This window comes from Triticum aestivum, chromosome 3B (genome assembly GCF_018294505.1).
Source record: "Triticum aestivum cultivar Chinese Spring chromosome 3B, IWGSC CS RefSeq v2.1, whole genome shotgun sequence".
NCBI classification, from domain to species: Eukaryota; Viridiplantae; Streptophyta; class Magnoliopsida; order Poales; family Poaceae; genus Triticum; species Triticum aestivum.
Window position 1 is genome coordinate 172,343,479 of NC_057801.1, and position 72,089 is coordinate 172,415,567.

General features: G+C 48.0%; 2 protein-coding genes across 2 annotated transcripts; one reads left to right on the top strand and one right to left on the bottom strand.

Annotated features, from left to right (window-relative positions):
* Nucleotides 1-10,627: 10,627 nt before the first annotated feature.
* LOC123065150 (peroxidase 1) lies at nucleotides 10,628-12,293 on the top strand. The gene is made up of 3 exons (XM_044488503.1): nucleotides 10,628-10,938; nucleotides 11,181-11,606; nucleotides 11,691-12,293. Exons 1-3 carry the CDS (start codon nucleotides 10,729-10,731, stop codon nucleotides 12,111-12,113), a joined length of 1,059 nt encoding a protein of 352 aa, XP_044344438.1. The 5' UTR covers nucleotides 10,628-10,728; the 3' UTR covers nucleotides 12,114-12,293.
* Nucleotides 12,294-28,643: 16,350 nt separating this feature from the next.
* Nucleotides 28,644-30,018, bottom strand: LOC123065151 (ervatamin-B). The gene is made up of 2 exons (XM_044488504.1): nucleotides 29,526-30,018; nucleotides 28,644-29,437 (listed from the first exon to the last, which is right to left on the bottom strand). Exons 1-2 carry the CDS (start codon nucleotides 30,007-30,009, stop codon nucleotides 28,842-28,844), a joined length of 1,080 nt encoding a protein of 359 aa, XP_044344439.1. The 5' UTR covers nucleotides 30,010-30,018; the 3' UTR covers nucleotides 28,644-28,841.
* Between the last annotated feature and the right edge of the window lie 42,071 nt (nucleotides 30,019-72,089).

Below are 72,089 nucleotides of genomic sequence, written 5' to 3' on the forward strand. Positions count from 1 at the left end.
GATCAACCCCTTGGTCACATTGTGCACATTATGATGATGTCCTACCGAGTGGGCCCAGAGATACCTCTCCGTTTACACGGAGTGACAAATCCTAGTCTCGATTCCTGCCAACCCAACAGACACTTTCGGAGATACCTGTAGTGCACCTTTATAGCCACCCAGTTACGTTGTGACGTTTGGTACACCCAAAGCATTCCTACGGTATCCGGGAGTTGCACAATCTCATGGTCTAAGGAAAAGATACTTGACATTAGAAAAGCTTTAGCATACGAACTACACGATCTCTGTGCTAGGCTTAGGATTGGGTCTTGTCCATCACATCATTCTCCTAATGATGTGATCCCGTTATCAACGACATCCAATGTCCATGGTCAGGAAACCGTAACCATCTATTGATCAACGAGCTAGTCAACTAGAGGCTTACTAGGGACATGGTGTTGTCTATGTATCCACACATGTATCTGAGTTTCCTATCAATACAATTATAGCATGGATAATAAACGATTATCATGAACAAGGAAATATAATAATAACTAATTTATTATTGCCTCTAGGGCATGTTTCCAACAGTCTCCCACTTGCACTAGAGTCAATAATCTAGTTCACATCGTCATGTGATTAACATTCACAGGTCACATCTCCATGTGACCAACATCCAAAGAGTTTACTAGTGTCATTAAACTAGTTCACATCATCATGTGATTAAGACTCAATGAGTTCTGGGGTTTGATCATGTTTTGCTTGTGAGAGAGGTTTTTTAGTCAACGGGTCTGCAACATTCAGATCCGTATGTACTTCGCAAATCTCTAGGTCATATTGTAAATGTTGCTTCCACGCTCCACTTGGAGCTATTCCAAATGGTCGCTCCACTATATGTATCCGGTTTGCTACTCAGAGTCATTCGGATAGGTGTTAAAGCTTGCATCGTCATAACCCTTTACGCCGAACTCTTTATCACCTCCATAATCGAGAAACATATCCTTATTCCTCTAAGGATAATTTTGACCGCTATCTGGTGATCCACTCCTTGATCACCTTTGTACCCTCTTGCCAGACATGTGGCAAGGCACACATCAGGTGTGGTACTTAGCATAGCATACTGTAGAGCCTACGTCTGAAGTATAGGGGACGACCTTCGTCCTTTCTCTCTATTCTGCCGTGGTCGAGCTTTTAAGTCTTAACTTCATACCTTACATCTCAGGCAAGAACTCCTTCTTTGACTGATCCATCTTGAATACCTTCAAGATCATGTCAAGGTATATGCTCATTTGAAAGTACTATTAAGCAATTTTGATCTATCTTATAGATCTTGATGCTTATTTTTCAAGTAGCCTAATCCAGGTTTTACATTGAAAAACACTTTCCAATAACCCTATATGCTTTCCAGAAATTCTACATCATTTCTGATCAACGATATGTCAACAACATATACTCATCAGAAATTCTATAGTGCTCCCACTCACTTCTTTGGAAATACAAGTTTCTCATAAACTTTTGTATAAACCCAAAATCTTTGATCATCTCATCAAACGTGCATTCCAACTCCGAGATGCTTGCTCCAGTCCTTAGAAGGATCGCTGGAGCCAGCATACCTTTTAGCATCCTTAGGATTGACAAAAACTTTCGGATTGTATCACATACAACCTTTCCTTACGAAGACTGGTAAGGAAACTCGTTTTGACATCCATCTGCCAGATTTCATAAATGCAGCTAATGCTAACATGATTCCGACGGACTTAAGCATCGCTACGGATGAGAAGATCTCATCGTAGTGAACTCTTTGAACTTTGTGAAAAACTCTTCGCCACAAGTCGAGCTTCATAGATGGTGACATTACCATCCACGTCCGTCTTCTTCTTAAAGATCCATTTATCTCAATGGCTTGTCGATCATCGGGCAAGTCCACAAAAGTCCATGCTTTGTTCTGATACATGGATCCTATCTCGGATTTCATGGCTTCTAACCATTTGTCGGAATTTGGGCCCACCATCGCTTCTCCATAGCTCGTAGGTTCATTGTTGTCTAGCAACATGACCTTCACGACAGGATTACTGCACCACTCTGAAGCAGTACGCATCCTTGTCACCCTACGAGGTACGGTAGTGACTTGATCCAAAGTTTCATGATCACTATCATAAGCTTCTACTTCAATTGGTGTAGGTGCCACAGGAACAACTTCCTGTGCCCTGCTACACACTAGTTGTAGTGATGGTTCAATAACCATATCAAGTCTCCACCATCCTCCCACTCAACTTTTCGAGACAAACTTTTCCTCGAGAAAGGACCCGATTCAAGAAACAATCCCTATTGCTTTCGGATCTGAATTAGGAGGTATACCCAACTGTTTTGGGTGTCCTACGAAGATGCATTTTATCCGCTTTGGGTTCGAGCTTATCAACCTGAAACTTTTTCACATAAGCGTCGCAGCCCCAAACATTTAAGAAATGACAGCTTAGGTTTCTCTAAACCATAGTTCATATGGTGTCATCTCAACGGAATTACGTGGTGCCCTATTTAAAGTGAATGTGGTTGTCTCTAATGCCTAACCCATAAACGATAGTGGTAATTCAATAAGAGACATCATGGTACGCACCATATCCAATAGGGTGCAACTATGATGTTCAGACACTCCATCAAACTATGGTGTTCCAGGCAGTATTAATTGTGAAACAATTTCCACAATGTCTTAATTGCGTGCCAAAGCTCGTAACTCAGATACTCATCTCTATGATCATATCATAGACATTTCATCCTCTTGTCACAATGATCTTCAACTTCACTCTAAAATTACTTGAACCATTCAATAATTCAGACTTGTGTTTCATCAAGTAAATATACTCTACATCTACTCGAATCATCTGTGAAGTAAGAACATAACGATATTCACTCCATGCCTCAGCACTCATTGGACTGCACACATCAAAATGTGTTACTTCCAACAAGTTGCTATCTTGTTCCATTTTACTGAAAAACGAGGCTTTTTAGTCATCTTGCCCATGTGGTATGATTTGCATATCTCAAGTGATTCAAAATCAAGTGAGTCCAAACGATCCATCTGCATGGAGTTTCTTCATGCGTATATACCAATAGACATGGTTCGCATGTCTCAAACTTTTCAAAACGAGTGAGTCCAAAGATCCATCAACATGGAGCTTCTTCATGCGTTTTACACCAATATGACTTACATGGCAGTGCCACAAGTAAGTGGTACTATCATTACTATCTTATATCTTTTGGCATGAAAATGTGTATCACTACGATCGAGATTTAATAAACCATTCCTTTAGGTGCAAGACCATTGAAGGTATTATTCAAATAAATAGAGTAACCATTATTCTCCTTAAATGAATAACCATATTGCGATAGACATAATCCAATCACGTCTATGCTCAACGCAAACACCAAATCTCGATGGTAGAGGGAGCATGCGATGCTTGATCACATCAACCTTGGAAACACTTCCAACACATATCGTCAGCTCACCTTTAGCTAGTCTCCGTTTATTCCGTAGCTTTTATTTTGAGTTACTAACACTTAGCAACCGAATCGGTATCTAATACCCTGGTGCTACTAAGAGTACTAGTAAAGTACACATTAACATAATGTATATCCAATATACTTCTATCGACCTTGCCAGCCTTCTCATCTACCAAGTATCTAGGGTAATTCCGCTCTAATGGTTGTTCCCCTTATTACAAAAGCACTTAGTCTCGGGTTTGGGTTCAACCTTGGGTTTCTTCACTAGAGCAGCAGCTGATTTGCCGTTTCATGAAGTATCCCTTCTTGCCCTTTCCCTTCTTGAAACTAGTGGTTTCACCAACCATCACCAATTGATGCTCCTTCTTGATTTCTACTTTCGCGGTGTCAAACATCGTGAATACCTCAAGGATCATCATATCTATCCCTGATATGTTATAGTTCATCACGAAGCTCTAGCAGCTTGGTGGCAATGACTTTGGAGAAACATCACTATCTCATCTGGAAGATCAACTCCCACTCGATTCAAGTGATTGTTGCACTCAGACAATCTGAGCACAAGCTCAACGATTGAGCTTTTCTCCCTTAGTTTGCAGGCTAAGAAAATCGTCGGAGGTCTCATACCTCTTGATGTGGGCACGAGCCTGAAATCCCAATTTCAGCCCTCGAAAACATCTCATATGTTTCGCGACGTTTCAAAAACGTCTTTGGTGCCTCAACTCTAAACCGTTTAACTGAACTATCACGTAGTTACCAAAACGTGTATGTCCGATGTTCGCAACATCCACAAACGACGTTTGGGGTTCAGCACACTAAGCGGTGCATTAAGGACATAAGCTTTCTACTGTCCGCATAATCGCTATTGTCAACTTTCAACTATATTTTCTCTAGGAACATATCTAAACAGTGGAACTAAAATGTGAGCTTACGACATAATTTGCAAAGATCTTTTGACTATGTTCAGGATAATTAAGTTCATCTTATGAACTCCCACTCAGATAGACATCCCTCTGGTCATCTAAGTGATTACATGATCCGAGTCAACTAGGTCGTGTCCGATCATCACGTGAGACGGACTAGTCATCATCGGTGAACATCTTCATGTTGATCGTATCTACTATACGACTCATGCTCGACCTTTCGGTCTCTGTGTTCCGAGGCCATGTCTGTACATGCTAGGCTCGTCAAGTTAACCCTAAGTGTTTCGCGTGTGTAAATCTGTCTTACACCTGTTGTATGTGAACGTAAGAATCCATCACACCCGATCATCACGTGCTGCTTAGAAGCGACGAACTTTAGCAACGGTGCACAGTTAGGAGAACACTTCTTGAAATTTTTGTAAGGGGTCATCTTATTTACTACCGTCATTCTAAGTAAACAAGATGCATAAACATGATAAACATCACATGCAATCAAATAGTGACATGATATGGCCAATATCATTTTGCTCCTTTTGATCTCCATCTTCGGGGCTCCATGATCATCATCGTCACCGGCATGACACCATGATCTCCATCATCGTGTCTCCATGAAGTTGTCTCGCCAACTTATTACTTCTACTACTATGGCTACCGGTTAGCAATAAAGTAAAGTAATTACATGGCGTTGTTCAATGACACGCAGGTCATACAATAAATAAAGACAACTCCTATGGCTCCTGCCGGTTGTCATACTCATCGACATGCAAGTCGTGATTCCTATTACAAGAACATGATCAATCTCATACATCACATATCATTCATCACATTCTTCTTGGCCATATCACATCACATAGCATACCCTGCAAAAACAAGTTAGACGTCCTCTAATTGTTGTTGCATGTTTTACGTGGCTGCTATGGGTTTCTAGCAAGAACGTTTCTTACCTACGCAAAACCACAACGTGATATGCCAATTGCTATTTACCCTTCATAAGGACCCTTTTCATCGAATCCGTTCCGACTAAAGTGGGAGAGACTGGCACCCGCTAGCCACCTTATGCACCAAGTGCATGTCAATCGGTGGAACCTGTCTCACGTAAGAGTACGTGTAAGGTCGGTCCGGGCCGCTTCATCCCACAATACCGTCGAAACAAGATTGGACTAGTAACGGTAAGCATATTGAACAAAATCAACGCCCACAACTACTTTGTGTTCTACTCGTGCAAAGAATCTACGCAATAGACCTAGCTCATGATGCCACTGTTGGGGAACGTAGCAGAAATTCAAAATTTTCCTACGTGTCACCAAGATCTATCTATGGAGAAACCAGCAACGAGGGGAAGGAGAGTGCATCTACATACCCTTGTAGATCGCTAGGCGGAAGCGTTCAAGAGAACGGGGTTGAAGGAGTCGTACTCGTCGTGATCCAAATCACCGGAGATCCTAGTGCCGAACGGACGGCACCTCCGCGTTCAACACACGTACAGCCCGGTGACGTCTCCCATGCCTTGATCCAGCAAGGAGAGAGGGAGAGGTTGAGGAAGACTCCATCCAGCAGCAGCACGACGGCGTGGTGGTGGTGGAGGAGCGTGGCAATCCTGCAGGGCTTCGCCAAGCACCGCAAGAGAGGAGGAGTACTTGGGAGAGGGGGAGGGCTGCGCCAGAACTTCGTGTGAAGCTCCCATGCGCCTCCCCACAATATATAGGGGTGGAGGGGCTGGTTTCTTGCCCTCCAAGTCCATTGGGGCGTTGGCCAAGGTGGGAGGAAAGAAATCCCATCATTTCCTTCCCCACCGATTATTATCCCCCCTTTTTAGGGATCTTGATCTTATCCCTTCGGGATATGATCTTATTCCTTCTAAGGGGGGATCTTGGTGCGCCTTGACTAGGGGTGTGGGGCCTTGCCCCCACTACCCACGTTCATGTGGGTCCCCCCATGCAGGTGGGCCCCACTCCGGAACCTTCTAGAACCTTCCTGGTAAATAGGACTTCCCATATATAAATCTTTACCTCCGGACCATTCCGGAACTCCTCGTGACGTCCGGGATCTCATCCGGGACTCCGAACAACATTCGGTAACTACATACAAACTTCCTTTATAACCCTAGCGTCATCGAACCTTAAGTGTGTAGACCCTACGGGTTCGGGAGACATGTAGACATAACCGAGACGTTCTCCGGTCAATAACCAACAGCGGGATCTGGATACCCGTGTTGGCTCCCACATGTTCCACGATGATCTCATCGGATGAACCACGATGTCAAGGACTCAATCGATCCCGTATACAATTCCCTTTGTCTAACGGTATTGTACTTGCCCGAGATTCGATCGTCGGTATACTGATACCTTGTTCAATCTCGTTACCGGCAAGTCTCTTTACTCGTTCCGTAACACATCATCCCGTGATCAACCCCTTGGTCACATTGTGCACATTATGATGATTTCCTACCGAGTGGGCCCAGAGATACCTCTCCGTTTACACGGAGTGACAAATCCCAGTCTCGATTCGTGCCAACCCAACAGACACTTTCGGAGATACCTGTAGTGCACCTTTATAGCCACCCAGTTACGTTGTGACGTTTGGTACACCCAAAGCATTCCTACGGTATCCGGGAGTTGCACAATCTCATGGTCTAAGGAAAAGATACTTGACATTAGAAAAGCTTTAGCATACGAACTACACGATCTCTGTGCTAGGCTTAGGATTGGGTCTTGTCCATCACATCATTCTCCTAATGATGTGATCCCATTATCAACGACATCCAATGTCCATGGTCAGGAAACCGTAACCATCTATTGATCAACGAGCTAGTCAACTAGAGGCTTACTAGGGACATGGTGTTGTCTATGTATCCACACATGTATCTGAGTTTCCTATCAATACAATTATAGCATGGATAATAAACGATTATCATGAACAAGGAAATATAATAATAACTAATTTATTATTGCCTCTAGGGCATATTTCCAACATTCAGGGGTAGAGGGAGGGCAGCCACACCCCATCTATGCCACGATGCTGAGATTTCTCCACCACCACCGTCATCACGACGTCGTGCTGCTAGAGGATTCGAGCTACTACTTCACCATCGCTTGCTGGATCGAGGAGGTGAAGGCGTCATCAAGCCATACGCGTGTTGAACACGGAGGTGTCGTCCGTTCGGCACTTGGATCGGGAGTGCGGGGCGGATCGTGATTGGATTGCGAAGACGTTCGACTACATCAACCTCGTTTCTTAATGCTTCCGTGTAGCGATCTACAAGGGTATGTAGATGCAATCTGTCCTCTCATAGATGGTCGTCTCCTAGATTGATCTTGGTGAGCGTAGGAGTTTTTTTTCCCATGCAACGTTCCCCAACACTGAGGAGATTATCTTTTGAAGCGCAGGAGCAAAGTGTTCATCATCAACAACAATATCATAACTTTTTGGAGGGTGGTGCCTCCTAGGTTGCCTAGGTGTGCTTGAAAGTCTACACCCATTGTGGAGAATCCAAGAAGTTTGTGAGGGCTTGGAGATCGCCTACTTCATGAAGATCTACCTGAGTGAGGCTAGTCTTTTGTGGGCATAAGTCATTGTGGAATATGTGAGGTTGCTACTTTATGGGTGAGGTTTCTACGTAAATAGCCTGGCTAGGCATTATATGGCCCGTCGGAGTGGCGACATCGGTCCGACGGAGGAGACGAGTTTTGGATCGCCAGATTTCACACTATTTCGTGTGGGATCCCAACGTCAATCCGACATGGCGGACGCGCCCCGGCGCCCCCATATCCGCCCCATATTTGGGCTGCATATAAGGGGTGCTGGTCAGTCCGGGCATTTGAGGCCTGTTTAAGGAGCCCGTTTGGGTCGCATTTTGGGGACCGATTAGTGATCGAGATGTCCGCCGAGATGTATAGGGCGGGTTTGGGCGTCCGGCTGTAGATGCTCTTAGGCAAACTCGGCCCTTCAAACGCCCGCGGACGTGATCGGGCGTGTGTGCGGACAGTGACCGGTAACGCCTCAAATTTGTCACTCTGCATGTGAGTCTATCATATTTCAACCCCATAGATCCATACAAAGCATGCAAAAGAAATCCTATGTACTACCCTTGCTAATCTTCGTCATCGGAGATGTCCACAACGTCAGTGCCGGGTGGACAGGTGTGTAGGAGTTCTCTGGCTCCTCCTCCTCCTCGTCTACCTCATCCATGTAGGCGAGCATCTCCTCCTGTGCGGCGTGCTCCGCCTCCATCTCCTGTCGACGAGGATGTTTGGCCTCCGCAACTGACTCCGGGCGGAGGGAATCGAGGACGGCCTGTTGCTCCGCCTGCAGATCCGCGTCCCCAGCGTCCCCACATCCTCCTCCTCCTCCTCCTCCTCCTCCCCGGATCCACTGCATCCGCAGGTATCCTCGCGGCGATCCGAGCTTTGTGCCTTGCCCGGATTTGTTCAAGGAGCTGCAGCCAGCGCTCCAACATTAGAAATGGGTAGCTCCTCACCCGACGGTGTGGGGGCATGGCTACTAGTGGTGGCGGACGGGGAGTGGAAAGTGGCGGCGACGGCTGGCGGGAGGAGGAAAATGTGGAGGGGTAGGGGGTAGGGTTTCGGTTTCGGCGGTCGGCTTAAATAGCCAGGCTAGACACTACGCGGCCAGCCGGAGCGGCGCCACGTGGAGACATCGATCCGATGGAGGAGACGAGTTTCAGATCGCCGGTTTCGAACTGTTTTCATGTGGGACCCCAGCATCGGTCCAACGTGGCGGACACGCCTGGGCACCCCCATATTTGGGCTGGATATGAGGGGTGCCGTTCAGTCTGGATTTTTAAGGCCCGTTTAAGGCACCTATCTGAGTCGTATTTTCATGACCGATTAGTGACCGGGCCATCGGCCCGGGCGTACATAGCGGATTTTGGGTGTCCGGCTGGCTGCAGATGCTCTTAGATCATACGCATATGGCAAAGGAAAGGTAACATAACTAAAGGGTAGGCAACGCAACAGGCAGTCAAATGTCTTGTGTGAGAATCTAATGCACCATCAACATCCAGTAGTTAACTATGGACACTGTGTGGTTACCTTTAGTTTACATGTGTTGTTGCCCTCGTACTTTGCGCCTCCCCTCTTTTTTATGTCCGGTCACGCATCATGGACACCTTGGTTCTAAAGCTTTTTAGTTTCTTCTTAATAACTTGAAGCGCATGCGCATATATCCCTATCCACGCGAAAGTAGACAAAACAAATGCAAATCAATGATCACTACCGTTGCATGTACCCCCGTATGTAATCATATATAGCTTTCACGCTCAGATTTGCACATAGAATCGAGTACATTGCTTATGAATCGAGCGAAGCATATGTCCTTGTTCCAAATAGTCAACAATTTTCTTTAGGAACCATGTTTTTTTTTTGCGAAATAGGAACCACGGATGAATTATGATTTATGAGACAAGGTGCTACTTTTGGTCACACCATGATGCATGTGTGCAAATTCAGCCTCGTCTGAAACCAAACCTCTCCGACCCTACAGCCACAGTCAAAGGCATCAATCACACGCAACTAGATATGCGCACCGGAGACATGCATGCATCGATGCATATAGCGGAAATTCCTAATAGAGCTCGGGCTCCATGGAGCTTAATTTTTCAAAATTTTAAAAATCAACTTTCTAAGTTTCAGAAAAATCTGACGTAAACTACACATGTACTTACGGATGTATACTACATGTTTGTAAAATTTCATGATGAAATACTTTCTGATGTGAGCTACCAAAAAAACATGACTTTTATAACACATGGACTATTCACTCCAAAGTTCGCGAACATTTTTGTGGCCTTCAACTGTCCGTGTAATATAGGAAAACATTCATAGAGTTGCAGTCTTGTATGCTATGTTTGTACCTTTTCACCATCTTGCGAGCAGAAAACCTCAACTAAGTTCCATTTTACTGGAAAATTTCCTATGAACATGCTACTTAGTTCCCGAGGCTCCGGGCACGCTGCAAGGGTGGTCAAGAGAACTGTCACGCAAGTACACAAAGACCCATCCACGAGAACAAGTTGTAATTTTAAGAAAGCAAAGCTAAAGCCAGTAGTATGCAACACATGCAACCACATGGTCCTGTTCATTGTAGACCGGTGCGGTAGCATGAGTGTAGCTAACTACTTTTGGCAGAGGTGTATGGACTCACCTCAACTACTTGAAGCAGAGGAGTTCCATTCATACAAAACCCTCTGCTTCAAGTTGTATATAAACCCCTCAAACTGTGCCATGTGAGCTGCATCACGCAAGGGATCCAGCACTAGCTAGCTCCGGGCAGATCAGGAACACATTGCCCCAAAGCCCCCAACGGATTAGAGATGGTGGCTGCCATAGTTGCCGTGGTTGTGGCGGTTGTGTGCTTGCGGCTGCCGGCGGTGGCTCGCGGGCAGCTCCAGGTGGGCTTCTACAACACGAGCTGCCCCAACGCGGAGTCGCTGGTCCAGCAGGCCGTCGCCAGCGCCTTCGCCAACGACTCCGGCATCGCCGCCGGCCTCATCCGCCTCCATTTCCATGACTGCTTTGTCCGGGTACGTATCGCCTAACCCCTAGATCCCTTACGCTCTTGTCTAGCACATCAATATCCATCCTCCCGAGTTGTTCCCTAGCCACCTTGGCTGCAATCAAAATATACGTAACAGTATTATTTTCTTATCTTCCCGGATGCATCACACCGAGTGATACGTGCGATGCTACACTTTGGACAGATCTTTACATGATTTGATGTTACTGCTAGTACTACTACTACTTACGTTTTGGTCTGCTCGTTCAGGGATGTGACGCCTCCGTGCTGCTCGTGTCCGCCAACGGCACGGCTGAGCGCGACGCGGCCCCGAACAAGCCGAGCCTCCGGGGCTTCGAGGTGATCGACGCCGCCAAGGCCGCCGTGGAGAAGAGCTGCGCGCGCACCGTCTCCTGCGCCGACATCGTGGCCTTCGCCGCCCGCGACAGCATCAACCTCACCGGGCAGGCCGCGTACCAGGTCCCCTCGGGCCGGCGCGACGGCAACTTCTCCCTCGATCAGGACGCGCTCAACAACCTGCCTCCGCCCACGTTCACGGCGCAGCAGCTCGTCGACCGCTTCGCCAACAAGACCCTCACCGCCGAGGAGATGGTCATCCTCTCCGGCGCCCACACCGTGGGTCGCTCCTTCTGCAGCTCCTTCCTCGCCCGCATCTGGAACAACACCACCGCCACCGTACGTCCTCCGATCCCTTGTAACACTTGCAGTTACAACCGTCCATGGTGACCATGTAACGGAAAACTACTGGCGTGCGTGCAGGTGGACACGGGGCTGAGCCCAGCGTACGCGGCGCTGCTGCAGGCGCTGTGCCCGTCGAGTCCGAACGCGGCCACGACGACGGCGGTCGATCCGACAACGCCCGCGGTGCTGGACAACAACTACTACAAGCTCCTGTCGCTCAACCTCGGCCTCTTCTTCTCCGACAACCAGCTGCGGACCAACGCCACGCTCAACACGTCCGTGAACAGCTTCGCGGCGAACGAAACGCTCTGGAAGCAGAAGTTCGTCGCGGCCATGGTGAAGATGGGGAACATCGAGGTGCTCACCGGCACCCAGGGGGAGATCCGGCTCAACTGCAGCGTCGTCAACAACCGGTCGTCGGTGGCAGCCCCCGAGGCTCAGATGGCTCGCCACTACTACTCGGGATCCACCGCCTCCATCGAGGAGATCGCGACCAGCTGATGACATTAATTTGCCATACGTGTGCAATTCGTCCCACCACTCTATTGTGTTTGCATGCTTCGTCCCACCACTATGTTAGGTTAAGATCACTAAATATGAATGTATGCGTACGGTGTACACGCATATGTACCTCTGCTTTTCCCTACGCGTGAATAAAACGATGCTCTATTTGCGCACCTTGATTGACTCCAGGAGGAAGCAGTCCCCCTGAATTTTTATTTTTTTTAAAACGGAGACGCTAGGAGCGTCCGGCTTTAACTTAATAAAGCCCACAAACTTAGGCAGCGTTTACAGACGAGGACTAGGACAAACGTCACGAGCGCGGAGGCTCGGGTTCCGCTGGCACGAAGCACAGCAAGGTCACGAGCGCGGAGGCTCAAGTTACGCTGGCGCGAGAGCACAACAAGGTCGCAGGCAGGCCAGAGGCCAAAAAGTGAGCAAAGCGAGTCTATTACAGGCCAAAGACCAAAGAGCATAGAGCACGCAGGCTCGCTCGCAAGACAAAAGAAACCACTTCACGACGTAGAAGCGGCTGGCGGCTCCCTGGCCAAAACGTAGACTTGGCGAAGACGATCTTGAGCTTGCTTCATCTTGTCAGCATCCTTGTGCTTCGCCAACGGACTCCACTGCTGCATAAGAATGTTGCATTTGTAAAGAATATTAGCAGGGTGCGATGGGAAGATTCCCTCGATGGCAATTTTGTTCCTTGTAAGCCACATTGCCCAGGCTAGGGCACCGAGGCAACTCCAAAGGACACGTTTACTGCCACCCATCGTCGACGCAACTATGGCCGCTAGGTCAGCGGCCGATCGCGGGTCCCAATTGGTATTGGTGGCAGCTCGGACTGCACTCCAGGCAAAGCGCGCTAGGGGGCAGCGGAAAAACACATGGTTCGCATCTTCCATGGTATTACAAATGGCACATAAGCCGGAAGACGGGCCGTTGCGCTTTGCAACATTGGCCGAAGTGGGGAGTCTATTGCGGAAAAGTTGCCAGAAGAACACCTTGACTTTAAGCGGAATACGGGCGTTCCACAAACCGGTCGGCATTGGGAATGCCGGTCCCTGAACTTGGCATAGCCTGCGGTAGAGGGATTTGACCGTGAACTTTCCGGACGTGGTGAGAGCCCAAGTGACTGTGTCCGCGGAAGTGGACAGCGTCGCCGATTGAGTCAGGCCCAGCAGCTCCTCAAAGCGTGCTTGTTCAAGGCCCGTTAGCTCTCGACGAAAGTGGATCGCGGGTGGGTTCGAGGCTAGGGCCGTCGCTACCGTCATCTCCGGGTTGACCGCCAGGGCATACAAGTCCTGAAATTGGACCCAAAGGGGGTTCGCTCCCAGCCATAGGTCAAGCCAGAAGCGGGCCGAGCGCCCGTCCCCTACGACGAACTTGGCGCCAAGGGCGAAGGCCGGGCGCACCGCTTGGAGGTCGTTCCAGAAAGGAGAGCCCCGCGTCCTGCCTTCGAAAAAGTTCCCGTTGGGGAAATATTTATTGCGCAGCATGTCCACCCACAGACCGGTCGCCCCCTGCGACAGCTTCCAGATCCATTTGCACATGAGTGCAATGTTGAGGATCCGTGTGTTTGTGATCCCTAGCCCCCCTAGGTCCTTGGGTCTGCACACCAAGTCCCATCTGACCATATGGTACTTGCGTTTGGGTCCCGCACCTTCCCAAAAGAAACGGGACCTTGGAGTGTCCATCTTGGCGTGTACCCCTTCAGCCAAGAGGAACAGCCCCATTGCGAACTGCGGCAGCGAGGACAGGCTCGCGTTTGTGAGCACTAGCCGGGCTGCAGAAGAGAGGAACTTCCCCCTCCACGGACAAACCCGCCCACCCACCTTGGTCCAGAGTGGCGCCCAGCCATCTATCGTGATGCGTTTGGCATCCAACGGGAGCCCAAGGTAAGTAAACGGGAGTTTGCCGAGTTTGCAGTTGAGCTGGTCTGCGATACGCCTACTGTCGGACGGCTCGAGTCCCATGGGCATCACTTCGCATTTGTGGAAGTTGATCTTGAGCCCCGACATAAGCTCAAAGCTAATCAACAGGGCTTTGATCGTGGCCACGCTGTGCAGGTCCGGTTGGAACAGCAGTAGCGTGTCGTCAGCGTATTGCAGGTGCGATATCCCCCCTGGGATGAGGTGCCCCAACAGCCCTTTGATGTGGCCTGCTTCCGTTGCTTTCCGGAGCAAGGTCGCCAGTGCATCTGCCACGAAGTTGAACAAGAGCGGTGAAATGGGATCACCCTGGCGAAGGCCGCGCTTGTTCCGGAAGAAGTGCCCTACCTCTCCGTTCACCGAGACCGCAGTTTGGCCCCCCGAGACCAACTGCATGATTCTGTGCACCCACACCGGCGAGAAGCCTCGGCTCAATAGGATTTGTCTGAGGAAATCCCAGTTGACGCGGTCGTAAGCTTTTTCGAAGTCTAATTTAAGTAGAATCGCCGGTTCGCGCGTGCGCCTAAGTTCGTGGAGGGTCTCTTGCAACGCTAATGGTCCCTCCAAAATGTTCCTACCGCGGATAAAGGCAGATTGGGAACGGCTGATTGTGCGGTGTGCGATTGGTGTAAGCCGCGTGGCACAACCCTTGGCGCAAATTTTGAAGGGCACATTAATGAGCGCTATTGGTCTGTACTGGCGGATATTATCCGCACCCGGTACTTTCGGAATTAGGGAGAGCACTCTGAAGTTTAACCTAGCAATGTCCACAAAACCGCGCATGAAGCCATTGCACAACGCGAAGATGGGTTCGCGCAACAGTGGCCAAAAGCGTTTAAACATCGCCACCGGCCACCCATCAGGCCCCGGTGCCGTGTCAGTTTTCATGCTTTGGAGAGCCTCGTCAATCTCCTTGGGGAGAAACGCGAGCCCCAGCTCTTCGTTCTCCGACTCCAAGACCTTTTGTGCTGGCAGCCAGGCGTCCTCTCTCAGCCTGGCGCGCTGAGGCTCGTCGGTCCCCATCAGGCTTATGTAAAAGTCGTAGATGTGTTTGCTAATCGCTGGTTGCTGGAGAAGGAGCCCCTGCTCCGTCTGCAGCCTCAGGATTAGGCATTTCCTGCGACGTCCATTCGCGTACGCGTGGAAGTAACCAGTGTTCGCATCTCCCTTGAGCATCCACTTAAGTCCTCCTCGGCGCCTCCAGTATTCCTCCTCGGATCGGAGCAACTCCTCGACTTGCCCTTCCAAGGCGTATCGATGCGCCCATTCATGCTCCGAGAATGGACGCGAGTCTGCTTGAGTGTCGAGGATTGCGATCTCATCGAGAAGTTTCGCCCTCAAAACTTTCTCGTCTCGTCCCTGATTCGCGCCCCATCCCTTGAGGCTTGCACGCAAGCGTCCCCCCACCGCTGTCCAAAACTCCATAGGGCCGCGCTGCTGGCCCGTGGCTTGAACACTTCTCAACCATCTTTCCCGAAAGATGTTGTCGAAATCAGGAGCCTCGAACCACGCTGTTTCGAAAAAGAAACGCGGGCTGCGACGTACCTTATCTTCCCCTGAAGATAGGATGAGTGGAACATGGTCCGAGCCGATCCTTGTTTCAGCAAGGAGCGAGCATAATGGGAACACCACTTCCCATTCCGGAGACATGAAGGCGCGATCCAAGACGGATCTCACCGGGGCTAGTTGTTTGTTGGTCCAAGTGTATCTTGCCCCCGTTCTTGCCACTTCCCTAAGTGACATTGACGCAATTGCGCTGTTGAACATGGTCACCCTTGACCAGTTGATGTTGTCATTGTTTTTGTCCGCGTTCGATCGGATGAGGTTAAAATCACCACCCACTAGGAGCGGGACCTGGGATGCGGCAACTGCCAGCACCTTGGCTTCGAGTTCTCCCAGAAACTCTGCCGAACGTGAGTGATCTGCTGGCCCATAGACTTGCAGGATCACAAGCTCGCGTAGCGAAGCTCTCACGCGAATATTGGCTGCAATGAAGGAGGTGCCTACCTCCCAGGACAGCACCTTGTATATGGCACTGCAAAAGCCAAGCAGCATGCCACCCGAATGCCCAATAGCCGGGCTATGTTGCCAGATGAAACGCTCCAAAGGGTCTATGGTTACGAGGTCTTGGTGACGAAAATCAGTTTTAATGGTTTCCTGGAGCCCTACTATATCAATCCCTTCTTTCCTGATGTAGTCGCGGAGTTGGGTGCGCCGCCCCGAGTGGCCGAAGCCACGGATGTTCCAAATGAGCATCCGCATCTAGATGACGCGGTTTCGCAGGCGGATCCCCCTTGAGGTGATCGCCTTGGCCACGTGCCTCACCTTGCCGCAGCGAGGCGAGGGAGGAGCAGCAACCCCTGTTGCTGTCTCCCCTCCGGGCCGGAGACTTAGCAACGTCGAGGGATCCTCCTCGACAGCCATATGCTCCGCGTGTTGAGCAGCCGCCGCTGCGAGTGCCGCCTGAGCCAGTTCCTTAGCGCGCACCAGCGAGATTAGCTCGCTAACCCCGCCCTCCCCGATTGGTTCAACTCCACTCTCCACCAACACCTCGCCTAGGTGCTCGTCCGAGAAACAATCCAAAATCGAGAAACGGGGCAATGGATTACCTGAGATTTCCAGGTTCTTCTGTGCTTGGAGGAGTTGGGCGCGTTGGAGCGAAGGCATGTTTCCTTTAGCGCCCTTAGCCCGCGCGCTGACCCGCACATGAGCCGCCTGCCCTTCCACGACGGTCTTGGTACGCTTGGCCTTCGGGACAGGCACCGTCTTGTCCGCCTCCAGCGCGGTCGGAGCGGAGGTGGGCACCGCCAGCGCCATCACCGCCTGCCGGGGGGTCACCGGCGCGCCCTGGAGCTCCGCCACACGAACTGCCTCCGCACTAACCTTGCGCACGGCCACCTTCTTAAGCTGCTTCACCGCCCCGAGCTTGTTGGAGCTGCGCCCCCCTTGGGATGGAGAGCGTGAGGCAAGCGGCTGCGACTCCATGGACACCGCAATGGGAGTGCGCGCCTCCCCCAGCGGTTCCACCATCTGGCCCGCACCAGGCTCCGCCACCGCCCACACCGGGGGGGACGTGACCGAGCCCAGGTTGGAGCCATACTGGTTGGGGATGGGGAGATCCAGCTCCATGGACCCCCCTGTCAGCGGCGGCTCCATCGGAGGCATCGGCGCCCTGGTTGTCGCCCCGCCCTTGTCAGAGATGCCCAGCTTCTCCCAAGCCGTCGTATCGATGGAATCATCCTCCATGCTTGCATCCGCCTCCTTGTCGCCGCCCAGATTGCCGTCGGGCCCCTCCCCACCCCTGTCTTGGTCATTTGGAGAAGGCGGGTGTGGAGAAGGCAGGGCAGGTGCTGTGAGTTGCTCCGGGGGAAGTTCGGGCTCGATGGTGATGTTGAAGCCCTCGCCATTGAACCAGATCTGGACCAGACCACGTAGCTTGCGGGGGGTGCGGCATGCGAAACGCATACGGACTGGCCCCGGACGAGTGAGGGACTCCTCATCCACCAGCAGGGGACGGCCCAGCATGACGGTGGCCGCCAAGAGCAGGTCGGAACGCCGGTGCTTGGGAGGGATTCCTCCCAGCTTGACCCACACCTCTGGCATCGCCATTCCTTTGGGGGCTTCGAGGACCGCGTCGCGGATGTCCACCATGAGGTTGTTGAGGGAGAGGAACAGCTTGCCGCTCCTGGTTGCCATCCGGAGCATCACCGGATCTGGGAAGACCACCGAGAACGCCCCTCCCTCCATTGCGGAGATCTGCCAGTCTCATTCGCCCTCGAAGAGGTGTGGCAGCTCCACTTGTAGAATCTCTTGGGTGAGCGCGCCAGAAGGCATGGAGAGCACAGCCGCGTTGGCCCCCAGCTGGATCTGCGGCTCCTCCCGCGAATCATCCGGGTACTGGAGGCAGAAGAAACCCTCGCCGGAGATGGCGTGTCCCATGGTTTGGAGGAGCAGAGGCTTGCCCCGGGTCGGGCACTGCGCAGACGTGTGCCCCTCCTTGGTGCACACCACGCACAGAGGCTTGAAGGTGCAAAAGCTCTGAAAATGGCCCGTGCGCCCGCATCGGAAGCATTCAGGTCCGTCGGCCTCCTCGATCGGGATTGGCTCCGCCTCCGTGCCCTTGGATGAGCCCGGCACCTCAGCTCTGGGCGGGAGGGGTAGCTTGGAGGCCGCCGCCCCCGCAGGCTTGGATTTCTTCTTCGCGTGGGAGTCGCCGCCCCGGTCGCCGCCCGGCGCTGGTTGCATCCCCTTGCGCTTGAGCTCGAGGCCGCGCTGCTTGTGCTCCGCCTTCTTCTTTGCCTTCCTTTCCTGTTCCTTGAGCCACCACGCAGGCAGTGGTCCCCAGCCCCCCTCGTCGGCGGCGCGACCACGGTTGCGGTCCCGCGGCTGCTCCATGGGAGGCTTTTCCCCCCGGCGATCTTGCTTGGAGCCCATCGCCACTACTTCAGCAAAGGTGCACCGCAGTGGGGAGGGGAGTGGAGTGGATGAGAGGAATCGGGCGAGACGACCGAAGCGCCGCACCTCCGCGGCGGTGGCTGGAAAACCTAGCGAGGGATTTAGGTTCCGCGGGGGATCCAGAGCCATTTATGTGCCCTCTCTGGGCTGGGCTGGTTGGGCTGGATCTCCCCCTGTGGGTCGGGCTGGGACCTGGGGGCAGGAACATTTCCCTGCTGCACGCGCGCGTCAGGGGACTGGGCCCCAGCCCGCGCCACCACCGCATTTGGGCCGTCCACTACCCGTGTGGGCTGGTCCAACTGGACCGCTGGCTGGTCCTTCCCAGCCCTAGGGTTGACCACGCCCAGCGTCATCCGCGCCGCCGGCGCCGCCATGGGGGACGCCGGCGCCGGGCTCAGCTGGTCTGCCGCGAGCTGCAGGAGCAGCCCCGCGTCTGGCACAGCAAGGTTGTCGCGACCCTCGCGGCGCCCCCCCCCCCCCCCCCCGAGCGAGCCGCTCTGGGCGCAGCCGCAACGACCCGCCGCGGGCCACGGCCCCCGGGCGCAAACGCACGACGGCGCCCGGCCTTGAGGGAGCCCACGAGCTCCTCTGCCCGCGCCACGAAGTCGCCAAGGGAGCTGGCCGGACGGCCACCTGCCCCCAGCGCCACCGCGTCGCCTAACTCCGCCTCCTCGTCGCTGTCCGAATCGTCCTCCGCCAACGCCCAAAAGCGGCTTCCCGACCACTCGGCGGCGCCCAGGGGGGGCGCAGCCGTCCGCCTGGGGACTGGGGCGCGAGCCGCCGCCCAGCCAGCCGCCGGGTCCTCCGCCGGGGCCTGAGCACCGCCGCCCTGCGCCGAGACACCGCCACCGACGCCACCATCGCCAGAGACGCTCGCAACGCCTGTCCGTACAGGAGCCGTTGGGAGCGCCATCATCCTCCCCCTGAATCGATTCCTTTTTTTGCGCTGTAAAAGGGAGTTTATTGCATTGTCATAGAGTTACGTTACAGTCAAGAGGTCACAAATCCTCTATACAAGGTGGAACCGCACCCGCGAACCAACCTGTGGTTGAGATGGTTAGGTGGACAGTGGTATCCCCAACCCACCAGGGTTCAAATCCTGGTGCTCGCATTATTCCTGGATTTATTTCAGGATTTCCGGCGATGCGCTTTCAGTAGGAGGAGACGTTCCCGTCGACGACGAGGCGCCTACGGTTGCTTCGTAAATCTCAAGATGATATGCCGGCTCAGTCTCTCGGAGGTGCTCATAGAGGTAGGATGTGCGTGTGTGCGTTCATAGGGGTGAGTGTATGCGCGTGTATATGAGCGCTTGTGTCTGTACTGATGCTCAAAAAAAAAAGGTGGAACCGCACCCAACCAAACCGCCGTGGTTCTTTCAGAACGGCTATAGTTGGCCAAACGATCGGCAACTTTATTTTTGCTACGAATTAACTTCTGAAGATAAAACTCCCTATTACACAATAAGTCCTTGATCTCAAGGATAAGATGACCATACACTGACCTCTCCAGAGTCTTGCTAGATAGACAAGACAGGGCTTCAGCTGAATCTGACTGCAAGACGACACGAAAAGAGGAATGTTGGATGGCCAAGGCCATTCCTTGCATCATCCCATGGAGCTTGGCTTCCAGCGCGTCGTTGCAGTTGAAGACGAATCGGTAGGCTGCAAGGATGATCTTGCCCTCCATGTCCCGAAGCACCATCCCCGCTGCCGCAGATCCATCAAGAGGTTGAAACGAGCCATCCACCGAGAGCGCCACCGTGCCGGCCGCTGGCGCAGGCCAAGGAGCAGCAGCACTAGGAGGTTTAGGGCCCCTGAATCTATTCCTACCTACGTTTTTTTTTCTTGTTGGGTAGAACACTTGTACGTATTACTCAGTCACATCTGTATTACGATCAGCAATGTTCACTTCAGTGACACCAGAGCCAGAACCGAAGCAGGTCATGGTTCTACTCTCTAGACGAGCAAAGTTTGCAAGGAAATTGCTAACCTTACTTTCACAGCACCTAATATGAGCAACGGATTTGCTAATTCTTATCTCGATGAGAAATAGGTATGTCACGTCTAAATTGACCAGCACATCCACGGATCCACCCAATTGGAAGCTGAAACAGTCGTGCAAAATGTTTGATCACGTTGTCGCTGCGCATTCCAAGTCGTTCTGTCTCGTGTAGGGGTGGCACTGGGCTTTTTTATTGGTACTGTTTTTGTCCCACGTGGGCCTGTTCTTTTTGCCTGTTTTTCCTGTCCATTGGCACATGCGGAGGACTTGGAAGTGGTATACTCCTATTCGGAGCTCCCAACCTGCACCTTTAGAGCATCTTTAACAGGCGCACAGAAGTTTCACGCTCTAAAATAGTTTTAGCGCGTTATTATAGCACTTTTAGTGTACATGGCCCAACATTGGTTTACCAGATGTTTAAAAATGCGCGTCCAAAAAAACACGCAGTGCAAATTGTGAAGCACGCGTAATCCGGATCCCAAAATTTGCAGCATGCGATGGCACTTTTTAGCGCGTGCCAACCCTTTTTTGCGCGCGCACTATTTTACAGCTTCTGCTGGAGCTGTCCGGCATCCAAAAAACCAGAATTTTAGGGCGCGAAGCAGTTTTTGAGCGCCTGTTGAAGATGCTCTTAGCGCCGCTGAAGCGTACTGGCGCTGCCCACCTAGGCCTGGCCCAACAAGGCCGATGCACCCAGTTTGCTAGGCAAAAAAGGTGGCATCTCTCAGGATTTGAACTCGAGTGACTGCCTTCCTGCACAAGTGCGCCTAACCACTAGACCAACTCAACTATTGTTAAAGATAAAAGCGCCAACAATATAAGAACATGCGGCTGCGCTATTTACTGCATGTGTATTGTATCACTTAATTTTCTGAATTATTTATTAAATTCGTGAATTTGAATAAGTTCATCATTTTTGAAGAAAAGTTCACAAAATTGAAAAACAAAAGTTCATTGATTTTGAAAAAAAGTCATCAAATATGAAAAAGACCAACTTTTTTTTAAAAAAATATCATCGAATTTGAAAAAGAATATCATCAAGTTTGGAAAAAGATTATCAAACTTGATTAAAGTTCATTGAATTTGAAAAAAAAATTAATCAATATTTAAAAAAGTTCATCGATTTGGAAAAAGGTTCACTGATTTTGGAAAAAGTTCATCGATTTGAAGAAAGGTTCATAAATTTTGAAAAAAATCATTGAATTTGAAAAAAGTTCATCAAACTTGATAAAAGTTATTTGATTTTTTTAAAAAATCATCTATTTTGAAAATTAGGTCATCAATTTGAAAAAAGTCATTAATTTGGAAAAAGGTTCATCGATTTGAAGAAAGGTTTATCAATTTTGAATAAAATCATTGATTTATAAAAAAATCATTGATTTGAAATAAAGTTCATGAATTTGAAAACAGTTCACAAATTATTTTAAAAAAGTTCACGCACTTAGCAGAAAAGAAGAAACAAAGAAGAGGGAAAAACACCCGTTTCCAAGAAAAAACGAAAAATCAAAAATCAAAAAGAAAGAAGAAAAGGGTAAGAAAGCTCTAAATTAACAAGAATCACGGAGATCGCTGGTTCAAATCGCGTTCTCGCTAGCATTTTTTGTGTCTTAAAACGAAGAAAAAAAAATCAAAATGGGCCGGCCCAGTGCTTATATACATTTGGGCGCTTAAAGGGCCGTTTTGGAATTGCCCTCCGATTGGGCTCGCAGGTCGCCCGCTAGCGACCTAGCACGCAGCCCTCCAGCGCGGTCGGTCAGCGTTTGGGCCGGCCCATTTTAAGTGTGTCCCTCACTGGTTTTAGGAGGGTTCTTGAAGCTTCTCTGAACCTGAATTCTCATTTTCATTGTTATTTCTTCTGGTATTTTCTTTCTTTTTCTTTTTTCTTAATACAGTTTTATTTTTTATTTATTTATCTTTTTCTTTTTCGTGAATATCTTTTAAATTTGTGGATACTCTTTTGAAATCGTGAACATTTGTTTTGAAATCACGTACATTTTTCCAAATCATCAACATTTATTCAAATTTGTGAATATTATTCTGAAATCATGATTTTTTTTGAAATCATCAACATTTTTTCAAATTCGTGAAAATTATTTTAAATAATGAACATTTTTTGAACTAGGTCCAAGCAGAAACCTAGTCCCAAGAGGACGAGAGGCGTTGGAGGTGGGTCGATCTTGTCCACGAGAATGGAAGAGATGGCAGGGAATGCCGATACAGTGAGTGATCTTTGTCCATGTGATCTTTTATTCCGACCTCTTCTTATATGTGTGTCCATCTTTGACACACAATTTGTTTTTCACCTCGATCCAGTTACACGCAGTCATCAACACGCAACTTGCACCTCCTCTTCCATCCCTACTTGGACCCAGTTGCATGTACATCCTCGACATGCAACTTCCCCCCGGCCGAATTGAAGGAGTCAGACTATGCTATTTTCCTCCTTTTTCTTGTTATTATTTATTCATTTAATTTCATGTTTGTAAAAAACCAATCTTTTTATCGGTATCAGCTGCATGTTCTAGTTATACAACCAGGCATGTGACGGCCGCGGCGCCCACCGGCATAGTGATTGCGTCGGCCAGATCCATTTGACAATGATGGCTGGAAGGAGAGAGGGTGGCGCGAAGGTGACAGTGTATCGGAGGAGAGGGAGACGGTCAGGGCGGGCGAGGGCTTTTGCGTTTGGCGCGAGCCCGCGCCCGTTCCCCATTTAGTAAACAAATGGTCTGCCTTTTGCCTACTTTTGAAACTCGGCATAGGAAACCCAACTGTCAGTTAGTCGTTGATACGTGTCACACCGGCCAACTTATTAGCTGTTTGCCGAGTATATCTCTGAAGGTGCTTGGCAGACACATGACTCCTCGAATTTTGTAATAAAAAAGCAAAATGAATGTTGAGTTTATTTTCACCGGTGCTCGGCATAGACATGACTCATGGAATTCCGTAAATGAAAAAAAATCAATAAGGCAAAAAAAATTGCCGAGTTTCGGCAAACATGTAACGTCAGGGTCGTATGTGAGGCCCATCTGTCAGTCACTGTTGAGTTTTTTTTTGGGTTTTCTTTTAGAAATGTCAGTCATTTCCGAGTTTATATTAGGAGGAACTCGAGGATCGTGAGACACTGCCGAGTCCCTTCCCCTGACACTAGGCAAACAATGAAGTTTGCCGAGTCGTGTATCACAGGCGAGTCAAATTTTTGTATGAAATTCGGCAAATAGATCACTCTGCCAAAGCTGCCGATGGAATGAAATAGGTGAAATCCCAGATCCGGTAGTGTTTGTTGAGTATGTATTTTGTATTGCACGTGTATTGGAGTTGTGGCCCACCTTCTAGTCTTGTATAGTTGAGGTAGAAGTCTTTCCTTGTATTATATATACGTGCATCGGCACCCCATCAATACACGTCTATTGTATTGCAAACTTTCCCGTCTACATGGTATCAGTTTTTTAGGTTTTTCTCTCGCTTCCGCCGCCGCCGCCGCCCGTCTTCTCCGCGCCGCCGCCGCCGCCGCTATCCAGCCGCCGCCGCCCCCGTGCGCCTTCCCGCGCCGGCCGCCGCCGCTCTTCTCACTGCCTCGCTCTCTTGATTTTTCCTCTATGCTCCCGCGCCTTGCTAGCTAGCTAAGCTGCTTTTCTCGATCGCTAGCTAGCCATGGTGCTCCGTTGATTTTTCTCGATCGCTAGCTAGCCACGGTGCTCCGTGCCTTTTCTCGATCCCGCTAGCGCGAGCGCCCCGATCGCACCTGCCTCGCTAGCCGCTGCCCATCCAAGTTAGTGCATCGCCAGCGCCCGCTCGTGTCTTACTCTGACGCCGCCGCCGCCCCGTGCCGCCGCGCCGCTTCCGTTTCCACTAGTTGCGCTGATTTGCCGCCGCCGCCGTGCGCCCCCCTTCCGCGCCGCTGCCGCCCCGTCGCACCGCAACCTTAACCCTACTCCTTCTATGGACTCTCCGGGCTACTTCACCATCTGCGGTGGAACCGCTCCACCGGCCGCGCCTGCCGGGTGTTACCCGTTGTCGCCACCAGCGCCTCCCCCGCAGCACCCGCAAGGGGGAGGGGGCCGACGCAACCGGCGTGGCGGCGGCCGCCTCCGCCTGCAGCAGCAGTGGTCCCAGGACGCCGGGGGGGGGGGGGGGCGCCGTCCTATCAGCAGGCTCTCCCCGCTGGCCACTAGGCGTTCATCGGCGCGCCCTTCCAGCCGACCGGCGCCGGCTATGGCGCCCTCTTTGCGCCGCCGCCTCTCGATGGTTATGGCCCGCCTGTCCTGGCGCCGCCCTACGGGGGCCTTCCGCCACAGGCGGTACCTATGCCATGGGACCCCGCCCTCCTCGCCGCCCAGCACTCCATGCCGTCATCGAGTAGCTCTGTCGGTCGAGGCGACTAGTACATGGACTCAGGTGCTACTACGCACATGGCAGCTCATCCCGGTAACCTAACCTCCTCTACTCCCGTTCACACACCCACTCGTGTCACCGTCGGCAACGGCTCCTCCTTACCTATTACTCATATCGGTTGCACTAGCTTTCCCTCCACTTCCACACCCATCACTATGTCTAATGTTCTTGTTTCACCTGATTTAGTCACGAACCTAGTTTCCGTTCGTCGTCTTACTCGTGAGAACCCACTTACTGTTGAATTTGACGGTGACGGCTTTTCTATGAAAGACGCCCGTACCTGGATGGTCCTTCACCGATGTGACAGTCCCGATGAGCTCTACTCCGTGCACGCTGGCGCCTCCACCTCCACACCCGTCGCCCTTGCCGCCGGCGTTGACCTTTGGCACGCTCGCTTGGGTCACCCTAACCACACCGTCTTACGTCAAATTCTTAGGAGTTTCTCTTTCTCATGTGATAAGCTCGACGAGCACTCTTGTGAGGCTTGTCGCTTAGGCAAGCACGTTCGTCTTTCCTTTAGTGCGTCTTCTTCATTTTCCACTTTTCCGTTTCAATTACTTTAGAGTGATGTTTGGACATATCACGTTGCGAGTAACACGGGCTATCTATACTACTTGGTGATTTTAGATGATTATTCTCATTATGTGTGGACTTTTCCCCTTTGTCGTAAATCAGATGCTTTAGCCACACTCATCGCCTTTTATTCCTATGTCACCACCCATTTCGGTCGCCCCATACTCGCACTCCAAACCGATAACGAAAAAGAGTTTGACAACGTTGCTCTTCGCACACTTCTCGCCTCTCACGGCACCACCTTCCGTCTGACTTGCCCCTACACTTCCCAGCAGAACGGCCGCGCCAAGCGCATTCTTCGCACTCTTAATGACTGTGTTCGCACGTTACTCTTCCACTCTAACGTGCCCGGTCGGTTTTGGCCCGATGCCCTCGCTACCGCCACTCTCTTAGTTAAAATTGTCCATGTCGCCCTCGGTGGAACTACGCTCCTCACCACCTTCTCTTCGGCACACCACCGTCTTATGATGGTCTCTGCATCTTCGGGTGTCTCTGTTATTCTAGCACCGCGTCCACCACGCCACACAAGCTCGCACCACGATCCGTCCCATGCGTCTTCCTTGGCTACCCTCCTAACACCAAAGGTTACCGGTGCTATGATCCTGTCACTCATCGTGTGTACACCTCGAGGCATGTGTACTTTGTCGAGACAGTGTTCCCTTTTTTTCAGGTTCCGCCGGCTTCGGCCCTTCGGCGCCGGCCCCCGCGCCCCCTTCGTGAAGCGATGCACGGCGGCAGCCCCCGGCGCCCCCCCGGCACGGCGCCTTCTGCCGCCCCCACCTGGCTTCGTGACTCCCTCCCCCGAGGTCGAGTTCGAGCAGGTCCCCGGGTCCGCGTCTCCCTCATACGAGGTTGAGCCCGGCACCCCGCCCACCACCCTGCGACGGGCTCGACGTCGACCTCGCCCGTCGCCTCTTCCGCAGCCGGATCGACCGCCACCGCTGCTGCCGCGGTGGCCGCCGCCGCCGCCGCTACACCAGGTGCCCCCGCCGTCGTGGCCCCCGCCGCCGCTTCGGGTGCCCCCGCCACCACGGCACCCGCCGGCCATGCTGCCCCGTCACTTGGCGTGACTACCCGTGCCCGAGCAGGAGTGCTTCGGCCCAGCACGCGCTACTCCGCCGACGAGTATGTGTGCGCCGCCTCGACGTCGACGCCATCACCCGTCCCCACCTCCGCTCGCGCTGCCCTTCGGGATCCCCACTGGCTAGCTGCGATGCAGGAGGAGTTCGACGCCTTACAGCGCAACCGCACGTGGCAGCTTGTTCCGCGACCCCCTCGTGCCAACATCATCTCGTGGGTGTTTCGCCACAAGACTCGCCCGGACGGTTCTCTCGAGCGCTACAAGGCTCGGTGGGTGGTTCGTGGTTTTCGGCAGCGCGCGGGCGTGGACTTCACCGACACCTTCGCCCCGGTTGTGAAACCGGGCACGATTCGCGCCGTGCTTCAGCTGGCGGTCTCGCGCGCCTGGCCTGTGCACCAGTTGGATGTCTCCAACGCCTTCTTGCACGGCCATCTCGCCGAGCAGGTGTTCTGTGAGCAGCCCACTGGTTTCGTCGACGCCGAGCACCCCGACTTCGTGTGCTTGCTCTCCCGTTCTCTTTACGGGTTGAAGCAGGCGCCTCGGGCTTGGTACCAGCGTATCGCAGCCTTCCTGCAGTCTCTCGGATTTCGGTCCACTCGCTCTGATGCTTCACTCTTCGTGTATCATCAGGGAGTTGACACTGCATATCTGCTGCTCTATGTCGATGACATCATCCTCACGGCGTCCGCCCCCGACCTCCTTCAGCGGCTGACTGCTCGTCTTCGTGATGAGTTTGCCCTTAAGGACTTGGGGCCCCTGCACTACTTCCTCGGCATCAAGGTGGTCCGACGGACTGACGGCTTCTTTGAGCATCAGCAGAAGTACGCACATGAGCTCCTGGAGCATGCCGGTATGCTTAACTGCAAGCCGGCGCCCACCACCGTCGACACGAAGGCGAAGGTCTCTGCTCTCGAGGGGTCTCTTGCGTCCGATGGAGCGTTTTATCGCTCTATAGTCGGTGCTTTATAGTACTTGACGCTGACTCGCCCCGACCTGCAGTACGCTGTCCAGCAGGTGTGCCTTCATATGCACGCCCCGCGTGACTCTCACTGGACTCTGGTGAAGCGTATTCTCTGTTACATACGCGGCACCATGTCCTTGGGACTCACCCTGACGGCCTCCGCCTCCACTGACCTCGTGGCCTACTCGGACGCTGACTGGGCTGGCTGCCCCTACACGCGACGCTCTATGTTAGGCTACTACATCTACCTTGGGCCCTCGTTGATCTCTTGGTCATCGAAGCGGCAGCCCACGGTCTCCCGCTCCAGCGCCGAGGCAGAGTATCGCGCCGTGGCTAATGCCGTGGCCGAGTGCTCTTGGATACGTCAGCTGCTCCAGGAGTTGCTTTGTGATGTTCACAAGGCCACTCTTGTCTACTGCGATAACGTCAGTGCGGTCTACCTCTCCGCCATCCCGGTGCACCATCGACGGACGAAGCATATTGAGCTCGATATTCACTTCGTGCGCGAGCAAGTTGCCCTTGGCCGTGTTCGGGTTCTCCACGTGCCGACGACGCAACAGTTTGCTGATGTGATGACTAAGGGATTGCCTACTCCCGTCTTCGAGGAGTTTCGGTCCAGTCTCTGTGTCTCCGGCGACGCTTCGACTGCGGGGGGGGGGGGGGGGGGTGTTGAGTATGTATTTTGTATTGCACGTGTACTGGAGTTGTGGCCCACCTCCTAGTCTTGTATAGTTGAGGTAGAGCTCTTCCCTTGTATTATATATACGTGCACCAGCACCCCATCAATACACGTCTATTGTATTGCAAACTTTCCCGTCTACAGTGTTGGTACCGCTATGATGCTTCAGGCCGATCTTAAAAAAATGTTTTAGCTTTCAGCAAACTTTTGCTTCCTCTGACGCTAGCTGCGTGTTTCGATCTGAGATGAGATCACACCATGTTGAAATGTGAATTGACTTCGTCAAAATGGATAAAAGTGGATGTATTTAGACGTATTTTAGTTCGAGATACATTTTTTTTTATTCATTTTGATGACAAGTATTTTCGGACGAAGTTAGTATAAACTTGAGTCATTTATTTTGGGATGGAGGAAGTATTAACGAGTACACCAATTGCTCAACAATTAATTTTTTTAGGTAAACACAATTAATATTTTATTTTGCATTATCACAATGATAAGGGAAACAATATCACACAACCACCGATCACTCTTAACCATCCGTACGATCGATGCACTAACGTAAGCAAGTATATCCATTGCAAAAAAAAAAAGTAAGCAAGTATATTGCGCGCACGCACATTTAAAAGCTCCACCAGCAAGCCGGCATCGGTCAAGCTGTTGGGTAGAAGGGCGAGGTGGCGAGGCCGCAGGTGCCCGTCGGCCCGAAAACGTCCTTGGCGAGGAGGATGTATCCCTGGTCGCCCCAGTCGTTGCTCCACGAGTTCTTGGCGATCCAGAACTTCTCACCGAACTCCTCGCAGTAGCCGACAATGGTGACGGCGTGGTTGACCGTCGCGGCATCGGCGGAGCAGGGGCCCCGGAAGATGCCGCCTGAGTAGAACTGGAACTCCCACGTGCTGGCGTCGATGTACACCGTCACGGGCTGCCGCGCCACGGCCAGCGCCAGCTGCCGCTCGTCGTTGGGCGGCACGGCCTTGAATCCCTTGACGGCCGCCTGGTGGTCGAACAGCAGCTTGTCCACGTCGCAGGTGCCCTTGAAGCCGCTGTACGGGTACCGCTCCTCTGACGTGATGCCGCCGCGGGAGGCGACGAGGCCCAGGGCAGTGTCAGTGCGGCCGCCGCTGCAGCCGCTGCTGCCGGTGTCGCAGTCCACAAGCTGCTGCTCCGACAGCGACACCAGCTCGCCGGTCCTGATCTTGTTCATGCCCTCGATGGCCGCCACCGCCGCGAATGCCCAGCATGACACTGCCACATACATATACATGTTCGTTACTCTACAAGAACTGACCGACATATAAAGTTACCTGAGCAGGAGTTTGCTAGGTTGACTTACAGCAAGAGCCCTGAAACTTGACGCCGGTGACGGCGCCGCTCGAGCGCCAGTCAACGCAGCACGGCTTCCAGGAGTCGTAGGGGAGCGGGGAGGGAGGCTCTGGGGTGAAGACGGAGTTGTTGAACCCGGTGAACTGCTCCGCGACCTCGCTGGGGTTGAGGTCGCCGAATCTGTTCATGCCGACCCTGACCGTGGTGACGGTCTGGGGCCCGAACCCGCCGACGACGGCGTTGACGGTAGTCTGGCTGGCGAAAGCGCCGATGGAGTTGGTGTTCGTCTTGAATACCTGGAACCGCTTCTCCTTCTCCTCGGGGGTCGGGTAGCGCTTGGAGTACTTGGTTTGCCACCTCGTCCACCTGGACCTCACCTCGGATTCCGGCAGCTCCCACGATGGCGGCGGCGGCGGGGCCGCCGCGGTCAGCGATGTCTGCAGGAGGCAGGCGATGCCCAAGAGTAGGACAAGGCAAGCCATGGAAGAAGTCATTTTGATTGATTAACTTTGGCTGTGTGGAAATGCATGCACCGGAGCTAATGTTTATATAGGCGCTTTGGTGATGCGTGTGGGTTAGCACGTCGTTGTGGCTGCAGCCTGCAGGCTGGGTCATTAGTTGTGGCCACTGGAGCTAATCCTTGAGGATGACTATGGGTCATGGAGGTGTCAGCTGAGCTTCTCGGTCGGTCGACGGTCAGTACCCGGTAGGATGGTTCGATTTTAGTTTTTTATTTAGGGTAAAGAAAGATGGGAAAGGCCGAAAGGCTTTACATGTAGAGTATAATCCGATCATATGTTTTGGTATGATTCGTTCCCACTGAATAAGCGAAATGTTTTCGTTTATAAAAATAAAATTCATGGCAATAAGGGCATTTCTAACCAATCCCCTAAAAGTTAGCGGAGTATATACTCCACTAAAATTTGGCCGCACCTAGCTGATCCCTTAAAGTTAGCGGAGTAAAACTTACAGTTGGTTTATGAATTTCGTCGAACACTTGACGTGCGCACCCCAACGGCGGCAGGACGGGCAAGGCAAGCCCGTGGCGTATGAAGCTGCGTTCGGTGATGCCCAGGAGTGCCATGGTGGTTTCGTCGTGGTGACTGCTCAAGGCCTCCACCCTCGTCGTGGTGTGTAGGGAGGTATCGCCAACGCCACCCAAGAACTATTGCGGGTCGTCGTGGTGCCTACTCAAGGCCTTCACCCTCCTCCTCGTCCTACTCACCGGCGTCTTCATCAGCTTCGCCGCCACCATCAACATTAGACCATGCCGCGCCATGGCTGCTAGCCGGCGAGCTCCTCACGGGCGAGACCAGCACGAGTAACAACCACGCCATGGCTGGTGGCCAGCGAGCCCCGCATGGGAGTGAGCAGCACCACCACCAGCCCCGCGCTGGCGGGTGAGCAGCAACAGCAGCCCTGCACAGGCGCGAGTAGTAGTAGCCACGCCATGGCCACTGGCCGGTGAGCTCCTCACGGCGAGCGCTGGCGGGTACCGGCGGCATTGGGCGGCGGCGGGCGGGGCATCCGGGGAGGTGGCTTGTGGCGGGTGGGAGGACGAGGGGCAGAGGCGGGCGAATCGTGATAAATTTTACTTAGCCGCCAAAAGATAGAGTATATTTAGGGAGATTTTTAGGGAGAGGAGTAAAATTTTACTCCGTTACGGCGGATAAGGGATTGGCTAGGTCCCGGTTAGAGGAGTAAAACTGCATTTTTTACTCCTCTAGCCGGTTATAAGGATCGGTTAGAAATGCCCTAAGTTTGTTACGCGCAAACATATCTATAGTTTGTTTTACAAGAAAATAATGTATATATCATGTATTTTTACTTTGGATATGTAAGAAAACTATGTTGGGATGGTGAATTTTTTAAGTTTCCACCTATTCTAAGAAAATTATGTGGTATGCGTACACACAATCGACATCCCTCGGATTGGGTTGAGGCATGATTCCAAATTTCTCAAATTAGGTTATATGGATGTGCTTTTCTGGGTACTTTGTCATTGTGGGACTACTGATTCGTGCTGCATCTCATAAATATCTGCTCTCAACTAACTCTGACGTTCGATAGTAGTATAAATAAGTAAAGTTGTTGTGCTTTTCAGAAGACACGACAAGACCAAACAGAGACTAAATCATACTAGAAGGACAAGTATTTGTTTAGTATTTCCGCTTAGATTATGCCTCTTTATAGTTGTCGAATATGCTAAGTGATTGCTTGTCCTTGTTCTTTCTTGAGGAAAAAGTGACTTAAAAAACAGTAGGGGCACTACTAACTGCACATGCAATAAGTTCATAAACTGGGTTTTAAATTTCTTATTTGATCAAATTGTTGAAGAGATAGTGCGAGATTTGGTCAAATCGTTTGAATCGTTACACCACATCACCTCCCCCCTCCCCCCTCATTACTGTAGGGCGTAACACCGGCTTCAAATGCATTGATATTGATTAGTGCTTGTCTTTGGTGTCTGCTCGGATCCGGTCTTCGTGTCTATGTCCGTGTATCTGTAGGTCGGATCCTTCTGATTTACGCTTCTCTTCATCGGTGGCGGTTGCTATTCTGGTGCATTGGTCCTATGGGGCACAAGCAATGACGACTTCTCGACTGTCTACCGCAACGAATGTTACTCGGCTCCGGCGAGGGGGAGGGGGGGGGGGAGGTGATGACGGTGGCGCACCTTCAGCTCACTTCAGTGTTTGTAGTCGTCGCTTGGTGGTCTACGGATCTGGATGTATTTTTTATTATTTTCAGTGTTCGTTGTATAGACATGATTGAAGATGAATAAATCGAAAGTTTCCCGCAAAAAATTACATAGATATTTTTTTTATAATTATAGTATAAATGGTAATCACATCAAGCACTATTGGAACCTGGGATTGCCAACTTCTAAGTTTTGGCCAAGTTTGTTTCGTTCGGAAACCGCCAGCAGCCACCCCATCATCCCGCCGGCCTCACCTACCCTAGGAACATGGTGATGACTATGGCCAAGCCCGCAAAGACGAAAGCTGCGATGTGAGTCTGCGCCGGGTCCAGCCTTCTGCGTATAAGGGCAAACCTGAGAAATTTGACTTGTGGACAAAAACAATTCACAAACTGAACTGGTTCAAAAAAAAAATCACTCAGCTGACAGTTTTGTGTGGTGCCCGACACGCAGGCACGCCGCACCCCACGGTGCAGCGCCCAGCTCTCAGGTGTTGCACATCTGACCAGCATGGCATCCACGGGCCCCCACCCAGCAGTGCAGCGCCTCTGAGCTAGGCGCCACCGCTGTAAAGCGCAGTGCTTAGCCCATAGGCGCTACACTGTGACTTAGGGCATCTCCAGCCGTTGGCCCCCCAGGAGGGGCAAAAAATCGCCCCCTGGGGGCGCACCGGCGCTAAACCGCGCACTGGGGGCGTGATGCCCCCATTCGCAGCGCCCACGGTATTTTAAAAAATTTAAACACGGCACAAACACGGCGCAAATTCATTGCAAACTTCGGCGAGTTCATTCAAACTTAAACATATTTTACAAAAAAAGAAAAAACTACCGCGGGCTACCCCCGCCGTCTCCCTCGCCGCCCGCCTCGCCGCCCGCCTCGCCACCCCGCCCACGCGGTTCTACATGCCGAGGAGGCTGTAGAACCGCGTGTAGTCACCGCCGTCGTCGTCATCGTCGTCGTCGTCGTCGCCGCCGCCCCCGCCTACGCCTCCGCCGTCCCTGCTGCATTCCTCCCCCGGTTGGCACGGCGGGTTGGAAGGTCCGGGGGCGTCGTCGTCGTCGCTGTCGAGGACCACGACGCCGTGCTCGTCCTCGCGCCCACGTTTGCGGGCGACGATCTCCTCCAAGGCCCGGCGCTGCCGGACCGTCTCGTCGCGGAGGTAGTCGTCCCGCGCCCACCGCATGGCGTCCTCGTCGAAGAAGCCGCGCCGGGCTATCTCCTCGTACTCCGCGGGGAGGCCGGGCTCCGGCTTGGGCTCGACGAGGACGAAGCGGCCGGTGGGTGGGGAGGCGTTGGCGCCGATGCGGACGCCGGAGCTGCGGGTGCGCGCGGCAACCGGTGTGCCCTGGGGCTCCGGCTTGACGGGGCGGAGGCAGGGCGAGCCGCCGGACGAGGAGGAGGACCCCCCGGTCTCCATGCGCCTCGGGGTCCAGGAGCTTCCCCGGCGACGTGAGAAGGAAGGAGGAGCGGGGTACTCAAGGCGCGGCGTGTTGCCGCCCTCGATGTACTCGAGGACGGCCTCCAACGTGCGCCCGGGCACGCCCCACCACCGACGCCGGCCGGCGGAGTTGAGCCTGCCGGAGGGCACGACGCCGTTGGTGGCCTCGAGCTGCTGGGCGTGACGGCGGCGGAAGTAAGGGTCCCAGAGCGGGCTGTCGGGGACGTACCATGGCCCATCTCTCGCCGCACGCGGCAGGTTCGAGCGGATGCGTGCTATCTCCGCACGCCGCGCCGCGCCGGTGGGTACCGGGGGCACCAGCACGCCGCCCGCGCTGATCCTCCACGCCCCGGGCACCCGCATGTCCGGCGGGACCGGGTACTCGGCCTCGTAAAGGAGGCGAGCCTCGTCTTCATGAAGATGACGGTGGCCGAAGCCGTTCGCCGCCGCGCCGTCGCCTGGGAAGCGCTCCGCCATGGGTGTGAACTGGAGATGGCGAAGAGAGGAGAGGAGAGGCAGGAACGACGACGGCCGGAGAGTGTGAGTCGCCGAGTGCGCCGGGGCGCGTCATATATAGGCCGAGGCGCCGCCCACACGCGTGGCACCGTGTGTACGCGTGGCGGGCGAGGGAGGGCGAGGGGACGCGCGTCGTCCGGTCTTCACTGCGCCGCCCGTGAGGCATCAATGGCGCAGGCTGACCGGCGCGGCAGCGCGCGACAGCTTTGGCATTGATTCGCCGCAGGAAACGAGGCGACGAGGACGAAGAAGGGCCGAGAAGAGAGCCGTGTCGCTGACGCGGCGGGCCCGCGGCTTCTTCGCGCCAAAAAAGTTCGTCCGGCGCCCCCGAGCGCCCCCCAGCGTGCCGGGTTCAGGCTGGGTCCGCCGGCGCTGTTTTCGGCCCAAGCCGGCAAAAATCGGGCTCCTGGGGGCGCGACTGGGCCGTTTTTTCGGCGCCGGCGTGAAAAAAACGCCCGGGGAGGCCTTCTTGGGGGCGCGGTTGGAGATGCCCTTAGAGGCAGCCGCGCCTAGCCCTCCCCCACCCACCCCAGTTACAGAAGGAACGTGGCGGCAGCTTCCACCTCTCCCCCTCTCAATCCTCTCTCCCAAATTCTTCAGATCTGACGATTTGGTCCGTGGATTTCTTCACCAATCCATCCAAGAAGGTACTCTCCTTCGATCCCCTTCTTTCTATCCAGAAAATGGTACTTATTTTAAAGATTTGTGGAATCCTTGTTTGATTGGATTAGAAACTTGCATGTATATTTTGAAATAGATTTGTGGGATTTAGGATTTGTAGATGATTTGTAATCATTTTGTAACCCTAGTTTAGTCGATTTGTATTGAAAATATATGATCCCATGTTGAAAACCTAGATTGTTGAGATGAACCCTATACATGTCTAGATGTTTGTGTTGAATTTTTAGATGAGTTAGATGAAATCCTAGATTTGTATTGACAAGAATGCTTTCGTTGCGGAACCCTACATTTTGAGTTGTTTATAGAACCCTATATTGTTTTGGATACATATGTTTTTATGTGATGATTGTTGGCATGCTTTGATTGTAGATATTACATTATTATTCAATTTTCCTTTTAGTTTGTACCAATTGTTGGCATGTTTTTTGTGATGATTGTTAGCATGATTTGATTAGGAAGTATGGTAGTTAGCTAACATATGGTTATTGTTTGAAATTAGTAGGATAGTTTGGCTTCTCGATGACTATTATGACACTGAACACCGGGCCTACTTTATGTCTGTGAAGCAGCGGGTAATAATGAAAGTGACTGGTATTATGAATTTTGTGTTTATTTGAAACACACATGCCCCATATGTAATATTCTGATTTGCTTGTTTGTAGGAGCTTCAACCTCTGAGGATTCGGTCTCACGTGGTCACCCTTGGTGGGATGCACTATGATGAGCGGTACACACCATACGTAAGGGAGTCAGGATTGCTCCCTTTCATTCAGCTGGTCAGCCGGTCAACGCCGAACCTCAATGCTGCAGCAATCACCTCGCTTGTTGATCGTTGGAGGACGGAGACACACAGTTTCCATCTTCGGACCGGCGAGATGACTGTGACGCTCCAGGATATTGCTATGATCGCCGGTCTTCCTATCGAGGGGAATCCTCTTTGTATGAGCACTAATTCTGATGGGTGGCGCCAGCAGATGGAGGCCCTTATTGAAGGAAATATGCCCTAGAGGCAATAATAAAGTTATTATTTATTTCCTTAATTCATGATAAATGTTTATTATTCAAGCTATAATTGTATTAACCGAAAACTTAGTACATATGTGTGAATACATAGACAAAACATATAGTCCCTAGTATGCCTCTACTTGACTAGCTCGTTAATCAAAGATGGTTATGTTTCCTAACCATAGACATGTGTTGTCATTTGATGAACGGGATCACATCATTAGGAGAATGATGTGATGGACATGACCCATTCGTTAGCTTAGCATTATGTTCGTGTCAGTTTCATTGCTACTGATTTCTTCATGACTTATACAAGTTCCTCAGACTATGAGATTATGCAACTCCCGAATACCGGAGGAACACTTTGTGTTCTACCAAAAGTCACAACGTAAAAGGGTGATTATAAAGGTGCCCCACAGGTGTCTTCGAAGGTGTTTGTTGGATTGGCATATATCGAGATTAGGATTTGTCACTCCGTGTTTCGGAGAGGTATTTCTGGGCCCTCTCGGTAATACTCATCACTATAAGCCTTGCAAGCATTGTAACTAATGAGTTAGTTGCGGGATGAAGTATTACGGAATGAGTAAAGAGACTTGCCGGTAACGATATTGAACTAGGTATGATGATACCGATGATTGGATCTCGGGCAAGTAACATACCGATGACAAAGGGAACAACGTATGTTGTTATGTGGTTTGACCGATAAAGATCTTCGTAGAATATGTAGGAACCAATATGAGCATCCAGGTTCCGCTATTGGTTATTGACCAGAGACATGTCTCCGTCATGTCTACATAGTTCTCGAACCCGTAGGATCCGCACACTTAATGTTCGATGACGATTGGTATTATGAGTTTATGTGATATGATGTGCCAAAGATTGTTTGGAGTCCCGGATGTGATCACAGACATGACGAGGAGTCTCTAAATGGTCGAGACATAAAGATTGATATATTGGACGACTATATTCGGACACCAGAAGTGTTCCAGAGAAGTTTCGGATAAAACCGGAGTGCCGGGGGGTTATCGGAACCCCGGGGGAACTAATGGCCCTAGATGGACCTTAGTGGGAGAAGAGGAAGGGCCGGGAGGGGCTGGCCGCCCCCGCCCCCCTTGAGTCCGAATAGGACAAGGGAAGGAGGGCGGCGCCCCCCCTTTCCTTCCCTTCCCCCTCTTCCTTCCTCCTTTCCCCTCTTCCTTAGGTGGAAACCTACTAGGACTTGGAGCCCTAGTAGGATTCCCCTCTCTTGGCGCGCCCTAGGAGGGTCGGCCGGCATCCCTCTTGCTCCTTTATATACGGGGGCAGGGGCACCCCTTAGACACACAATTTGATGGTTTAGCAGTGTGCGGTGCCGCCCTCCACAGATTTCCACCTCAGTCATATCGTCGTAGTGCTTAGGCGAAGCCCTACACCGGTAACTTCATCATCACCGTCACCATGCCGTCGTGCTGACGAAACTCTCCCTCGACCTCAGCTGGATCTAGAATTCGTGGGACGTCACCGAGCTGAACGTGTGCAGATCACGGAGGTGCCGTACCTTCGGTGCTAGGGTCGGTCGGATCGTGAAGACGTACGACTACGTCAACCGCGTTGTCATAACGCTTCCGCTTTTGGTCTATGATGGTACGTAGAAAACACTCTCCCGTCTCGTTGCTATGTATCACCTAGATATATCTTGCGTGATCGTAGGAAAATTTTGAAATTACTGTGTTCCCCAATAGTGGCATCCGAGCCGGGTCTATGCGTAGATGTTTTATGTACGAGTAGAACACAAAGAGTTCTGGGCGATAATAGTCATACTGCTTACTAGCATGTCATACTTTGATTCGGCGGTATTGTTGGATGAAGCGGCTCAGACCGATATTATGCGTACGCTTACGTGAGACTGGTTCTACCGACGTGCTTCGCACATAGGTGGCTGGTGAGTGTCTGTTTCTCCAACTTTAGTTGAATCAAGTGTGGCTACGCCCGGTCCTTGTTGAAGATTAAAACAACACACTTGACAAAAAAATCGTTGTGGTTTTGATGCGTATGTAAGAACAGTTCTTGCAAGAAGCCCGTAGCAGCCACGTAAAACTTGCAACAACAAAGTAGAGGATGTCTAACTTGTTTTTGTAGGGCTTGCTGTGATGTGATATTGTCAAGGCATGATGTGATATAATTTGTTGTATGAGATGATCATGTTTTGTAACAAAGTTATCAGCAAGTGGCAGGAGCCATATGGTTGTCGCTTTATTGTATGCAATGCAATCGCCATGTAATCTTTTTACTTTATCACTAAGCGGTAGCGATAGTCGTAGTAACAATAGTGGTGAGACAACAACGATGCTACGATGGAGATCAAGGTGTCGCGCCGATGATGATGGAGATCATGAAGATGCTTCGGTGATGGAGACCACGAGCACAAGATGATGATGGCCATATCATGTCACATATTATGAGTGCATGTGATGTTTATCCTTTATGCATCTTATTTTGCTTAGTTTGGCGGTAGCACTATAAGATGATCCCTTACTAAAATTTCAAGGTATAAGTGTTGTCCCTGAGTATGCATCGTTGCGGCAGTTCTTCGTGTCGAGACACCACGTGATGATCGGGTGTGATAATCTCTACGTTCACATACAACGGGTGCAAGCCAGTTTTGCACACGCAGAATACTCGGGTTAAACTTGACGAGCCTAGCATATGCAGATATGGCCTCGGAACACTGGAGACCAAAAGGTCGAGCGTGAATCATATAGTAGATATGATCAACATAGTGATGTTCACCATTGAAAACTACTCCATCTCACGTGATGATCAGACATGGTTTAGTTTATTTGGATCACGTGATCATTTAGATGACTAGAGGGATGTCTATCTAAGTGGGAGTTCTTAAGTAATATGATTAATTGAACTTTAATTTATCATGAACTTAGTCCTAATAGTATTTTGCATGTCTATGTTGTTGTAGATCAATGGCCCGTGCTACCGTTCCTTTGAATTTTAATGCATTCCTAGAGAAAGCTAAGTTGAAAGATGATGGCAGCAACTACACGGACTGGGTCCATAACTTGAGGATTATCCTTATTGCTACGCAGAAGAATTACGTCCTGGAAGCACCGTTAGGTGTACCACCCGCGCCCGCAACTACAAACATTGTGAATGTCTGGCAGACGCGTGTTGATGACTACTCGATAGTTCAGTGTGCCATGCTCTATGGCTTAGAATCGGGACTTTAAGATGTTTTGAACGTCATGGAGCATATGAGATGTTCCAAGAGTTGAAGTTCATATTTCAAGCAAATGCCCGAGTTGAGAGATATGAAGTCTCCGACAAGTTCTACAGCTGCAAAATAGAGGAGAATAGTTCTGTAAATGAACACATACTCAGAATGTCTGGGTTGAAGGAAATATGCCCTAGAGGCAATAATAAAGTTATTATTTATTTCCTTATTTCATGATAAATGTTTATTATTCATGCTAGAATTGTATTAACCGGAAACATAATACATGTGTGAATACATAGACAAACATAGTGTCACTAGTATGCCTCTACTTGACTAGCTCGTGAATCAAAGATGGTTAAGTTTCCTAGCCATAGACATGAGTTGTCATTTGATTAACGGGATCACATCATTAGGAGAATTATGTGATTGACATGACCCATTCCGTTAGCCTAGCACTTGATCGTTTAGTATGTTGCTATTGCTTTCTTCATGACTTATACATGTTCCTATAACTATGAGATTATGCAACTCCCGTTTGCCGGAGGAACACTTTGGGTGCTACCAAACTTCACAACGTAACTGGGTGATTATAAAGGAGTACTACAGGTGTCTCCAAAGGTACATGTTGGGTGCATATTTCGAGATTAGGTTTTGTCACTCCGATTGTTGGAGAGGTATCTCTGGGCCCTCTCGGTAATGCACATCACTATAAGCCTTGCAAGCAATGTAGCTAATGAGTTAGTTACGGAATGATGCACTACGTAACGAGTAAAGAGACTTGCCGGTAACGAGGTTGAACTAGGTATTGGATACCGACGATCGAATCTCGGGCAAGTAACATACCGATGACAAAGGGAACAACGTATGTTGTTATGTGGTTTGACCGATAAAGATCTTCGTAGAATATGTAGGAACCAATATGGGCATCCAGGTTCCACTATTGGTTATTGACCGAGAATAGTTCTAGGTCATGTCTACATAGTTCTCGAACCCGTAGGGTCCGCACGCTTAACGTTACGATGACAGTTTTATTATGAGTTTATAAGTTTTGATGTACCGAAGTTTGTTCGGAGTCCCGGATTTGATCACGGACATGACGAGGAGTCTCGAAATGGTCGAGACATAAAGATTGATATATTGGACGACTATATTCGGACACCGGAAGTGTTCCGGGTGGTTTCGGAGAAAACCGGAGTGCCGGAGGGTTACCGGAACCCCCCGGGAGAAGTCATGGGCCTTAGTGGGCCTGAGGGGAGAGAGAGGGCAGCAGCCCAGGAGGTGGCGCCCCCCCCCCCCTTGAGGAGTCCGAATTGGACTAGGGGAGGGGGCGCGGCCCCCCTTTCCCTCTCCCTCTCCCTCTCTTTCCTTCCCCCTTCTTCCTTCCTAGTGGGACTAGGAAAGGGGAGTCCTACTCCCACTAGGAGGAGGACTCCCCCCTCCTTGGCGCGCCCCCCTAGGGCCGGCCGGCCTCCCCCCTTGCTCCTTTATATACGGGGGCAGGGGGGCACCCTAGACACACACAAGTTGATCTACGGATCGTTCCTTAGCCGTGTGCGGTGCCCCCCTCCACCATATTCCACCTCGGTCATATCGTCGCGGAGTTTAGGCGAAGCCCTGCACTGGTAGAGCATCATCATCGTCACCACGCCGTTGTGCTGACGGAACTCATCCCCGACACTTTGCTGGATCGGAGTTCGGGGATCGTCATCGAGCTGAACGTGTGCTGAACTCGGAGGTGCCGTACGTTCGGTACTTGGATCGGTCGGATCGTGAAGACGTACGACTACATCAACTGCGTTGTCATAACGCTTCCGCTTACGGTCTACGAGGGTACGTGGACAACACTCTCCCCTCTCGTTGCTATGTCATCACCATGATCTTGCGTGAGCGTAGGAATTTTTTTGAAATTACTACGTTCCCCAACAGTGGCATCCGAGCCAGGTTTTATGCGTAGATGTCATATGCACGAGTAGAACACAAGTGAGTTGTGGGCGATACAAGTCATACTGCTTACCAGCATGTCATACTTTGGTTCGGCGGTATTGTGAGATGAAGCGGCCCGGACTGACATTACGCGTACGCTTACGCGAGACTGGTTTCACCGTTACGAGCACTCGTGCTTAAAGGTGGCTTGCGGGTGTCTGTCTCTCTCACTTTAGCTGAATCGAGTGTGGCTACGCCCGGTCCTTGCGAAGGTTAAAACAGCACTAACTTGACGAACTATCGTTGTGGTTTTGATGCGTAGGTAAGAACGGTTCTTGCTAAGCCCGTAGCAGCCACGTAAAATTTGCAACAACAAAGTAGAGGACGTCTAACTTGTTTTTGCAGGGCATGTTGTGATGTGATTGTTGGGAACGTAGCAGAAATTCAAAATTTTCCTACGTGTCACCAAGATCTATCTATGGAGAGACCAGCAACGAGGGGAAGGAGAGTGCATCTACATACCCTTGTAGATCGCTAAGCGGAAGCGTTCAAGTGAACGGGGTTGATGGAGTCGTACTCGTCGTGATTCAGATCACCGATGATCCTAGTGCCGAACGGACAGCACCTCCGCGTTCAACACACGTACAGCTCGACGATGTCTCCCACGCCTTGATCCAGCAAGGAGAGAGGGAGAGGTTGAGGAAGACTCCATCCAGCAGCAGCACAACGGCGTGGTGGTGATGGAGGAGCGTGGCAATCCTGCAGGGCTTCGCCAAGCACCTACGGGAGAGGAGGAGGTGTCACGGGAGGGAGGGAGGCGCCAAGGGCTCAGGTATGGATGCCCTCCCTCCCCTCCACTATATATAGGGGCAGGGGAGAGGGGGGAGGCGCAGCCTTGCCCCTTCCTCCAAGAAAGGGGTGCGGCTAAGAGGAGGGGAGGAGTCCATCCTCCCCAAGGCACCTCGGAGGTGCCTTCCCCTTTTAGGACTCTCCCCTTTTTCCTATATCTTGGCGCATGGGCCTCTAGGGGCTGGTGCCCTTGGCCCATGTAGGCCAAGGCGCACCCCCTACAGCCCATGTGGCCCCCCGGGGCAGGTGGCCCCACCCGGTGGGCCCCCGGGACCCTTCCGGTGGTCCCGGTACAATACCGATGACCCCGAAACTTGTCCCGATGGCCGAAACAGGACTTCCTATATATAAATCTTTACCTCCGGACCATTCCGGAACTCCTCGTGACGTCTGCGATCTCATCCGGGACTCCGAACAACATTCGGTAACCACATACAAGCTTCCTATATAACCCTAGCGTCATCGAACCTTAAGTGTGTAGACCCTACGGGTTCGGGAGACATGTAGTCATGACCGAGATGTTCTCCGGTCAATAACCAACAGCGGGATCTGGATACCCATGTTGGCTCCCACATGTTCCACGATGATCTCATCGGATGAACCACGATGTCAAGGACTCAATCGATCCCGTATACAATTCCCTTTGTCTAGCGGTATGGTACTTGCCCGAGATTCGATCGTCGGTATACCGATACCTTGTTCAATCTCGTTACCGGCAAGTCTCTTTACTCGTTCCATAACACATCATCCTGTGATCAACCCCTTGGTCACATTGTGCACATTATGATGATGTCCTACCGAGTGGGCCCAGAGATACCTCTCCATTTACACGGAGTGACAAATCCCAATCTCGATTCGTGCCAACCCAACAGACACTTTCAGAGATACCCGTAGTGTACCTTTATAGCCACCCAGTTACGTTGTGACGTTTGGCACACCCAAAGCACTCCTACGGTATCCGGGAGTTGCACAATCTCATGGTCTAAGGAAATGATACTTGACATTAGAAAAGCTTTAGCATACGAACTACATGATCTTGTGCTAGGCTTAGGATTGGGTCTTGTCCATCACATCATTCTCCTAATGATGTGATCCCGTTATCAACGACATCCAATGTCCATGGTCAGGAAACCGTAACCATCTATTGATTAACGAGCTAGTCAACTAGAGGCTTACTAGGGACATGGTGTTGTCTATGTATCCACACATGTATCTGAGTTTCCTATCAATACAATTCTAGCATGGATAATAAACGATTATCATGAACAAGGAAATATAATAATAATCAATTTATTATTGCCTCTAGGGCATATTTCCAACAGTGATATGGTCAAGACGTGATGCTATATTTTATTGTATGAGATGATCATGTTTTGTAACCGAAGTTATCGGCAACTAGCAGGAGCCATATGGTTGTCGCTTTATTGTATGAAATGAAAAACGCCCTGTAATTGCTTTACTTTATTACTAAGCGGTAGCGATAGTCATAGAAGCAATAGATGGCGTAACGACAACGATGCTACGATGGAGATCAAGGTGTCGCGCCGGTGATGATGGTGATCAAGACGGTGCTTCGAAGATGGAGATCACAAGCACAAGGTGATGATGGCCATATCATATCACTTATATTGATTGCATGTGATGTTTATCCTTTATGCATCTTATCTTGCTTTGATTGACGGTAGCATTTTAAGATGATCTCTCACTAAATTATCAAGAAGTGTTCTCCCTGAGTATGCACCGTTGTGAAAGTTCTTCGTGCTGAGACACCACGTGATGATCGGGTGTGATAGGCTCTACGTTCAAATACAACGGGTGCAAAACAGTTGCACACGCGGAATACTCAGGTTAAACTTGACGAGCCTAGCATATAACAGATATGGCCTCGGAACACGGAGACCGAAAGGTCGAGCGTGAATCATATAGTAGATATGATCAACATATTGATGTTCACCGTTGAAACTACTCCATCTCACGTGACGATCGGACATGGTGTAGTTGATATGGATCACGTAATCACTTAGAGGATTAGAGGGATGTCTATCTAAGTGGGAGTTCTTAAGTAATATGATTAATTGAACTTAAATTTATCATGAACTTAGTCTTGGTAGTATTTTGCAAATTATGTTGTAGATCAATAGCTCGCGTTGTTGCTTTCATATGTTTATTTTGATATGTTCCTAGAGAAAATTGTGTTGAAAGATGTTAGTAGCAATGATGCGGATTGGATCCGTGATCTGAGGTTTATCCTCATTGCTGCACAGAAAAATTATGTCCTTGATGCACCGCTAGGTGACGGACCTATTGCAGGAGCATATGCAGACGTTATGAACGTTTGGCTAGCTCAATATGATGACTACTTGATAGTTTAGTGCACCATGCTTAACGGCTTAGAATCGGGACTTCCAAGATGTTTTGAACGTCATGGACCATATGAGATGTTCCAGGGATTGAAGTTAATATTTCAAGCAAATATTCGAGTTGAAAGATATGAAGTCTCCAACAAGTTCTATAGCTAAAAGATGGAGGAGAATCGCTCAACTAGTGAGCATGTGCGCAGATTGTCTGGGTACTTCAATCGCTTGAATCAAGTGGGAGTTAATCTTCCAGATAAGATAGTGATTGACAGAATTCTCTAGTCACCATCCCTAAGTTACTAGAACTTCGTGATGAACTATAGTATGCAAGGGATGATGAAAACAATTCCCGAGCTCTTCGTGATGTTGAAATCGACGAAGGTAGAAATCAAGAAAGAGCATCAAGTGTTGATGATTGACAAGACAACTAGTTTCAAGAGAATGGCAAAGGGAAAGAAAGGGAACTTTAAGAAGAATGACAAGCAAGTTGTCACTCCCGCGAAGAAGCCCAAAGCTGGACCAAAGCCTGAAACTGAGTGATTACACTTCAAAGGAAATGGTCACTGGAAGTGGAAATGCCCTGAATATTTGGTGGATAAGAAGGATGGCAAAGTGAACAAGGGTATATTTGATATACAGGTTATTGATGTGTGCCTTACTAGTGTTTATAGTAGCCCCTGAGTATTTGATACTTGTTTGGTTGCTAAGATTAGTAACTCGAAACATGAGTTACAGAATAAAGAGAGACTAGTTGAAGGGGAAGTGACGATGAGTATTGGAAGTAGTTCCAAAATTGATATAATCATCATCGCACACTCCCTATACTTTCGGGATTAGTGTTAAACCTAAATAAATGTTATTTGGCGTTTGCGTTGAGCATGAATATGATTTGATCATGTTTATTGCAATACGGTTATTCATTTAATGTCAGAGAATAATTATTGTTCTGTTTACATGAATAAAACCTTCAATGGTCATACACCCAATGAAAATAGTTTGTTGGATCTCGATCGTAGTAATACACATATTCATAATATTGATGCCAAAAGATGCAAAGTTAATAATGATAGTGCAACCCATTTGTGGCACTGCCGTTTGGGTCATATCGGTGTAAAGTGCATGAAGAAACTCCAAAAAGATGGATTTTCGAAATCACTTGGTTATGAATCATTTGATGCTTGCGAACAGTGCCTTTTGGGCAAGATGACTAAAACTCCATTCTCCGGAACAATGGAACAAGCTACTGACTTATTGGAAATAATACATACGGATGTATGCGATCCAATGAGTGTTGATGCTCGTGGCAAGTATCGTTATTTTCTGACCTTCACAAGATGATTTGAGCAGATATGGATATATCTACTTGATGAAACATAAGTCTGAAATAGTTGAAAGGTTCAAAGAATTTTAGAGTGAAGTGGAAAAATCATCGTAACAAGAAAATAAAGTTTCTGCGATCTGATCGCGGAGATGAATATTTGAGTTACGAGTTTGGTCTTCAATTAAAAGAATGTGGAATAGTTTCATAGCTCACGCCACCTGGAACACCACAATGTTATGGTGTGTCCGAACGTCGTAACCGCACTTTATTGATATGGTGCGATCTATGATGTCTCTTACTGATTTACCACTATTATTTTGGGGTTATGCATTAGAGACAGCTGCATTCACGTTAAAAGGGCACCATCTAAATCCGTTGAGACGACACCAGATGAACTATGGTTTAGCAAGAAACCCAAGTTGTCGTTTCTTAAAGTGTGGGGCTGTGATGCTTATGTGAAAAAGTTTCATCCTGATAAGCTCAAACCCAAATTGGAGAAGTGCGTCTTCATAGAATACCCAAAGGAAACTATTGGGTACACCTTCTATCACAGATCCGAAGGCAAGATATTCATTGCTAAAAATGGATCCTTTCTAGAGAAGGAGTTTCTCTCGAAAGAAGTGAGTGGGAGGAAAGTAGAGCTTGATAAGGTAATTTGTACCTTCTCCCGAATTGGAAAGTAGTTCATCACAGAAATCAGTTCCAGTGATTCCAACACCAATTAGTGAGGAAGCTAATGATGATGATCATAAAGCTTCAGATCAAGTTACTACCGAACTTTGTAGATCTTCCAGATTAAGATCCGCACCAGAGTGGTACGGTAATCCTATTCTGGAAGTAATGTTACTAGACCATGATGAACCTACGAACTATGAGGAAGCGATGATGAGCCCAGATTCCGCAAAATGGCTAGAGGCCATGAAATCTGAGATGGGATCCATGTATGAGAACAAAGTATGGACTTTGGTTGACTTGCCCAATGATCGGCAAGCCATTGAGAATAAATGGATCTTTAAGAAGAAGACTGACGCTGATGGTAATGTAACTGTCTACAAAGCTAGACTTGTCGAAAAAAGGTTTTTGACAAAGTTCATGGTGTTGAATACAATGAGATTTTCTCACTCGTATCGATGCTTAAAAGTATGTCCGAATCATGTTAGCAATTGCCACATTTTATGAAATTTGGCAAATGGATGTCAAAACTACATTCCTTATTGGATTTATTAAAGAAGAGTTGTATATGATACAACCAGAAGGTTATGTCAATCCTAAAGGTGCTAACAAAATGTGCAAGCTCCAGCAATCCATCTATGGACTGGTGCAAGCATCTCAGAGTTGGAATATACTCTTTGATAAGTTGATCAAAGCATATAGTAATATATAGACTTGCGGTGAAGCCTGTATTTACAAGAAAGTGAGTGGGAGCTCTGTAGCATTTCTGATACTATATGTAGATGACATATTGTTGATCGGAAATGATATAGAATTTCTGGATAGCATAAAGGAATACTTGAATAAAAGTTTTTCAATGAAAGACCTCGGTGAAGCTGCTTACACATTGAGCGTCAAGATCTATATAGATAAATCAAGACGCTTGATAAGATTTTTCAATGAGTACATACCTTGATAATTTTTTTGAAATAGTTCAAAATAGAACAGTCAAAGAAGGAGTTCTTGCCTGTGATGCAAAGGTGTGAAGTTGAGTAAGACTCAAGACCCGACCATGGCAGAAAATAGAAAGAGAATGAAAAGTCATTCCCTATGCCTCAGTCATAGGTTCTATAAAAGTATGCTATGCTATGTATCAGACCTATTGTATACCTTGCTCTTCATTTGGCAAGGGAGTACAATAGTGATCTAGGAGTAGATCACTGGACATTGGTCAAGAATATCCTTAGTGAGGACTAAGGAAATATTTCTCGATTATGGAAGTGATAAAAGAGCCCGTCGTAAAGAGTTACATCGGTGCAAGCTTTCACACTGATCCAGATGACTCTAAGTCTCAATCTGGATACATACTGAAAGTGGGAGCAATTAGCTAGAGTAGCTCCGTGCAGAGCATTGTAGACATAGAATATTTGCAAAATACATGCGGCTCTGAATGTGACAGAACCGTTGACTAAGCTTCTCTCACGAGCAAAACATGATCATACCTTTGTACTCTTTGGATGTTAATCACATAGCAATGTGAACTAGATTATTGACTCTAGTAAACCCTTTGGATGTTGGTCACATGAAGATGTGAACTATGGGTGTTAATCATATACAGATATGAATATTGGTATTAAATCACATGGCGATGTGAACTAGATTATTGACTCTAGTGCAAGTGGGAGACTGAAGGAAATATGCCCTAGAGGCAATAATAAAGTTATTATTTATTTCCTTATTTCATGATAAATGTTTATTATTCATGCTATAATTGTATTAACCGAAAACATAATACATGTGTGAATACATAGACAAACATAGTGTCACTAGTATGCCTCTACTTGACTAGCTCGTGAATCAAAGATGGTTAAGTTTCCTAGCCATAGACATGAGTTGTCATTTGATTAACGGGATCACATCATTAGGAGAATGATGTGATTGACATGACCCATTCCGTTAGCCTAGCACTTGATCGTTTAGTATGTTGCTATTTCTTTCTGCATGACTTGTACATGTTCCTGTAACTATGAGATTATGCAACTCCCGTTTGCCGGAGGAACACTTTGGGTGCTACCAAATGTCACAACGTAACTGGGTGATTATAAAGGAGTACTACAGGTGTCTCCAAAGGTACATGTTGGGTTGGCGTATTTCGAGATTAGGTTTTGTCACTCCGATTGTCGGAGAGGTATCTCTGGGCCCTCTCGGTAATGCACATCACTATAAGCCTTGCAAGCAATGTAGCTAGTGAGTTAGTTACAGAATGATGCATTACGTAACGAGTAAAGAGACTTTCCAGTAATGAGATTGAACTAGGTATTGGATACCGACGATCGAATCTCGGGCAAGTAACATACCGATGACAAAGGGAACAACGTATGGTGTTATGCGGTTTGACCGATAAAGATCTTCGTAGAATATGTAGGAATCAATATGGGCATCCAGGTTCCGCTATTGGTTATTGACCGAGAATAGTTCTAGGTCATGTCTACATAGTTCTCGAACCCGTAGGGTCCGCACGCTTAACGTTACGATGACAATTTTATTATGAGTTTATAATTTTTGATGTACCGAAGTTTGTTCGGAGTCCCAGATGTGATCACGGACATGACGAGGAGTCTCGAAATGGTCGAGACATAAAGATTGATATATTGGACGACTATATTCGGACACCGGAAGTGTTCCGGGTGGTTTCGGAGAAAACCGGAGTGCCAGAGGGTTACCGGAACCCCCCCGGGAGAAGTAATGGGCCTTAGTGGGCCTGAGGGGAGAGAGAGGGCAGCAGCCCAGGAGGTGGCGTGCCCCCACTTGAGGAGTCCGTATTGGACTAGTGGAGGGGGCGCGGCCCCCCTTTCCCTCTCCCTCTCCCTCTCTTTCCTTCCCCCTTCCTCCTTCCTAGTGGGACTAGGAAAGGGGAGTCCTTCTCCCACTAGGAGGACTCCCCCCTCCTTGGTGCGCCCCTAGGGCCGGCCGGCCTCCACCCTTGCTCCTTTATATACGGGGGCAGGGGGGCACCCTAGAGACACACAAGTTGATCTACGGATCATTCCTTAGCCGTGTGCGGTGCCCCCCTCCACCATATTCCACCTCAGTCATATCGTTGCGGAGTTTAGGCAAAGCCCTGCACCGGTAGAGCATCATCATCGTCACCACGCCGTCGTGCTAACAGAACTCATCCCCGACACTTTGCTGGATCGGAGTCCGGGGATCGTCATCGAGCTGAACGTGTGCTGAACTCGGAGGTGCCGTATGTTCGGTACTTGGATCGGTCGGATCGTGAAGACGTACGACTACATCAACCGCGTTGTCATAACGCTTCCGCTTATGGTCTACGAGGGTACGTGGACAACACTCTCCCCTCTCGTTGCTATGTCATCACCATGATCTTGCGTGTGCATAGGAAATTTTTTGAAATTACTACGTTCCCCAACATGGGTACCATAACCACTTGACTCAGCTAGGAGTTGATCTTCCAGTTGATAGTGTCATGGACAGAGTCCTTCAATCACTGCCACTAAGTTATAAAGGCTTCGTGATGAACTATAATATGCAAGGGATGAACAAGACTATTTCCGAGCTCTTCGCGATGCTAAAGGCTACGGAAGTAGAAATCAAAAAGGAGCATCAAGTGTTGATGGTCAATAAGACCACTAGTTTCAAGGAAAGGGCAAAGGGAAGAAGGGGAACTTCAAGAAGAACGACAAAAAGGTTGCTGCTCAAGAGAAGAAACCCAAGTCTGGACCTAAACCTGAAACTGAGTGCTTCTACTGCAAAGGGACTGGTTATTGGAAACGGAACCGCCCCAAGTATTTGGCGGGTAAGAAGGATGGAAAAGTGAAAGGTATATTTGATATACATGTTATTGATGTGTACTTAACTAATGCTCGCAATAGCGTCTGGGTATTTGATACTGGTTCTGTTGCTCATATTTGCAACTCGAAACGGGGGCTACGAATTATGCGAAGATTGGCTAAGGACGAGCTGACGATGCGCGTGGGAAATGGTTCCAAAGTCGATGTGATCGCGGTCGGCACGCTACCTCTACATCTACCTTCGGGATTAGTTTAAGACATGAATAATTGTTATTTGGTGCCAGCGTTGAGCATGAACATTATATCTGGATCTTGTTTGATGCGATACGGTTATTCATTTAAATCAGAGAATAATGGTTGTTCTATTTATATGAGTAATATCTTTTATGGTCATGCACCCTTGATGAGTGGTCTATTTTTGTTAAATCTTGATAGTGATGATACACATATTCATAATATTGAAGCCAAAAGATGCAAAGTTAATAATGATAGTGCAACTTATTTGTGGCACTGCCATTTGGGTCATATCGGTGTAAAGCGCATGACGAAACTCCATGCCGATGGACTTTTGGAATCACTTGATTATGAATCACTTGGTGTTTGCGAAACGTGCCTTATGGCAAGATGACTAAAACTCTGTTCTCCGGAACAATGGAACGAGCTAATGACTTATTGGAAATAATGCATACTGATGTATGCGGTCCAATGAGTATTGAGGCTCGTGGTGGGTATCGTTATTTTCTTACCTTCACAGATGATTTGAGCAGATATGGTTATTTTCTTACTCAAACATTTGAAAAGTTCAACAGAGTGAAGTGGAAAATCATCGTAACAAGAAAATAAAGTTTCTACGATCTGATTGTGGAGGAGAATATTTGAGTTACGAGTTTGGTCTTCATTTGAAACAACATGGGATAGTTTCACAACTAACGCCACCTGGAACACCACAGCGAAATGGTGTGTCCAAACGTCGTAACCATACTTTATTGGATATGGTGCGATCTATGATGTCTCTTACTGATTTACCGCTATCGTTTTGGGGTTATGCTTTTGAGACGGCTGCATTCACTTTAATAGGGCACCATCAAAATCCATTGAGATGACACCTTATGAACTGTGGTTTGGCAAGAAACCAAAGTTGTCGTTTCTTAAAGTTTGGGGCTGCGATGCTTATGTGAAAAAGCTTCAACCTGATAAGCTCGAACCCAAATCAGAGAAGTGCATCTTCATAGGATACCCAAAAGAAACTGTTGGGTACACCTTCTATCACATATCCGAAGGCAAAATGTTTGTTGCTAAGAATGGATCCTTTCTAGAGAAGGAGTTTCTCTCGAAAGAAGTGAGTGGGAGGAAAGTAGAACTTGATGAGGTAATTGTACCTTCTCCCTTATTGGAAAGTAGTTCATCACAGAAATCAGTTCCAGTGATTCCTGCACCAGTTAGTGAGGAAGCTAATGATGATGATCATGAAACTTCAAATCAAGTTACTGCCGAACTTCGTAGGTCTTCCAGAGTAAGATCCGCACCAGAGTGGTATGGTAATCCTGTTCTGGGAGTCATGTTACTAGACCATGATGAACCTACAAACTATGAGGAAGCGATGATGAGCCCAGATTCCGCAAAATGGCTTGAAGCCATGAAATCTGAGATGGGATCCATGTATGAGAACAAAGAGTGGACTTTGGTGGACTTGCCCGATGATCGGCAAGCCATAGAAAATAAATGGATCTTTAAGAAGAAGACCGACGCAGACGGTAATGTTACTGTTTACAAAGCTCGACTTGTTGTGAAAGGTTTTTGACAAGTTCAACGAGTTGACTATGATGAGACTCTCACCCGTAGCGATGCTTAAGTCTGTCAGAATAAGGTTAGCAATTCCTGCATTTTATGATTATGAAATTTGGAAAATGTATGTCAAAACTGCATTCCTGAATGGGTTTCTGGAAGAAGAGTTGTATATGATGCAACTAGGAGGTTTTGTCGATCCAAATGGTGCTAACAAAGTGTGAAAGCTCCAGCGATCCATTTATGGACTGGTGCAAGCCTCTCGGAGTTGGAATAAACGTTTTGATAGTGTGATAAAAACATATGGTTTTATACAGACTTTTGGAGAAGCCTGTATTTACAAGAAAGTGAGTGGGAGCTCTGTAGCATTTCTAATATTATATGTGGATGACATGTTGTTGATTGGAAATGATATAGAATTTCTAGATAGCATAAAGGGATACCTGAATAAGAGTTTTTCTATGAAAGACCTTGGAGAAGCTGCTTACATATTGGGCATTAAGATCTATAGAGATAGATCAAGACGCTTAATTGGACTTTCACAAAGCACATACCTTGATAAAGTTTTGAAGAAGTTCAAAATGGACCAGTCAAAGAAAGGGTTCTTGCCTGTGTTATAAGGTGTGAAGTTGAGTCAGACTCAATGCCCGACCACTGCAGAAGATAGAGAGAAAATGAAAGTCATTCACTATGCTTCAGCCATAGGTTCTATCATGTATGCAATGCTGTGTACCAGACCTAATGTGTGCCTTGCTATAAGCATAGCAGGGAGGTACCAAAGTAACCCCGTAGTGGAGCACTAGACAGCGGTCAAGAACATCCTGAAATACCTGAAAAGTACTAAGGATATGTTTCTCGTTTATGGAGGTGAAAAAGAGCTCGTCGTAAATGGTTACGTCGATGCAAGCTTTGACACTGATCCGGATGACTCTAAGTCGAAAACCGGATATGTATTTTTTTTTTGAATGGAGGAGCTGTCAGTTGGTGCAGTTCCAAGCAAAGCGTCGTGGCGGGGTCTACGTGTGAAGCGGAGTACATTGCTGCTTCGGAAGCAGCGAATGAAGGAGTTTGGATGAAGGAGTTCATATCCGATCTAGGTGTCATACCTAGTGCATCGAGTCCAATGAAAATCTTCTGTGACAATACTGGTGCAGTTGCCTTGGCAAAGGAATCCAGATTTCACAAGAGAAACAAGCACATCAAGAGACACTTCAATTCCATCCGTCATCAAGTGTCGGAGGGGGACATAGAGATTTTCAAGATACACAGGGATCTGAATGTTGCAGACCCGTTGACTAAGCCTCTTCCACAAGCAAAACATGATCAACACCAAAGCTCCATGGGTGTTAGAATCATTACAATGTAATCTAGATTATTGACTCTAGTGCAAGTGGGAGACTAAAAGAAATATGCCCTAGAGGCAATAATAAAGTTATTATTTATTTTCTTAATTCATGATAAATGTTTATTATTCATGCTAGAATTGTATTAACCGGAAACTTAGTACATGTGTGTGAATACATAGACAAAACATATAGTCCCTAATATGCCTCTACTTGACTAGCTCATTAATCAAAGATGGTTATGTTTCCTAACCATAGACATGTGTTGTCATTTGATGAACGGGATCACATCATTAGGAGAATGATGTGATGGACATGACCCATCCGTTAGCTTAGCATTATGATCGTGTCAGTTTCATTGCTACTGCTTTCTTCATGACTTATACAAGTTCCTCAGACTATGAGATTATGCAACTCCCAAATATCGGAGGAACACTTTGTGTTCTACCAAACGTCACAATGTAAAAGGGTGATTATAAAGGTGCTCTACAGGTGTCTCCGAAGGTGTTTGTTGGGTTGGCATATATCGAGATTAGGATTTGTCACTCCGTGTTTCAGAGAGGTATCTCTGGGCCCTCTTGGTAATACTCATCACTATAAGCCTTACAAGCATTGTAACTAATGAGTTAGTTACGGGACGAAGTATTACAGAACGAGTAAAGAGACTTGCCGGTAACGAGATTGAACTAGGTATGATGATACCGATGATCGAATCTCGGGCAAGTAACATACTGATGACAAAGGGAACCTCGTACGCTGTTATGCGCTTTGACCGATAAATATCTTCATAGAATATGTAGGAACCAATATGAGCATCCAGGTTCCGCTATTGGTTATTGACCGGTCTCGGTCATGTCTACATAGTTCTCGAACCCGTAGGGTCCGCACGCTTAACGTTCGATGACTATTGGTATTATGAGTTTATGTGATATGATGTAGCAAATATTGTTTGGAGTCCCGGATGTGAACACAGACATGACGAGGAGTATCGAAATGGTCGAGACATAAAGATTGATATATTAGACGACTATATTCGGACACCGGAAGTGTTCCGGAGAAGTTTCGGATAAAACCGGAGTGCTGGAGGGTTATCGGAACCCCCGGGGGAACTAATGGGCCTAGATGGGCCTTAGTGGGAGAAGAGGAAGGGCCAGGAGGGGCTGGCCGTGCCACCCCCTTGAGTTCAAATAGGACAAGGGAAGGAGGGCGGCGCCCCCCTTTCCTTCCCTTCCCCCTCTTCCTTCCTCCTTCCCCCTCTTCCTTAGGTGGAAACCTACTAGGACTTGGAGTCCTAGTAGGATTCCCCTCTCTTGGCGCGCCCTAGGAGGGCCGGCAGGCCTCCCCCTTGCTCCTTTATATACGGGGGCAGGGGCACCCCATAGACACACAAGTTGATGGTTTAGCCGTGTGCGGTGCCCCCCTCCAAAGATTTTCACCTCAGTCATATCGTCGTAGTGCTTAGGGGAAGCCCTGCACCGGTAACTTCATCATCACCGTCACCATGCCATCATGCTGACGAAACTCTCCTTCGACCTCAGCTGGATCTAGAGTTCGTGGGATGTCACCGAGCTGAACGTGTGCAGATCGCGGAGGTGCCGTACCTTCGATGCTAGGATCGGTCAGATCATGAAGATGTATGACTACATCAACCGCGTTGTCATAGCACTTCCACTTTCAGTCTACGAAGGTACGTAGACAACACTCTCCCTGCTCATTGGCATGTATCACCTAGATAGATCTTGCGGATCATAGGAAAATTTTGAAATTACTGCGTTCCCCAACACTTCAGTATGTCTCCTCCAGATCCTTCGGTACCAGGAGGAGATGAGAAGAGGGAAAGAGTCGCAGCCTGTGCTCCTTTCATCTGGATTGCATTCCAGTTTGGGAATTGCCCTGAGAATGCTAGCAATGAATAGGTCCAGACATACGCTCGTGTCTACATGTGGTACATTATCCTCAGGACTCTGTTTGCTGACATCACATGCAATAATGCTCCATGGATGTGGCTGAAGGAGTTATCCGTCTTCCATAGCAAATGGAGTTGGGGTTCGGCGGCACTGGGTTACTTATATAGACAGGTACAGAGTTGTTTGTTTGCACTTAATTATCAATGCGATCTTCATGTTAAGTCAACCATGTTTTCTTTTATGTGCAATTGGACGACACGTCTTGTAGTATCTCAAAGGATGGATGTATTAGTGGTTGTATGCTCGTACTTTCTAGATGGAGCTGGGAGCGCTTGCCGGTTGGACGGCCGAAGCAGGTGAAGTACGAGGCATGGGACGACAAAGACGAGCCACTACGGTTCCCCACTTGGGCTTACAAGTGGGATGTGTTAAATGAGACGATGGATGATCCCTAGCTCATGTACAAGCAGTAGACGAGCGAGTTGGACACGATTACGACTGAGCATGTGACTTGACATTGCATCAATCATTCTCATGCTTTTATCGTAACTCGACATCAATGTTGCCTTGTTGTATGCCATGTTGCAGGTGGAATGGGAGCCGCATGGCGCCGGGGATAAATTTGGTAACCCTGGAGATTTCGTGCTGAATTCGATGTGCCTTAGGGATAGGGATCTTTGGCATATGTGGTGCCCACTCATATCAACTGGGTTGAGCTTCACAAGGCACATTAGTGTTCCGCCAGTTTGGTTTGTTCCAGCCTCACCCGCCGGAGTGGGAGGACACGGACATGTTGCTAAACGGGTAAGAGAGAATGAAACTTGTGCATTTAGCATCTTCTCGACGGTCTCGATGGTGCTAATATTCTGTTTTCTAACATGCAGGTTGGATAGGAGAAAGCAGCGCAGGATCAAGGACTAGGACAAGCATCACAGGAAGTATGTCATACAGTTCGCGCTTAGTGTGAAGCAAGCTAAGGCTGGAAAAGGATCCAAGCTTCATGAGCACTGCCCGATCGTGTTCAACAACTACCTCATTTCTTGCAAGTACCCGTGTGGAGATATGCAAGCCAGCGTATAATAAGGAGATTTTGGTAGATCCCACCGTCTTTGATGAGCTAACCCACCACCAGTACAACAAAATTGTTAGGGAAAGCACCCGAGTCCCTTCAGCTCCAGTGATGAACTTTGTGGTAAAGACTTCCCCTATGTGCTTTCCCATTTTCCCTATTCACATCTTTGTATTCACTTCTTTGCTTATCTAACATGTTCATGTCATTTCCGTTCACAGCATACCAAAATCAAAAAAGAAGTTGATGAGAGCCAGACTATTCGGGAGACAACCCCAGTTGGGAAAAGCGATGCGGAAGGTGCACTTAAAGCATTCATTAAGGTACACATCTCTTTCAATTGTCAATGTTACATGTCTTGCTACGTGCGATATCTCATTCACTTGTACATGTTGCAGCGCCATGGCCAAAGGTTAAGGCAGTTATCGAACCTTGTCGGTTGTCATGACCCCGAATATGTATCACCTCAGCGGTCTAGGCCGACTACACCATTAGATCCCACTTCTGACCATGGGGCTCCTTTGGAGGAGGAGGATGTGGGTGTGGTCACCCAAGAGGTATGCCAATAGCACATGTTCATTTCTTGATGCATTGCTAACTTCATCCTCACGCACGCTCTTTTCCATATCGTTTGTTTTTATTAATAGGTTGATGATGACATGACCTTGGAGAACTATCAAGTTTGGTCAGCATACACCCTAAGACTTCACCGAAAAAGGCAAGAGGACGGTCGGCACCTCGCGGATGGTGGCCTTGGATGACTATGTGGACGAGATGGAGGAGGTGGAACCAGAGCCGGAGCCGGTTGCTTGTTCTAGGAAGAAGAAGATATCCGTAAGGAGGGGAAGAGGCGGCAATAAGCACGGAAGGAACTAGTCGTCCTCCTCCTTTTCTTATGTAACTCGACTAGTGGTCGTTTTCTTATATCATACTTGTTATGTCATCAAACTTATATGCTTTGTTGAAGTTGTAGCAATGTTGAACTTGTATATAGTTGAACCAGTGGTCCTTCTTTAAGTTCAACGTATGTGTTAGTTGATCCTAATTGCTTAATCTTTTTCATATTACTTCATCAAATTGTCATAAGCTTTATAATATTACTTCATCAAAAACCTGGAATGCAAATGTGCAGGTGATGTTTACCTTCTGCCTCTTGACACATGTGTGACACCTAGCACCTTGTGTACCTCCTTGTTGGCTTGTGCGTGCATCATTTGTCTTTGACCTCTTTCTTGGTTTGGTACATTTTATTTTGTTGTGGACCTGACCTTTGCATTCCCCACAGCGGGACCTCTCACGAGGCTCTTGGAATCGTCCGTTGCACAATTCACGGCCGCCACCATTTCCCCATCCGTCCATGTCGCCTCTAAGACGCTTTGTCTTATGTCTACCCCATTTAACAACCTTCAAGTCCGGATCTGGCCATAGTTGAACTCCATGGTACTCCGGCCATTGTGATTGGTCAAAGTATGGGTGAAATCAGGGAGCCCATGTATTCTTGATTGTCATGATTGAGAACTCGGAGAGCCTCACGGTGAGCGGGTGATTGACGTCCACATTCACACAATCGGCGGTATGCAAGTGTGAGCATGGGAGATGAAGCAACAATGGCCTCCCAAAAGAGCAATCACTCCGTGTTAGGGAAACCTTGAAAGCCCGACCTCCATGTTAGCGGCCATCATTTGTGGCTCCTCCTAGCTCTTTCACTTCGTACAACTAACTGCTTGTATCTGCGTCGGTGTTTCCCCAAAGAGGAAGGGATGATGCAGTACAACTATGGTAGGTATTTCCCTTAGTTATGAAACCAAGATTATCGAACTAGTAGGAGAACCAAGCAACACTATGTAAACGGTACCTGCACACAAAGAACAAAACCTCACAACCCAACGTGTAATAGGGGTTGTCAATCCCTCCTCGGTAAAAAGATAGATTAAATAGTATGAGTATGGATAGATAGATATGAATAAAACACGAAATAAAAGATGCAAATAAAAAGTGCATCAAGGCATTTTTTGATTTTTGGAATAATAGATCTAAAAACAAATGCGGAAAAAGATAGATCGGAAAGTAATATGATGAAAGATAGACCCGGGGCTGTAGATTTCACTAGTGGCTTCTCTCGAGAAAATAACATACGATGGGTAAACAAATTACTGTTAGGCAATTGATAGAAGATCAAATAATCATGACGATATCCAAGACAATGATCATTATATAGGCATCACATCCAAGATTAGTAGACCGAAATGATTCTGCATCTACTACTATTACTCCACGTGCATGTTGACCGCTATCCAGCATGCATAGTGTATTAAGTTCATGGAGAAGCGGAGTAATGCAATAAGAATGGTGACATGATGTAGACAAGATCTATTCATGTAGGAATGTACCCCATCTTGTTATCCTTAATAGCAACGATACGTACGTGCCTCGCTACCCCTTCTATCACTGGGTGAGGACACCGTAAGATGGAACCCATCACAAAGCACCTCTTCCCATGGCAAGAAAAAACGATCTAGTTAGCCTAACTAAACCAAAGATTTGAAGAAGAAATATGAGGCTATAAGTAATCATGCATATAAGAGATCAAAAGAAGACTCAAATAATATTCATGGATGGAAACTAGATTGCCAGGGAGGGGCCCACCGGGATTGCCTAGCCTGGATCTCACCTGAGTCCAGCGGGGGAAGGGGCTGGCGAACCCGAGGCTTGTGGTGGGGGAGCTCGGGTGCTTGGGCGAGGTGGCGGGCCGGAGCAACGTCGGCGTGGCGAGGTCCGGTTGGCGGTAGCGCGCGTCGCGGAAGAACAGAAGCTTGCGGCGGCAAAAAAAAGTGTTTTGGGTGGCTCCCTGTTGGTTTGGGAATATTTCAGAATTTATAGGCTTGGAATTAGGTCAAACGGACCTGCATGGAGACCAAAATCTCAGGGGGCACATCCGTCGAGCTTGTGGCTCTCTCGTACCTCGTTTGGTCTCCTCCTGAAGCTTGTAGGGTCCCTTTTGGGTCGAAATTTTTTAGTTCAATTTATCTTTCGTTTGATATTGTTTTTTGAAAAAGCCATAAACAAGCAAAAAAACAGGAACTAGCAGTGGGGACTGGGTTAATAGGTTAGTCCCAAAAATAATGTAAAATAGCATATAAAGGCATATAAAGCATCCAAGATTGATAATATAATAGCATGGAACAATAAAAAATTAGATACGTCGGAGACATGTTAGAGAGTAGGAAAGAAACCTCACGAGAGAGAGAGAGAGAGAGAGGAACTGTGCAAGACAGGGACCTATATATATTGGGGAAGAAGTTAGGTCTGTGAGAAAGATGGAGACATGTGTAAAGATGGAGTGATATGCATGTGTGATCGAGATTTTACATATGTGGAAGGAGAAGAGACAAAAGGTTTGATGAGGGAGCTCCAAAATCATGGACGAGGGGGAAGCTTGTGTGTGTGTGCGTGTGCGTGTGTGTGTGTGTGCGTGTGCGTGCGTGTGTGTGTGTGTGTGTGTGTGTGTGTGTGTGTGTCCCATCTCATTTTCTCGCTAGGTAAATTTGGACCAAGTCACCGAATTTCAAACAACATGTATCAATTTTGTGTGTGGTACAACTTTGTACCTGTGCATCAGATGAAGATGAATTATATGTGAATGTTTATGTACTCTTTGTACTCTACATGATGGTGCCTTTTGCATGCATAATAGGATTCATCTGCATGTCGTAATCTTCTTTGCAAAAGTGCATCATGCTTTTAACTGCAGGAAATTGTTAAAAATTTGTCAACTTTGCTTGATGATTCCCATTGATCTAGATCTCATATGCATATGATTCGTTGATGTGATTTGGTTTATGCAATGTGTACATTGACGACATGCCCTTGGTTGCCATGTAAGGTCATGTAGCATGTCTCTTTCTTGCTCTAAAGTGACTATCATGATAAAACTGACATCATGTTAATAGCATGTTTCATTTTATGAAAATAATAATACTTAATCTATGTATCATATGAATTTGTGCCAATGCAGTAATTTGAAGAATGCCATGTGGACGGTATGCTCATATCATGTACATAAATAGTGAAATTTTTGTAGTTGTTGTTATGTGCATCCCAAGCCAGCATCATGATATTGCTGTACGGGTCCCAGATTTTCAGTAAGTCCGAGAATCAGCTTAGTTAACGGTTGCATATAGTTTTGATGAATGCCATGAACCTGTTGCCCATATGAATATTGACATGTTGTATGATTAGATCACCATGATATGTACTAGCATGTTGTGCCATTTGATGCCATATGTAAGCAATGTAGCATAATTGTTCCGTGCCTCCAACATGCCATCATATTAACTGTACTCATAGAGATGCTATGTTTTTCTCTTAGTCATGAACTATAGCAGAATGTTGACAATGATGCATATGAACCTGAAGTTAAAGATAAATTGAAGTATGTTATCAATAGTTTTAAGGGTGTGTCAAGCTTGTGGCGTTCTTGTTCGTGTAGCATCATGTTTTGTTGATCACGTTGATGCATGTGTTACATGCGAGTGTGTAAGGGAGGGTCGAATTGAGAGAGATGGTTTTTGTGTTATGGATGCGTGAAGAAAAGGAAAAGTAAACTGTGGATTCACGCATAATGTGGTAACAGCTGGCATGAGGATAGAGGGAGGAAGTGATAGACTTAGTTATACGAACTAACATGATAGGCAGTATGTGGAAATGTTATAAGGAACACCATGCTAGTAGGATAGTGGAAGAGTAAGTACAATAATGTTGTAGGAAGGATGGGGCAATGCTGAAAAAAGGGTAAGTGTGGTAATATTTGTTTAGTGGAAAGCATGGTAAAAGAGTGAAAGTGAGAAAGTGAATAATATAGTGTTGAAACGTGGCCGTTTGCCCATTTGCATGGGAAAATGGCCATGTTAAACGTGATAATCGTGGTAACAATAAAGAAGTGGCAGAGTAAGTAGGATGGGAAATTGGCAAGTGCGGGAAAGTGGTAAGTGCATAGAAGTAGGAGCGTTAGTAATGCAGTGCGTTGTAATAGGTAAGGGTGGGAAAAGGGGCAAAGTTGCAGAGTAAGTAGATCAGAACGTTTTAGAATGGTGGAAAAGCGGGGAAAGTGGCCAAGTAAATAATCTAGCAGGTATAGTGGCAATCATTGTAATAGTGGTAAATTGGCTAGTGTTATAAGAGGTGGAAAGTGACAGAGTAGTTAGTATAGTGACATACATGAAGTGGCAATGGTGGGAGGTGGTATGGGTGGTAATGCGGAAAAATTGGAAAGGGTGAGGAAATTGGCAAGAAAGTGGTAAGTATGGAGAAGTGGAAGAGTAAGTCATAGTTGGTATTACGTACTCCTTCTTTGTAGAGATTCCACTGCGGACTACATACAGAGCAAAATGAGTTAATCTACACTCTAAAGTGCATATATGTTCATTTGTATGTAGTCCGCAATGAAATTCCTAAAAGGACTTAAATTTAGGAACGAAGGAAGTAGTAGTTTTCCATGGTATTGGAGTAAGTAATATATTTTCATACGTACTAAATTTCAGTGGTGAAAAGGTGGCAAGGACGATAAGAGTGGAAAAGTGGTGGAGTGATATGTAATTTTTATATTTTTATATATACAAAGTGGCAATGATGGTAAAGTGTCAATGGCGGTAATAGTGCCAATGGTGTTAATAGTGTCAATGGTCGAAATGTCAATTGTGAAGGAGGGGTACACTGTTTTGAAACGCTGTCGTGGTAGCATTTTTCTGCCATGAGACATGTTTTAGCTGCCACGCGAAGAGGCGGTGGAGGAGACCCCCGTGGGCCCCACAACCCATCAGGTAATGATATTTTGCGAAGTAAAAACAAGCAAAAAACAACAACTAGCACTAGGCACTATGCCAATAGGTTAGTCCCAAAAATCGATATAAAGTTGCTATAAAGTGATTGTAAAACATCCAAGAATGATAATATAACAACATGGAACAATCAAAAATTATAGATAAGTTGGAGACGTATCAGCATCCCCAAGCTTAATTCCTGCTCATCCTCGAGAAGGTAAATGATAAAAACAGAATTTTTGACGTGGAATGCTGCCTAACATGTTCATCACATATTCTTTTCTTTTGTAGCATGGACATTTGGACTTTTAGATGATTCAAAGCAATAGTCTATATTTGACATGAAGACTTCAATACTCAAGCATATCAACAAGCAACCATGTCTTTCAAAATATCAACACTAAAGAAAGTTATCCCTAGCCCATCATGCTCAATCATTCATCCATTCATGAAACACACTTGAATATTAGTTACATCCAATGCTCAAGTACGATCAGAGTGCCCCTTAGTTGGTGCTTTACAAGAGAAGATGAAGACTCAAATAAAATAAAAATTCATTAAAGTAAATAGATAGGCCCTTCTTAGAGGGAAGTAGGGATTTGTAGAGGTGCCAGAGCTTAAATCTTAAATTTGAGAGATAAAATGTTTTGAGAGGCATCCTTTTCCCGTCAACGAAAATGACCGAGTAATTCCCAACACTTTCGATGCTAGATATATCATAGGCAGTTCCAAACATATAATAAGTTCATTCATTTTTCCACCATTCTTTCACACTCCACGGCTAGCCATATCCACGGGTACCGTCCATACCAACACTTTACAAGGAATTTATGATTTGACAACATAAAGTAAATTCATTTTTCATTTCGGGACCGGGAACCCCTATTACCATTGTACTCTCGTGCAACGAAAAGTGAATAAACGCTCATCTTGAGAATAATACATCTAGCATGGAAAATATTGGCCACCCCCTATGATATGTCTCCAACGTATCTAGACTTTTTGATTTCCATGCTATTATATTATCTGTTTTGGATGTTTTATATGCATTAATATGCTATTTTACATTATTTTTGGGACTAACCAATTAACCTAGAGCCCCGTGCCAGTTCCTGTTTTTTCCTTATTTTTGAGTTTCGCAGAAAAGGAATACCAAATGAAGTCCAAATGGAATGAAACCTTTGTGATGATTTTTCTTGGACTAGAAGACAACCAGGAGATTTCGAGATGAAGTCGGAGGAGCCACGAGGCGGCCACAAGGACGGAGGGCGCGCCCATCGGGGTAGGGCGCGCTCCCACCCTTATGGGCCCCCCGTGACCCTCCTGAGCTAATTCTTTCGCCTATATATTCCCTTATATCCCCAAACCACCAGAGGCATCCACGAAAACACTTTTCCACCGCCGCAACCTTCTGTGCCCATGAGATCCCATCTAGGGACCTTTTCCGACACCCTGCCGAAGGAGGATTCGATCACAGAGGGCTTCTACATCAACTCTATTGCCCTTCCGATGAAGCGTGAGTAGTTTACCACAGACCTACGGGTCCATAGCTAGTAGCTAGATGGCTTCTTTTTTCTCTTTGATTCTCAATACCATGTTCTCCTCGATGTTCTTGGAGATCTATTTGATGTAATACTTTTTTGTGGTGTGTTTGCCGAGATCTGTTGAATTGTGGATTTTGACCAGCTTATCTATGAATATTATTTGAATCTTCTCTGAATTCTTATATGCATGATTTGATATCTTTGTAATTCTCTTTGAACTATCAGTTTGGTTTGGCCAACTAGATTGGTTTTTCTTGCAATGGGAGAAGTGCTTAGCTTTGGGTTCAGTCTTGCAGTGTCCTTTCCCAGTGACAGTAGGGGCAGCAAGGCATGTATTCTATTGTTGCCATCGAGGATAAAAAGATGGGGTTTTCATCATATTGCTTAAGTTAATTCCTCTACATCATGTCATCCTACTTAATGCGTTACTTTGTTCTTCATGAACTTAATACTCTAGATGCAGGCAAGAGTCGGTCAATGTGTGGAGTAATAGTAGTATGTAGAATTGTTTCGGTCTACTTGACACAGACGTGATGCCTATATTCATGATCATTTCCTTAGATATCATCGTAACTTTGCGCTTTTCTATCAATTGCTCGGCAGTAATTTGTTCACCCATCGTATTATTTGCCATCTTGAGAGAAGCCTCTGGTGAAACCTATGGCCCTCGGGTCTATTTTCCATCATATTAGTTTCCTATCTACTATTTTGCAATCTTTTATATTTACTTTATCGTTTATCTATCTCTATAAGATCTCACTTTTGCAAGTAACCATGAAGGAACTGATAACCCCTTTATCACGTTGGGTGCAAGTTGTTTGATTGTTTGTGCAGGTATTCAGTGATTTGTGCGTTGTCTCCTACTGGATTGATACCTTGGTTCTCAAACTAAGGGAAATACTTATCTCTACTTCGCTGCATCACCCTTTCCTCTTCAAGGGAAAAACCAATGCAAGCTCAAGAAGTAGCACCCTGCAGCTTCATGCACTACTGTAATCGGGATCTTTGCCGTCAGCCAGCTCTTTGTCATCAGCCAGCTGACGGCAAAGAAGGTATTTGCCATCAGCTAACGGGAACCTGGCAGCAAAGAAAGAGCTGACAGCAAAGTGTGTGTTTGCCGCCAGCCACCTCTTTGCCATCCGCTAGCTGACGGCATAGAAGTTTTGCCATCCGCTAGCGGGCGACAAAGAGGGAGGGAGGCCCGCTAGCGAGAACCACCTAACGGCCACTTTCTTTGCCGTCTGCTAGCAGACGGCAAAGCTTCATTGCTGTCTGCTAGCGGACGACAAAGAAAGTGGCGAAACTAATGTCTGTTAACTAGGCTCTTTCCCATCTGCTAGCAGACGACAAAGAGCTGGGACCTAACCTAAAAAGCGGCCAACCCCACCCTCTCCCTCCCCTCTCTCTCCCTCCCCTCACCACACCTGCGCCGCCGCCCCTATGCCCGAGCCGCCCCCGCCGCCCCAGCACTCCGCCCCGCCGCCCCAGCGGCCCTCCCAGCCACCTCGATGCCCCGCCACGCCGCCTCAACGCCCCTCCCCGGCCGCCCCGGCGCCCCGAGCTTGAGCCACACGCGTGTACCCATGCGGGGTCAACGAAACAGCTCAGAAGGGCCCCATGCATGAGCCGATACTTTGACCTCAATGCATGCCCCTACTGTAGCGACTGACCCAGCCCGACATGGGGCGAGGATGCTGGCAGGCGGGTCCAGCCAGCCCGTCACGCGTGAGCCAGGGCGCGGGGTCTTGCTCGCGGGTGATGCCGCCCAATGACAGTGGCCATGGGCATGCCCCCACGGTCTACCCATCATCGAACTTCTAGCACGGTCACTAAGGTGCGAGCCATCCCGACAGACCGAATGGCTCACATCGCCCCCAAGTAGCTCCTGCCGTAAGCAATCCGGTAATGCTCGGCCCACCCCTCATGGACGCGCACCAACTATAGCGATTATGCGCCCTCGGTCCACCCATCATCGACCTACCAGCTGGGTCACACGGGTGTGAGACGTCCGGGCAGATTGGACGGTTGCATCAGCCCCGGAAGCTTCCTCCGAAAGCCACCGCGCGACAGATGACCAGGAGGCTCTCTTTGCCCGCGAGCATCCCATGAGGGCGGGTACTCCATCCTTTATAGGAGTAATAATGTGGTGTGGCTTCCGTGTAGATGGTGAATAAGAATGTTTTTCCTTTGTAGTTCCTAGTGTGAAGCAACAATTTCAAATAAGATATATTTGTTATTTAGTAGGGTGTTTTGTTATATAAGGTTAAAGAATTGAATAAAGAATATTTTATTTCTACAATAAATTATGTGCATTTCTATGTACATTATCAATTGTGGCTTGGAATGCTCATCCGTAATCAAAATAAATAGAATATATGTGCACATATCTTGAGTTGATGACTATTAATTTGGTGGATCTCAAAAAATAAAATAGGTATAATATATTAATATTATATATAGAAATTCACTTGGCGGCTATTAATTACAGAAATCTCACCAAATCACTAGTTTAATGTGATAAACCACTATAAAAGGCTTGTCCATTTCTTTTGTTCTCGTCGGAACTTACATATCATACAAAAATCAACAACGCATTCTTTCAGCACAAACGACTAGTTGAAATGAGGACTACCCATGTGTGGCTTGTGGCCCTAGTCTTTCTTGTGCTAGCATCAGGTACTCATTTGTTCATGTAACACATTTGTGCATAATCTCTCCCAACAAATAATGGTCATGTTTTGATTGTCCCTTTTCTTCATCTCAAGATTTTGCAGATGTGGTAGTGGAGGCATCAAGAGATAGCATTAAATTCGTCACATGTGTGTCAAAACAATTGACAAATCCACCATGTGATAACAAAACTTGCGAAGATGCATGCTCCAAACGTACAGGGCAATACAAATCTGGTGAGTGTGTTGCTGAGGGGTGCAAGTGCACATTTTGCGTAGACCATCCTCCAGCCAGCCACAGTAACGAAAAACTGGGTACTAACTAGCTAAGATTGGATAGTGTGTTGAGCGAATAAGAGATAAAATCACAAATGGTGTAGAAGCAAGGTTGTTCACACGTATAAGCCATATGAAGAGTGATAAATAGTCTTGCTTCTTGAATTATCTTGAATTAAGAAGTGGTGTATAAAATTTGAAGAAGTGGTCTATAAAATGTGTGTGGTTGAGTATTTTTCATTGTTTTTATTAATTGTGATGTGAATTCATGTAGAAGGTGAATGAGAATCATTTTTTCCTTTGCACTTCCTAGTGTAAAGACAAATTTCAAATAACATATATCTTTTACTCCCTCCATTCCAGAATACACAAGGTGGATTAGTCTTCTCAAAAGTCAAACATGTGCATGTTAACCAAGTTTTCTAAAAAAATCATTGTTTATCTATTAGGTATTGCAATAAGTTGATTTTTTGACAAAGGGAATATATTAATATCGTGGAGATACCAAGTACACCAAGCCTCTGCAACAACACAATACCCTAATAGCACTATAGATGCACACAACAAAAAAAAATAAGAAGCTAGAAAAGAAAAGTCCCGCTATAGTGATCTAGTCCTTGAAGCAGCAGTACAAACACCACCAAGACAACACCTAAAGTCCAACTTCTCTAAAAACGATGCCCTCAAGAAGGAAACAATGCACAAGTGCCATGGTTGGCCGATCATAGATCATAGGTTTTTCACCCTGAAGAAAATCCACTCTCTCAAAACAATGCCTTCAAAAAGTCCATTGCGAGGCACAACCAATTATGGTCAGATCTTGGATTTTCACCCTGAAAGGTAAGACCTTGAACTTCTCCAAATGTTGATATCTAATTATATAATATTGGTCAAACATACAAACCTTTGAGTATCAGAAAAATTGATGCACTGAGAGTGTGTTTGGTAAGGTATTTAAGACTATCTCTATATGTTGATGTAAAGCTAATGAATTGAATATGGAATGTTTTATTTAATGTGTACATTAAATTTCTATGTATTTGCGCATACATGGTTACTAGTGGTTTGGAATGCTCAACAATAATCAAATTAACTAGAATATATGAAACAACATGCATCGCATGTGCAAAATTGAATTGGAAAGGTATTAACATGTGCAGATGAAAGGACAATACATGAAAGGAGGAGGGAGAGGACGTATATGGACACCAATCTAGATATGAACCCAGGTAAGAGGCCTGCAAGTGCACATAGTTTAGTTCTAGCCTTTTCAAACAAAGATTGTCGATCCCACAAAAAGCATGGGAATTGGACTTTGTCACTTATGAATGTAGATGTGTCTGCAGGTTAGTTGTAGATGCGAAGCAAAATGAAGGCAAAAGATTGAAATAATTTTTGAGATGAGTGCAAAAATGAGTAATTAGTGTAAAAGAATTAAAAGAGCACAAAGAGGTGAATAGAGCATTGAGAGGATTAAAATGTTCTCAGGGAGTCTAGAAGTACCATAGGTATGTGTCTAATGTAACATATGCTACTACATAGTTCTAAGTTGGATACTTGAGTCACTCTTGATATTTGTGATTGGGTTGATCTGGGTACAAGATATGTTCTACTCGAGGTAGACTTCGTACCATGCATGCCACTAACTAGTTTCCTAGCCCCGGTTCTCACTATGGTAAGTAGGGGTTTCCATGTGGACGTGGCCACACCAAGGGTTGTCCATTGTTCCCCTATCAATTGCAAAGGCATGGTAGAGAGGCTTTTACATTATCCCACCAGATAGCAACAGCTCCTTCAAGATAGTGGGCAGCAAACGAAACCTTGGCAGCTTCTTCAGTACGAACAATCTCAAGCTTCTTCTCAATAGTTCATAACCAATCATCTGCTTCCGGAGGATCAACCACTTGACTAAAACTGGGAGGCTTAGTCCTTTGTAAATCTGACAGCTTTGAGTGATGACCATTTTGATTTCCATTCTGCCCAACCATAGCTTGCACACTTTTTAACAGCTCAATCAGATCGTTGTTCCTTCTTTCTTTAAACATGCGCATAATTTGTTCAGTGGAGGGTGGATTTGGTGGTGAAGGCGGTGGTTGCGGATACGGCTTGGGGGAGTGTCCTGCCTGCGTGCTACTGCCTCCCCGCGTCATCCTACTGTTTATTTTTCCCAATAAAAGCAACCGCGATGAGCAACATCCTACAATGGGAGGAAAAGCCAGCGACAAACCCGAAAGAGCAAAACAGAAATCGAGAAACACAGCGAACAATAAAAAGTTCCAACATGATTATACATAGACTCGTACATGAAAGGTGGACATCATGACGAGTGCGACTACTCGCATACATGCAACGATACATCATGGCTCATACAACTGCATCCGTACATCATATGACCACCGCAGATACTCAGATGCTCTAGGACTCTGTCGATGCTGCTGGATCCTCTCCTGAGTCAGACCCAGATCCTGAACTGACGACATTAACCAAGACCTCTGGGTTAAAGTAACACGACAACGCTGCCTCAAGGGCTCTCCCTTAGAGGTAGGCGCGGGATGAGAAGGGATCATGGGAGCTGCGGGGGTAGCGAGGAGAGACGCCCACTCAGCAGGAGCACTGTGTAGGTTCACGGTCGAGGTGCCCGAGCTACTCAGAGGAGTAACCGGGGAAATAGGCGAGCTAGAGCTGGGCACAATATAAGGAGTAAATCCCATAGAAGGTGGAGTGGGGTAGGATCTAGCGGTGACTAAAGTAGTACGAGCACGAGTCAGCTCTCGAGCCAACTCGTGAATCAGCACATAACTAGCAGTGATATATCGAGAAAGGTGGCTAGTGTCACTATCAGACACTGGATCAATGGCAGGAAAGCAAACACGACCATCGTCGTGCAAAGATGGGTAGTAGCGAAAACCTGGGTGATTCTGCATCCGAACCTCGGTATAGTGCAACTCAACAAGAATCTCGAACGCAGCAAACTGGACGGTCCCGCTTCGAGAGGTATGAGTGTAAGAGCCTGATGACGAACTGGTGCATAGAGTAACCACGGCGTGATACTCGTACACTGAGTCGGCTAGACGCTCCCGGTACACCCGATACACTGGGTCGTCACCGTAGGGTAAAGTCGATGCCATACATTCCGAAGAAGATGCGGTGAAGTGTATGGCATCAGCTCCAACTGGCACGGATACGGTACTAGAGCCATCTACACTCACAACCATTAACCGGTTAGAAATAACAATAAACCAAATGCAATGCAGCATCCAGATGCAAACACTACCGGCACTCAATTAGCAAACTAGCTAACGCCCAACTTAATGTGTCGGGGGTCTAGCGTGTCCTACAATCAGCGCGACTCTGATACCAAGTGTTGTGGCACCGTGGCTCAGAGCAACCGGTTTACATTGCATTGCCAACCCATAGATCATGTCTTCTGGCAATACACAGCATCTTGGTATAGAAAACAACTGCTTTATTGATACTAGCGGAAGCATAGTGTGATATTACATCAAGTAGCGAGGCCAAGCGGCACACTCGGTGCGGCTGAACAATATGTACATTATTTAGTGAACATAAAGGGGCCTCGATTACGACAACTACACAGCAGCGGAACGACGACGAAGCGGGACTCCATAGCACAGGGACACCGATGTGGACACGATCTAGACACGGCAGCATTCTGATCCAGTTAGACTTTTCTGAAATCTGGCATAACACGCCAGGTCAGTACATTGAATGTACTTGCAAGCTCACAACAAGCATAAACATAATGACAAACAATATCATGACATTTAATCAAGTTAAATGCAAATAACAACATGCTACTCATACCATGCAACCAAACTTGTGCCCCGAGTCCCTCGGACTCTCTTACCAACGGGTTGCCTCGTAACCCAACGGTGATCATTCATGGATCACAAATGGAACCACACTCGGTTTAAGCCACGATCAGCCTCGCTGACATCATCATAATTAAACCAGTGCCATTCAAATAACATAGTGTGCAAGATTACTTTATAAAAGTTGATCCATGGTGTGACTTACTTACGAACTGGGCCCTTATCCATGGGCGTGGCTATCGATAGATTTAATACACTCTGCAGAGGTAGCGCACTGTACCAACACCATGGAACCCATGGCCTCGCACTCCCATTCGGGTGGACCAATGGCATTCCGACGGAACTCTCCCATTGCCATGACACTCTCTCGGCCACTCCGACTGACTCCCCACTGGGCTAAGTCATGGATGACCCCGTGCCTACCAAAGGCATCACGGCCACCGTCGTGGCAAAAACAGCCACTGTCATGGCAAAACAAAAACGGCCCCAAAGGGGGACAAGGTACCATCTCAGCAATAATGGGCACACAAGGTTATGGCTGCTTACCGGGCCAGGGTAACGCACGCCCAAAACCTTCCCTCATTGGAGGCACCGACAAGAGGCATGACAACGGGCCGACTAACGGCCTTCCCATACAAGCAAATGTAGTTGCACTGGTCAGCCCGATTCAGTGGCACCATGACCCAATCAACTTTATGTTCAAGTTCAATTAACATCAAGTTTAACTAGAAATAAAATGCTTGAGTCACCATATGCCATGCTCATGCAACCATATGACATGCATCGCATATCACTTAGAAATAGCAGATCAACCTCATCAAAAGTTCTACTTGCACAAATCATCACTAGTCTCTACTGATTCTTTTTCACTGGTTAAATTGCACTCATCATTTTTAGCTTATCATTTACCATATGAAACTCATCATACACATATGAAAAATAATACTGATGCTAGCCATACCATAGTCATAAGAAAATCACATAGTCAAACTACTCATGCTAGATCTCATTAGTTCAAGTACTCACTTCTGTAAACTAAGCATCTTGCTCATGACAAAATAACTACACAAGTATTATTCATTTAATAACTATATGCAAAAATAACTTATATTTAAGTTGGAAAAATCATGGATATTGCAAAGACACCATGAAAATCTTTGTGTGGCTTGCCTTAGTTTAGAGGAGCTTCACACTCCTCCTGGATATCTTCAAGACAAGCTTCTCCTTCAGAAAATAATTAAATTGACAAAAAGAAAAAATAAATCAAGAACACTTCTGAAAATTACCAGAAAATCTAGACAACAGAAAAAAATCTCATCTTGGGTGCGCTGCTAGAGATTTCCAGTAAGAACACAATGCAAAAAGAATCAACTCATTTGGACTTGTGGTTTAGGAGTTATAGCCAGTCAAAGTTCTGGTCAAAATTTGATTAAAATTTGAAATAAAAGAAAACCAGGGGTGACGTCGATGGCGCACTTCAAAAATGGGCCACCACTCATACCGCTCCGCGCGTGGTTGAGCGGCTGAAGCAGGCCCCACTGGTCAGGTCAGAGGGAGAGGGAGAGAGAAACAGAGGTGGGCAGCGCGTCGGCGGCGCATTCTCCGACGAGGAGTGCCCGACGGCTAGATCTGGAGGGATAGGAAGATAGAGCATGTCGAGGCACACCTGCCCGTACCCGTAGCATGGCTAGGGGTTGCCGGACAGGGTCAGAACGGTCCTCTCCAGTGGCGGTAGAAAGCAGAGGTCGTCGGAGTTGAAGACGACGGCGTCGTGGGGCTTCACCAGGGGCTCCAACATGGTCGGACGGCACCAGTGAGCCACCAGCAAGCCGCCAGAGTAGTGGGTTGAGCTCCGGAGGCAGTAGAG

Excerpts from the sequence above, each read along its gene's own strand:
- LOC123065150 (XM_044488503.1), top strand. The coding sequence starts at position 10,729 with ATGGTGGCTGCCATAGTTGCCGTGGTTGTGGCGGTTGTGTGCTTGCGG. Across the intron at positions 10,939-11,180 it reads TCCATGACTGCTTTGTCCGG|GGATGTGACGCCTCCGTGCT; the intron begins GTACGTATCGCC and ends CTGCTCGTTCAG. Across the intron at positions 11,607-11,690 it reads GGAACAACACCACCGCCACC|GTGGACACGGGGCTGAGCCC; the intron begins GTACGTCCTCCG and ends GCGTGCGTGCAG.
- LOC123065151 (XM_044488504.1), bottom strand. The coding sequence starts at position 30,009 with ATGACTTCTTCCATGGCTTGCCTTGTCCTACTCTTGGGCATCGCCTGC. Across the intron at positions 29,438-29,525 it reads CAAGTTTCAGGGCTCTTGCT|TGTCATGCTGGGCATTCGCG; the intron begins GTAAGTCAACCT and ends TGTATGTGGCAG.